The 72,089-nt window shown below is 44.2% G+C and overlaps 3 protein-coding genes across 3 annotated transcripts; 1 reads left to right on the forward strand and 2 right to left on the reverse strand.

Moving 5' to 3' along the window:
* The first annotated feature begins 14,105 nt into the window (after positions 1-14,105).
* On the forward strand, positions 14,106-17,943 carry LOC124708270 (histidine--tRNA ligase, cytoplasmic-like). Its single transcript, XM_047239952.1, has 6 exons — positions 14,106-15,479; positions 15,638-15,817; positions 16,074-16,466; positions 16,562-16,843; positions 17,325-17,465; positions 17,541-17,943. Exons 1-6 carry the CDS (start codon positions 14,106-14,108, stop codon positions 17,841-17,843), a joined length of 2,673 nt encoding a protein of 890 aa, XP_047095908.1. The 3' UTR covers positions 17,844-17,943.
* Positions 17,944-18,470: 527 nt separating this feature from the next.
* On the reverse strand, positions 18,471-21,377 carry LOC124647101 (bifunctional protein FolD 2-like). The gene is made up of 5 exons (XM_047187087.1): positions 21,236-21,377; positions 20,921-21,104; positions 19,147-19,304; positions 18,836-19,048; positions 18,471-18,737 (listed from the first exon to the last, which is right to left on the reverse strand). The coding sequence occupies exons 1-5, from the start codon at positions 21,326-21,328 to the stop codon at positions 18,507-18,509; spliced, it is 879 nt and encodes a 292-aa protein (XP_047043043.1). The 5' UTR covers positions 21,329-21,377; the 3' UTR covers positions 18,471-18,506.
* Positions 21,378-47,630: 26,253 nt separating this feature from the next.
* LOC124647425 (heavy metal-associated isoprenylated plant protein 35-like) lies at positions 47,631-49,590 on the reverse strand. The gene is made up of 3 exons (XM_047187375.1): positions 49,440-49,590; positions 49,222-49,297; positions 47,631-48,724 (listed from the first exon to the last, which is right to left on the reverse strand). Exons 1-3 carry the CDS (start codon positions 49,479-49,481, stop codon positions 47,874-47,876), a joined length of 969 nt encoding a protein of 322 aa, XP_047043331.1. The 5' UTR covers positions 49,482-49,590; the 3' UTR covers positions 47,631-47,873.
* Positions 49,591-72,089: the final 22,499 nt, after the last annotated feature.

Raw genomic sequence — 72,089 nt, forward strand, 5'->3', positions numbered from 1 at the left:
ACTTGCTTGCAATACTACCACCATCAACTACACGCCAGCAAGCTATTTTCCGGCACCGTTGCTACTTGCTCGTACTTATTCATACCACCTGTATTTCACTATCTCTTCGCCGAACTAGTGCACCTATTAGGTGTGTTGGGGACACAAGAGACTTCTTGCTTTGTGGTTGCGGGGTTGCATGAGAGGGATATCTTTGACCTCTTCCTCCCTGAGTTCGATAAACCTTGGGTATCCACTTAAGGGAAAACTTGCTGCTGTTCTACAAACCTCTGCTCTTGGAGGCCCAACACTGTCTACAGGAAAGGAGGGGGAACGTAGACATCAGGTACCTCTATGCCGCATGTACAAAGGTCTAAGGAGAAAGCTCGCATTGGATTTTTCTCGCTTTTGATTATTCTCAACTTAGACATCCATACCGGGACAACATAGACAACAGATAATGGACTCCTCTTTAATGCTTAAGCATTCAACAACAATTAATTTTCTCATATGAGATTGAGGATATTTGTCCAAAACTGAAACTTCCACCATGGATCATGGCTTTAGTTAGCGGCCCAATGTTCTTCTCTAACATTATGCATGCTCTAACCATTCTAGCGGTAAATCTCCCTTACTTCAGACAAGCGGACATGCATAGCAACTCACATGATATTCAACAAAAAGTAGTTGATGGCGTCCCCAGGAACATGGTTATCGCACAACAAGCAACTTAATAAGAGATAAAGTGCATAAGTACATATTCAATACCACAATAGTTTTTAGGCTATTTGTCCCATGAGCTATATATTGCAAAGGTAAAGGATAGAAATTTTAAAGGTAGCACTCAAGCAATTTACTTTGGAATGCCGGAGAAATACCATGTAGTAGGTAGGTATGGTGGACACAAATGGCATAGTGGTTGGCTCAAGGATTTGGATGCATGAGAAGTATTCCCTCTCGATGCAAGGCTTAGGCTAGCAAGGCTATTTGAAACAAACACAAGGATGAACCGGTGCAGCAAAACTCACATAAAAGACATATTGTAAACATTATAAGACTCTACACCGTCTTCCTTCTTGTTCAAACTCAATACTAGAAATTATCTAGACCTTAGAGAGACCAATTATGCAAACCAAATTTTAGCAAGCTCTATGTATTTCTTCATTAATAGGTGCAAAGTATACGATGCAAGAGCTTAAACATGAGCACAACAATTGCCAAATATCAAATTATTCAAGACATCATACCAATTACTACATGTGGCATTTCCCGTTTCCAACCATATAACAATTAACGAAGCAGTTTCAACCTTCGCCATGAAAATTAAAAGCTAAGAACACATGTGTTCATATGAACCAGCGGAGCGTGTCTCTCTCCCACACAAGCATTTATTCAAACAAAAACAAAAACAAAAACATACGAGACGCTCCAAGTAAAGTACATAAGATGTGACCGAATAAAAATATAGTTTCAAGGGAGGAACCTGATAATTTTGTCGATGAAGAAGGGGATGCCTTGGGCATCCCCAAGCTTAGATGCTTGAGTCTTCTTGAAATATGCAGGTATGAACCACCGGGGCATCCCCAAGCTTAGACTTTTCACTCTTCTTGATCACATTATATCATCCTCCTCTCTTGACCCTTGAAAACTTCCTCCACACCAAACTCGAAACAAACTCATTAGAGGGTTAGTGCATAATCAAAAACTCACCTGTTCAGAGGTGACACAGTCATTCTTAACACTTCTGGACATTTCTCAAAGCTACTGGAAGTCAATGGAACAAAGAAATCCATCCCACATAGCAAAAGAGGCAATGCGAAATAAAAGGCAGAATCTGTCAAAACAGAACAGTCCGTAAAGACGAATTTTAAAGAGGCACCAGACTTGCTCAAATGAAAATGCTCAAATTGAATGAAAGTTGCGTACATATCTGAGGATCACACACAAAAATTGGCATAATTTTCTGAGTTACCTACAGAGAACTCTGCCCAAATTCGTGACAGACAGAAATCTGTTTCTGCGCAGTAATCCAAATCTAGTATCAACCTTGCTATCAAAGACTTTACTTGGCACAACAATGCAACAAAACTAAGATAAGGAGAGGTTGCTACAGTAGTAACAACTTCCAAGACACAAATATAAAACAAGGTACTGTAGCAAAATAAACACATGGGTTATCTCCCAAGAAGTTCTTTCTTTATAGCCATTAAGATGGGCTCAATAATTTCAATGATGCACTCCCAAGAAATAAGAGTTGAGGCAAAAGAGAGCATCAAGAAGCAAATTCAAAACACATTTAAGTCTAACATGCTTCCTATGCATAGGAATCTTGTAAATAAACAAGTTCATGAAGAGTAAAGTGACAAGCATAGGAAGATAAAACAAGTGTAGCTTCAAAAATTTCAGCACATAGAGAGGTGTTTTAGTAACATGAAAATTTCTACAACCATATTTTCCTCTCTCATAAAGATTTTCAGTAGCATCATGAGCAAACTCAACAACATAACTATCAAATGAAACACTCTTATCATGAGTCTCATGCATAAAATTATAACTCTCCACATAAGCATAATCAATTTTATTAGTTGTAGTGGGAGCGAATTCAACAAAGTAGCTATCATTATTATTCTCAACATAAAATATAGGAGGCATATTGTAATCATAATCAAATTTATCCTCCATAACAGGCGACACCAAAAGACTACTATCATTATAATCATCATAAATAGGAGGCAAAGTATCATCAAAGTAAATTTTCTCCTCAATGCTTGGGGGACTAAAAAGATCATGCTCATCAAAACCAGCTTCCCCAAGCTTAGAATTTTCCATATCATTAGCAACAATGGTGTTCAAAGTGTTCATACTAATATGTTCCATGGTTTTTTTTTAAATTTTCGCATCAAACCATCCATGTCTTAACTCAGGAAATAGAATAAAAAGCTCACTGTTGCTTTCCATTATGCCAAACTAGTGTTTAACAAGAAACAAAAAGATGCAATTGCAGGATCTAAAGGAAATAGCTTCGAGCACTTACAACGGCGCCGGAAAATAGCTTAGTAGCCGAGATCCGGAGTGTGAGTACCTTTTACCTTTCCTCCCCGGCAACGGCGCCAGAAAAGTGCTTGATGTCTACTGGTGCTTCTATTCTTGTAGACATTGTTGGGCCTCCAAGAGCAGAGGTTTGTAGAACAGCAGCAAGTTTCCCTTAAGTGGATCACCCAAGGTTTATCGATCTCAGGGAGGAAGAGGTCAAAGATATCCCTCTCAAGCAACCCTGCAACCACAAAGCAAGAAGTCTCTTGTGTCCCCAACACACCTAATAGGTGCACTAGTTCGGCGAAGAGATAGTGAAATACAAGTGGTATGAATAAGTATGAGCAGTAGTAAAGGCGCCAGAAAAGTGCTTTTACGCCCGGGATCGGCGTGTGGTTGATGGTGGTAATATTGCGGACAATACGGATGCGGTAGAACGAGTAAACAAGCAGCGATAGCGATATTTAGGAACAAGGCCTAGGGATCATACTTTCACTAGTGGACTCTCTCAACATTGATCACATAACAGAATAAATAGATAGATGCTAGACTCTACACTCTCTTGTTGGATGATGAACACCACTAACTGTGTAGGATTACACGAACCCTCAATGCCGGAGTTAACAAGCTCCACATTATTCGATGTTCATATTTAAATAACCTTAGAGTGCAAGATAGCTCAACACAACCAAACCAAGTACTAACATAGCATGCACACTGTTACCATCACACTATGAAAGGAGGAATAGATCACATCAATACCATCATAGTAATAGTTAACTTCATAATCTACAAGAGATCACAATCATAGCATATACCAAGTACTTCATGATGCACACACTATCAACATTACGTCATGGAGGAGGAATAGACTACTTTAATAACATCACTAGAGTAGCACATAGATGAATAGTGATACAAAACTCATATGAATCTCAATCATGTAAGGCAACTCATGAGATCATTGTATTGAAGTACATAGGAGAGAGATTAACCACATAGCTACCGGTACAGCCCCTTAGCCTCGATGGAGAACTACTCCCTCCTCATGGGAGACATCAGCGGTGATGAAGATGGTGGTGGTGTCGATGGAGGAGCCTTCTGGGGGCACTTCCCCGTCCCGACGGCGTGCCGGAACAGAGACTCCTGTCCCCCAGATCTTGGCTTCGCGATGGCGGCGGCTCTGGAAGGTTTCTCGTACCGTGGCTTTTCCGTATCGAAGATTTAGGTCGGGGACCTTTATATAGGCGAAGAGGCGGCGTCGGAAGGTCAACGAGGCGACGACACAATAGGGGGCGCGGGCCCCCTTGGCCGCGCCGGGGTAGTGTCCGGTGGGCCTGTGGCCCCCCTCCGGCTCCTCTCGGGTGTTCGGAAGCTTCGTGTGATTCTAAGATGCTCGGGCGTTGATTTCGTCCGATTCCGAGAATATTTCCTTACTAGGATTTTTGAAACCAAAAACGAGCAGAAAACAGGAACTGGCCCTTCGGCATCTCGTCAATAGGTTAGTTCCGGAAAACGCATAATAATGACATAAAGTATGCATAAAACATGTAGATATCATCAATAATGTGGCATGGAACATAAGAAATTATCGATACGTCGGAGACGTATCAGGCATCTTGTCAATAGGTTAGTGCCGGAAAATGCATAAATATAACATAAAGTATGTATAAAACATGTGAGTATCATCAATAAAGTAGCATGGAACATAAGAAATTATAGATACGTTTGAGATGTATCAAACATCCCCAAGCTTAGTTCCTACTCGTCCCCGAGTAGGTAAACGATAACAAAGATAATTTCTGAAGTGACATGCTATCATAATCTTGATCAATACTATGTAAGCATATGTAATGAATGAAGTGATTCGAAGCAATGATAAAGACAATGAATAAACAACTGAATCATATAGCAAAGACTTTTCATGAATAGTACTTTCAAGATAAGCATCAATAAGTCTTGCATAAGAGTTAACTCATAAAGCAATAGATTCAAAGTAAAGGCATTGAAGCAACACAAAGGAAGATTTAGGTTTCAGCGGTTGCTTTCAACTTGTAACATGTATATCTCATGGATAGTTGTCAATACAAAGTAATATAACAAGTGCAATAGGTAAACATGTAAGAATCAATGCACAGTTAACACAGGTGTTTGCTTCTAAGATGGAAGGAAATGGGTAAACTGACTCAACATAAAAGTAGAAGAATGACCCTTCGAAGACTGAAACATGGATTGCTATATTTGTGCTAGAGCTTTTATTTTGAAATCATAAAGAGAGCATAAAAGTAAAGTTTTGAGAGGTGTTTGTTGTTGTCAACGAATGGTAGTGGGCACTCTAACCCCCTTGCCAGACAGACTTTCAAAGAGCGGCTCCCATGAATTTTTTTTATTTTTGGGTGACACTCCTTCCAACCTTTGCTTTCACAAACCATGGCTAACCGAATCCTCGGGTGCCTTCCAACAATCTCATACCATGAAAGAGTGTCTATTTGTAAAATTATGAAAGTTAATTAATTGGGGCTGGGAACCCCCTTGCCAGCTCTTTTTGCAAAATTATTGAATAAGCGGATGAAGCCACTAGTCCATTGGTGAAAGTTGCCCAACAAGATTGAAAGATAAACACCACATACTTCCTCATGAGCTATAAAACATTGACACAAATAAGAGGTAATAACTTTTGAATTGTTTAAAGGTAGCACTCAAGCAATTTACTTTGGAATGGCAGAAAATACCATGTAGTAGGTAGGTATGGTGGACACAAATGGCATAGTTTTTGGCTCAAGTATTTGGATGCACGAGAAGTATTCCTCTCAATACAAGGCTTAGGCTAGCAAGGTTGTTTGAAGCAAACACAAGTATGAACCGGTACAGCAAAACTTACATAAGAACATATTGCAAGCATTATAAGACTCTACACTGTCTTCCTTGTTGTTCAAACCCTTACTAGAAAATATCTAGACTTTAGAGAGACCAACCATGCAAACCAAATGTCAACAAGCTCTACAGTATTTCTTCACTAATAGGTGCAAAGTACATGATGCAAGAGCTTAAACATGAGCACAACAATTGCCAAGTATCAAATTATTCAAGACATTATACCAATTACCACATGTAGCATTTTTCTGTTTCCAACCATATAACAATTAACGAAGCAGTTTCAACCTTCGCCATGAACATTAAGAATAAAGCTAAGAACATATGTGTTCATATGCAACATCGGAGCGTGTCTCTCTCCCACACAATGAATGCTAGGATCCAATTTTATTCAAACAAACAAAAACAAGAACATACAGACGCTCCAAGTAAAGCACATAAGATGTGATGGAATAAAAATATAGTTTCACTAGAGGTAACCTGATAATTTGTCGATGAAGAAGGGGATGCCCAGCTTAGATGCTTGAGTCTTCTTGAAATATGCAGGGATGAACCACGGGGGCATCCCCAAGCTTAGAGCTTTCACTGTCCTTGATCATATTGTATCATCCTCCTCTCTTGATCCTTGAAAACTTTCCCCACACCAAACTCAAAAAAACTCATTAGAGGGTTAGTGCATAATCAAAAATTCACATGTTCAGAGGTGACATAATCATTCTTAACACTTCTGGACATTGCACAAAGCTACTGAAAGTTAATGGAATAAATAAATCCATCAAACATAGCAAAACAGGCAATGCGAAATAAAAGGCAGAATCTGTCAAAACAGAACAATCCGTAAAGACGATTTTTTCTGGGGCACTAAACTTGCTCAGATGAAAATGATCAAGTTGAATGAAAGTTGCTTACATATCTGAGGATTACTCACGTAAATTGGCAGATTTTTCTGAGTTACCTACAGAGAATACTACTCAAATTCGTGACAGCAAGAAATCTGTTTCTGCGCAGTAATCCAAATCTAGTATGAACCTTACTATCAAAGACTTTAATTAGCACAACAATGCAATAAAATAAAGATAAGGAGAGGTTGCTACAGTAGTAACAACTTCCAAGACTCAAATATAAAATAAAAGTGCAGAAGTAAAATCATGGGTTGTCTCCCATAAGCGCTTTTCTTTAACGCCTTTCAGCTAGGCGCAGAAAGTGTGAATCAAGTAACATCAAGAGATGAAACATCAACATCATAATTTGTTCTAATGATAGAATCAAAAGTTAACTTCATTCTCTTTCTAGGAAAGTGTTCCATACCTTTCTTGAGAGGAAATTGATACTTAATATTACCTTCCTTCATATCAATAATAGCACCAACAGTTCGAAGAAAAGGTCTTCCCAATATAATGGGACAAGATGCATTGCATTCAATATCCAACACAACAAAATCAACGGGGACAAGGTTATTGTTAACCGTAATGCGAACATTATCAATCCTCCCCAAAGCTTTCTTTGTAGAATTATCAGCAAGATTAACATCCAAATAACAGTTTTTCAATGGTGGCAAGTCAAGCATGTTATAGATTTTCCTAGGCATAACGGAAATACTTGCACCAAGATCACATAATGCATTACAATCAAAATAATTGACCTTCATCTTAATGATGGGCTCCCAACCATCTTCTAACTTCCTAGGAATAGAAGTTTCACGATTTAATTTCTCTTCTCTAAATTTTATGAGAGCATTTGTAATATGTTTTGTAAAGGCCAAATTTATAGCACTAGCATTAGGACTTTTAGAAAGTTTTTGTAAGAACTTTATAACTTCAGAGATGTGACAATCATCAAAATCAAAACCATTATGATCTAAAGCAATGGGATCATTGTCCCCAATATTTTGAAAAATTTCAGCAGTTTTATCACAAGCGATTTCAAGTGAGTTTTAGCAGTTTCAGGCAGTTTTGCAAGCTTTGCATTAGGAGTAGAAACATTGCCAACACCAATTATTTTACCATTGATAGTAGGAGATGTAGCAATATGTGAAGCATTAGCATTACTAGTGGTGGTAATCGTCCAAACTTTAGCTACATTATTCTCTTTAGCATTTTCTTCTTTTTCCCACCTAGCACGCAATTCGGCCATCAATCTAATATTCTCATTAATTCTAACTTGGATGGCGTTTGCTGTAGTAACAATTTTATTATCATTATCCTCAGGTTTTGCAGCCATTTTATTAATTAAAGAAGATTGTGACGTAGACATGTATGAGATTCGGTTTTCAGCATTTGCGAGCTTAGTTTGCAGACCAGAGATCTCCATATTCAGATTTTCAAGTTGATTTCCTATATTTTTCAACAAGGTAGATTGTTCATTCATAGTTTTAGTAAACAATTGCTTTGCTCATATTGTGATTGCATAAAGCTCTTAGTAGATCTTTCAATTTCTAACATCTTTTCCTCATTAGGTGAAACATATCTACCATAGGAATTACCATAATCACTACCACTAGCAGGATATGGCCTATAGTTGTTACTAGAATTATTCCTATAAGCATGGTTGTTGAAATTATTATTTTTAATGAAGTTCACATCAACATGCTCTTCTTGAGCAACCAATGAAGCTAAAGGAACATTATTAGGATTAACATTAGTCCTACCATTCACAAGCATAGACATAATAGCATCAATCTTATCACTCAAGGAAGAGGTTTCTTCAACAGAATTTACCTTCTTACCTTGTGGAGTCCTTTCCGTGTGCCATTCAGAGTAATTAATCATCATATTATCAAGAAGCTTTGTTGCGGTGCCTAGAGTGATGGACATAAAAGTACCTCCAGCAAATTTGAATCCAATAGGTTCCGCGAAGAAAAATTCAATCCTGCATAAAAGGTTTGGATGATCATCCAAGTAGCCAGTCCATGGGTTGGGCAATTTTTAACTAAAGATTTCATTCTTTCCCATGCTTGGGCAACATGCTCATTATCCAATTGCTTAAAATTCATTATGCTACTTCTCAAAGATATAATTTTAGCGGGAGGATAATATCTACCAATGAAAGCATCCTTACATTTAGTCCATGAATAAATACTATTCTTAGGCAAAGATAGCAACCAATCTTTAGCTCTTCCTCTTAATGAGAAAGGAAACAATTTTAATTTTATAATGTCACCGTCTACATCCTTATACTTTTGCATTTCACAAAGTTCAACAAAATTATTGAGATGGGCAGCAGCATCATCAGAACTAACACCAGAAAATTGCTCTCTCATAACAAGATTCAGTAAAACAGGTTTAATTTCAAAGAATTCTGCTGTAGTAGCAGATGGAGCCATAGGTGTGCATAAGAAATCATTATTATTTGTGCTAGTAAAGTCACACAACTTAGTATTTTCAGGAGTACCCATTTTAGCAATAGTAAATAAAGTAAACTAAATAAAGTAAATGCAAGTAACTAATTTTTGTGTTTTTGATAAAGAGAACGCAAACAAAATAATAAATAAAGTAGATGCAAGTAACTAATATTTTTTGTATTTTTGATATAATGAGCAAACAAAGCAGTAAATAAAATAAAGTAAAGCAAGACAAAAACAAAGTAAAGAGATTGGAAGTGAGAGACTCCCCTTGCAGCGTGTCTTGATCTCCCCGGCAACGGCGCCAGAAAAAATGTTGCTTGTGACGGTAAAGCACTCGTCTGTTGGGAACCCCAAGAGGAAGGTGTGATGCGTATAGTAGCGAGTTTCCCTCAGTAAGAAACCAAGGTTATCGAACCAGTAGGAGTCAAGAAGCACGTTGAAGGTTGATGGTGGCAGAGTGTAGTGCGGCGCAACACCAGGGATTCTGGCGCCAACGTGGAACCTGCACAACACAACCAAAGTACTTTGCCCCAACGTGACAGTGAGGTTGTCAATCTCACCGGCTTGCTGTAACAAAGGATTAGATGTATAGTGTGGATGATGATGTTTGCAAAGAACAGTAAGAACAAGTATTGCAGTAGATTGTATTCGATGTAAAAGAATGGACCGGGGTCCACAGTTCACTAGTGGTGTCTCTCCAATAAGAAATAGCATGTTGGGTGAACAAATTACAGTTGGGCAATTGACAAATAAAGATGACATGACAATGCACATACATATTATGATGAGTAGTGTGAAATTCAATTGGGCATTACGACAAAGTACATAGACCGCTATCCGAGCATGCATCTATGCCTAAAAAGTCCACCTTCGGGTTAGCATCCGCACCCCTTCCAGTATTAAGTTGCAAACAACAGACAATTGCATTAAGTATGGTGCGTAATGTAATCAACACAAATATCCTTAGACATAGCGTTGATGCTTTATCCCTAGTGGCAACAACACATCCACAACCTTAGGGGTTGCTATCACTCCCCCAGATTTAATGGAGACATGAACCCACTATCGAGCATAAATACTCCCTCTTGGAGTTACAAGTATCAATTTGGCCAGAGCCTCTACTAGCAACGGAGAGCATGCAAGATCATAAACAACACATAGATGATAGATTGATAATCAACATAACATAGTATTCCATATTCATCGGATCCCAACAAACGCAACATGTAGCATTACAAATAGATGATCTTGATCATGATAGGCAGCTCACAAGATCTAACAATGATAGCACATGAGGAGAAGACAACCATCTAGCTACTGCTATGGACCCATAGTCCAGGGGTGAACTACTCACACATCACTCCGGAGGCGATCATGGCGATGAAGAGTCCTCCGGGAGATGATTCCCCTCTCCGGTAGGGTGCCGGAGGCGATCTCCTGAATCCCCCGAGATGGGATTGGCGGCGGCGTCTCTGGAAGGTTTTCCGTATCATGGCTCTCGGTACTGGGGTATTCGCGACGAAGGCTTTAAGTAGGCGGAAGGGTAGGTCAGGAGGCGACGCGAGGGCCCCACACACTAGGGCGGCGCGGGCCCTAGCCTGGCCGCGCGGCCCTGGCATGGCAGCGCCTCGTCGCCCCACTTCGTTTCCCTTTCGGTCTTCTGGAAGCTTCGTGGAAAAATAAGACCCTGGGCGTTGATTTCGTCCAATTCCGAGAATATTTCCTTTGTAGGATTTCCGAAACCAAAAACAGCAGAAAACAACAACTGGCTCTTCGGCATCTTGTCAATAGGTTAGTGCCGGAAAATGCATAAATATGACATAAAGTATGTATAAAACATGTGAGTATCATCAATAAAGTAGCATGGAACATAAGAAATTATAGATACGTTTGAGACGTATCAAGGCATATGGATCAACAGTGGGATTTGTCCATCCCGATGACGGATAGATATACTCTGGGCCCTCTCGGTGGAATGTCGTCTAATAGCTTGCAAGCATATGAATGGTTCATAAGAGACCACATACCACGGTACGAGTAAAGAGTACTTGTCAGGAGACGAGGTTGAACGAGGTATAGAGATACCGATGATCAAACCTCGGACAAGTAAAATATCGCGTGACAAAGGGAATCGGTATCGTATGTAAATGGTTCATTCGATCACTAAAGTCATCGTTGAATATGTGGGAGCCATTATGGATCTCCGGATCCCGCTATTGGTTATTGGTCGGAGAGAGGTCTCAACCATGTCTGCATAGTTCGCGAACCGTAGGGTGACACACTTAAGGTTTGATGTTGTTTAAGTAGATATGGAATATGGAATGGAGTTCGGAGTTTTGTTCGGAGTCTCGGATGGGATCCAGGACATCACGAGGAGGTCCGGAATGGTCCGGAGAATAAGATTCACATATAGGAAGTCATATTCCAAGTTTGGAAATGATCCGGTGCATTTATGGCAGGTTCTAGAAGGTTCTAGAAAAGTCCGGAAGAAATCACCATGGAAAGTGGAGTCCCGGAGGGACTCCACCTTACATGACCAGCCAAACCCTAAGGGGTGGAGTCCCAGGTGGACTCCACCATAGGTGGCCGACCACCCCACCTAAGGGAAAGGTGGGAGTCCCACCTTGGGTAGGACTCCCCCCTTGAGTAGGTTTCCCACCTATGGGAGGTTTTGTTGTTGGGGTCTTATTCGAAGACTTGGACTACAACTCTTGGGGATTTCCACCTATATAATGAGGAGGAGAGGGAGGGCAGCCACTCTTGGTCGCACCACCTAGGGCTGCCCATGGCCGACGCCCTAGCCACCCCTCTCCCCAAACCCTAGCCTCTCCTCCTCCACATAATACTCCCGCAGCGCATAGGCGAAGCCCTGCCGGAGTTCTCCACCACCACCGCCACCACGCCGTCGTGCTGCCGGGATTCCGAGGAGGATCTACTACTTCCGCTGCCCGCTGGAACGGGGAGAAGGACGTCGTCATCAACACCGAACGTGTGACCGAGTACGGAGGTGCTGCCCGATTGTGGCACCGTCAAGATCTTCTACGCGCTTTTGAAAGCGGCAAGTGATCGTCTACCGCGAGCAACGAGAGCCTCCTCTTGTAGGCTTTGGAAATCTTCAAGGGTTAGTCTCGTTCATCCCCTCGTTGCTCCCGTCTTCTAGATTGCATCTTGGCTTGGATTGCGTTCTCGCGGTAGGAATTTTTTTGTTTTCTATGCTACGAATCCCATCACGTTGCATGAATGCGAGAGTCCATATAATAGCAAGACATAGACATTTGTAATATCCCAATATTTGAGACGATTGCGGGGTAGTTTTTAGAAAAGGATGTGCATTGCATCATAAATCTGGCAAAATTTCGCGCTTATTTACAAACTACATCTCAAATGGGGGACAAGTTTCTCTCTCGACACCAGACATGATTAGGGTTTCGAGAGTGCGATAACTTGGACCTATCCTATATTAACTTAGGGTTTCGAGAAGAGAGGGGAATATTTCATATTTCAATTTAAGTTGCATGATTGAATTCAAACATGTTAGGTTTGAATTTCAAATTCAAACTTCAACTTGATATATCATACTAATTCAAATATGTATTAATTCAATAAACAATTATAGAAATTGGAAAATTATGAATATAAGAGAATAGAAACATATATGAAAAGCTCAATAGAGAAACTTGAGCTTTATTGATATTCACACACAAATACATTGTCAATTACAATATTCATATGAATTATAAATATTACAACACATTTCAGAAATTGAATAAATGAAATAAAAAAAGGAAAAATTACAAGGAATTGAAATATTCTAAACTACACAAGATAATCTTCAAGAACTTCTTGATCAACATGATCTTGAGATCCTCTTGATCATCCATTTGATCCCTGTACACACACATAACAAACAAGCCATTAGGCCAAGTGGCAAGGCCACTTGGCAGGTTAAAGAAAGAAAGTGAAATTGATGGATAATACCAAGGCTCAGTCGAGCTGATCCATCAGCAGCCCAAGTTTCAACCATGGAACACACATGCAACTCACAAGGATACATGCATGCCCAACAATAAAGGTCAGGGGAGAGTCACCAAAATGGTGCCAAGCATTGCTGTCGACCAGGCATTGCTATCGATCAGGAGATCAACAAGAGGACCATATATAAACTTTTTCATGCCAAAACCCTACCAGCTCATCGACAACAGTTCCAAAAAGTAAGCACACTAGAACAGGAAGAACAACAAACCACCAGAAACCATCCAGAAACAGTTTCACCAAGAACTGTTGACTGTTGAGCAAGCACAAGATGAAGTAGATCATCACAAGCTAGCCAGGAGGAGCAGGGCAAACTTAAGCACACATCCAGAAGCAAAACCTCTACACCAACAACCTTTCTAGGAGCTGGAGTGAGGTATAACCAAGAAATCCATGAGCAAGCAACTGTTTTGCTCATAATTAAGCATATGCATCACACGCAAGCCAAAGGGTAGGAATACCCTATGTATATCATCATCTCGTGATGAGCCACTAGCTATTGGCAAAAGTGACTATAGATGCAAGTTTCAATTAAGGGCACGCTGATGTCCGGTGCACCAAATCCGTGTCCGCCAACAAGCACCTATAGTCATGGTCAATTTTGCATTTCTTGGCCGTCACTTTTTCACGGCAATCTTGGCGGTCACTCTTTTTGTTTGAACTCTACTTATTACCTGTTGAATTGTTTTGTTATTTCAACTATGTTAGATCTCGATGACACGCTTCATTTTCATTTTTGAGTTTTAGCTTCACACAAAGGGTACATCCAACAGATCTAGCCGTCTCTGCTTCTCCCTCCTGCTCTAGGGTTCTGCATCCAACGATCGTGCTCTCTCCCCCCACCATGGCAACTCCTCCTCCTCCTCCCGCCGCCGCCGCCGTGACGCTCGGCGGCAAGGGCGTCGTGCTCACCCCCGCCGCCGTCTACGCTTTCTCCCTCGGCCTCGCCGACCCCGTCATCGACCCCTCCGCGCTCCAGAGGCTCTCCAACCGCGCCGCCTCTCCGCAGGAGACCCCCAAATCACTCCAAGAATTGGCTTTGGCGCCGCACGAATCCCGCGCGGCCGCGGCGGTGCTTCTCAACAAGCTCCTCCTCACGGCGGCCGACTCCGCCTCCGCGCTCGTCACCGCCGCGACGGCCACCACCCTCGCCGGCTCGCTCGACCTCGCCTCCGCCCCGCCTCCCGCCAGCCGTGACGAGGCCTCCATCGCCGCAGCGTCCGCGCCGGTCGCCGTCGCCCTCGCGGCCCTGATCGACTGCTGCGCCGCCCCACTTGTCTCCATCGCAGACGCCGTCGCTGCGCTCTCATGCGAGGCCGCTCGCGGGGACCTTGTGGCGTTCGACGTGCCCGCCTCCGGCGACGGCCTCTCCGTCAAGGATGAGGCCGACGTGGCCGCTGATGTCAAGACGCTTTTGCTCGGGTCCAAACTGGTCAGCACCGGTGGAGGCGGCGCCTCCGGGGCCTTCTTCACCAAGGTGCCCGCTGTTAATGGGGCCTTCCGTGAAGCAGTGCGCGCCCTGCACAAGAGGGTTCGGGTCGAGCTCAACGCTCCGGTGAAGCTGGGAAAGAGGGATGCTGGGGAGACTGGTGAGGGGAAGGAGGAGGCCTTGATGGTTGTGGTGGCACAACTCTCGAGATCAGTGCACGCAATGTGCAAGCTCAGCATCGCTCGGGCAAGGTTCTGTGCAGGCAGCATTGCAGATCCCGAGCTCCGGGAGAAGCTTGCCGGTGGCACTGATGTTGATGACTTGACGGGGATGTTTGCTAAGGTTGCGATTGACTCGGACGCCGTGTCTTTCTTGCGGAGGGCGTACAGCTACTTGCTCAAGTTTAGGGACTTCCTTGCGTGGGAGGCAGCTGTGGCCATGGCAGTGATTGAAATGGACAGTTCAATTGAGAAGCCACAGGCTACTGGGGAGAATGAAGCCGGCAGTTCGACGGAGAAGCAACAAGCTGGTGGGAAAAAAGACAAGGGTGACAGGAAAAGCAAGAAGAAAACGTTGGGGAAGGGTACTTCTGCTGTACTGATGCTGCTTAGGGATCATGCTACAGATGGAAAGGCCGTTCCTTGTGTGAATTCTGCATTGATTGCAGATTGGGGAATCGAGATGTCTCTGTTCTTTGATCCTAAGTGCCCCAAATTGGAGCCCCTTGTTAAGAAAGTCAAGGAGATTGTAGAGAGCAATGAAGTGGGGAGATTGCCTAAAATTCCCAAGGTAATTGAAGTTTTGTTTGCATACTAGGATGTTTCATTTATTTTGTCTTTCCGGTTTCTGCCCCAATTGCTTCTTTTTATTTGATTTCAGAGCAACCTAAGAGCCAGTCAATTGTGCGCCTTCCTTCTGTCTAAATGTTTATCCTTCACTTCTGCTAGGGAACACGTGACTTTGGGAGAGAGCAAATGGCCATAAGGGAGCGCGCTTTTGCTATAATAACTGGTGTATTTAAGATGCATGGTGGTGTTGCACTTGATACACCTGTGTTTGAGTTGAGAGAAACCCTTATGGGCAAATATGGCGAAGACTCAAAATTGATATATGACCTTGCTGATCAGGTATAGTGTTAATCTCCTTTTGTACCTAATGTTAGCGGGAGTGTTTGGTTTTGTAGAAAATCCATAAATTTGTTTAATTTGTCATGTGCCTGTTCATTATATAAATTATTAATCAAGCAAGATTAAGTGTGTAGTTGTTAGAGTTTGTGGCATTCCACAGCGCTCGGTCATTCATTACTTTGCTGCAGTATAATCCTTAGGTTACACTTTCTTAGTAATGAATTGAATGAAGACTTACCTACAAATAACCTTGCAGGGTGGTGAGCTTTGCTCTTTGCGGTATGATCTGACTGTTCCATTTGCCCGTTATGTTGCCATGAATAACCTAAGTGCAATCAAGAGATACCAGATAGCAAAAGTATACAGGAGGGATAACCCATCAAAGGGAAGATATCGAGAATTCTACCAATGCGACTTCGACATTGCTGGAGTATATGAGCCAATGGAACCAGATTTCGAGGTTATCAAAGTATTGACTGAATTGCTGGATAAGCTGGATATTGGTGTGTATGAGGTAAAATTAAATCACAGAAAGTTGCTTGATGGAATGTTGGAGATCTGTGGCGTGCCTGCTGAGAAGTTCAGAACAGTTTGCTCAAGTATTGATAAGCTAGACAAACTTACCTTTGAAGAGGTGAAAAAGGAACTGGTATGAATCAGAACTCAGTTTTTGCTTTTGTATGTTTATGTTATTCTGATGTGGATTTATTTGTCATAGTACTAACTGTCATTATGCTGACTTAGGTGGAAGATAAAGGGGTATCGGATGAAACCGCTGAAAATATTGGCAGTTTAGTGAAGACAAAAGGGCCACCACTGGAAGTTTTGCTGGAATTGAGAAAGGAGGGTAGCAAGTTCATGCAGAACGAGGGGTCTGTTGCTGCATTAAATGAGCTGGAGATTTTATTCAAAGCTCTAGAAAAAGCAAATGCGATTGACAGGATAAGTTTTGACTTAAGCCTTGCTAGAGGCCTTGATTACTATACTGGTGTGATATATGAAGCTGTGTTCAAGGGCACTACACAGGTATGAAACTTTCATTTGTATCTGTGCTTCACTTTACCTGTGTCTTCAATTAGTCATTTTTTGCAATCAGATTCCTGTATAGTGGCCATTGCTTTGTGTTTCGAGTGTTTTCAGTTAATCGAGTTATTCATTGTATGATCCACTGGATTATCACAATGTACCATCGTATTTATCATCTCAAGGCACATTCTATGTTGCCGTTATCTCGTGTACATTTAGTTTAGTTTAGTGTACATTGATTTATATCTGAAAGTTTTCATTGTGTTTGAACTTCGTTTTATATTTCCAATACTTTCAATTAATCACAGTTTCAAGATTCATTGCTTGGTCCACTGGAGTAAGTTTTATTTGGCTTAGTGGACATTGATTTATATCTGAATTTTGTCTTTGTGTTTATCATTTGAAAGCATGTCAATAGCTCTTGTAACTAAGCAACAAAGAACGTTTTACTGGTTCCTGTACTAACACTATTTAGCAATAGGTTGGATCTATTGCGGCTGGTGGCAGGTACGACAAACTTGTCGGTATGTTCAGCAACAAGCAAGTCCCTGCTGTTGGAGTCAGCCTTGGAATAGAAAGGGTCTTTGCAATCATGGAACAACAGGAGAAAGATAAAAATGAGGTATTTCTCAAACCCCTTGTCATTACATCGCTATTGCAGCACCCAGCAGAACTGATATTGGCTCTTGGATTGCAGGTGATCAGGGCTACCGAGACGGAGGTTTTGGTGTCAATTCTAGGAAAGGACCTTGTATTGGCTGCCGAGCTTGTGAACGAATTGTGGAGTGCTGGGATAAAGGCAGAGTTCAAGCTCACCACCAGGGTGCAGAACCACATAAAGTATGCGACACAAACAGGCATTCCGTGGATGGTGCTGGTCGGTGAGTCTGAAATGAAGGCGGGAAAGGTGAAATTGAAGGACATTAGAGCTAACCAGGAAGAGGAAGTTCTAAGGAAGGATTTTGTTCAGGTGCTGAAGCAGAGATTGTCTAACCCTTAGAGATGAAATCTTAGAAGATGTAGAACGTGTTTGTACTGGGAGATACACTGATCTAAAATTTCTGCATCTCCATTTTGCCAATGCATATTGGGTGATACATTGATCTAATTTTTTGTGCATCTCTATTTTGCCAATGTGTACTGGGCGATTCATTTATAAGTTTTGTGCATCTCCATTTTGCCAATGTTGAGAACCGTAGTCTGGAGATGTACTACAAAAGGAAGTGCAACCCTTCAATTTATACTGATTGAATTGTTTGAATTGCCTTGTTTTTTCTCCAGAAGAACGTAAAGTGCTTGCTTTGTGGAATGAAATCTCTGAAGATGTACTACAAAAGGAAGTGCAACCCTTCAATTTATACTGATTGAATTGTTTGAATTGCCTTGTTTTTTCTCCAGAAGAACGTAAAGTGCTTGCTTTGTGGAATGAAATCTCTGAATTCCGTTGCAGTTTTGTCACACATTTTAGGGACTTGTGGTAAAATCACATTGGTACTGCATTTATTTATCAAACAAGACACTAGCTACCGACTAGTGAGTATTGTCTGTTGTTGAAATAACATGAGACAGAACGAAACAGAGAACATATTTGTCTAGGTCACTCGGTTACAACATCCTCAGTTCCTCACATCACAGAACACATGGGTTGCCCGGATATGAAAATCTATGAGACTATTCCCCTCTTGGCGCCGTCCACTGTGTTCTTCAGCAGCATCGCCACGGTCATTGGCCCAACGCCTCCTGGAACTGGAGTCAGGTGACCTGCGACCTTGCTTGCCTCCGTGAAATCCACATCACCGACAAGCCTGTATCCAGACTTCCTTGTTGGGTCGTCGATGGAATTTGTTCCGACATCGATGACCGCAGCACCAGGTTTGATCCAGTCTCCCTTGATCTAAAAAACAAAAACAAAAAACACCACGACTAGATTTAGGGCAATGAACTGCAGGACAAACCAGTACTGTAAAGTGAATTTGTTCCAGCAGAACGTACCATCATAGCCTGCCCAGCTGCTGCAATGATGATGTCTGCTTGCCGCACAATTACTTCAGGATTAGGGGTCCGTGAATGCACGATTGACACGGTTGCATCTGCTTTCAGAAGAAGAAGGGATACTGGTAAACCCACAATGTTGCTACGCCCTACCACAACTGCATTTTTTCCTTTAACAGTGACTCCACTTCGTGATAGGAGCTCCATGCATCCCTTCAAAAGTGAAAACAAGATACAAAGGCCAAGATGTTACAAACGAAACAGGCACCCAAACCAGTGTTTAGAAATGATGTGATTAAGTGTTGCAGTACCTTTGGCGTGCAAGGTAGGAACAGAGGATCTCTACCTTTCATTGCGAGCTTACCAATGTTCAGAGGATGAAAACCATCAACATCTTTCTCAATGGAGATCTCGTTTAATATATTTTCTTCATTGATATGCTTGGGCAATGGAAGCTGAACAAGAATGCCTGGTGTAAAAGCAAATACTCAATAGAGCCAAAATAGACAAGCTTTGCTACATAGTATTGGAGGAAGAATCTCAAAATACATGACTGTCATAGTACCTAGAGCTAGCAAAGCAACATTCCAGCAATAAATGCATCATATATAAAAGTAATACAGTTAAGAAACTGTCAACATTTCAGAAAGAGCTGGTCGATCAAAGCTCCAATTTTCTGCCCTATAGCTTCATATTTTCTCTCTTGAGGAAATTGATGATATATGCCAGAAGCTAGAGATGTGATTGAACTTGGGTAACAAAACTGGTATGTTCCGATAGCATGAGAACAAAACTAATTACTCCCTCCGCCCTGTAATATAAGATATTATTACAACCCATCACTACCTGTAATGGGTTGTAATAACATCATATATTATGGGACGGAGAGAGTAGAAACTAACATGAATGGATGATTTACCAGCATGTGTCCAACAGAAAATCCCTGGCAGCAGCGGATATATAATTCCACCGAATAATAGTCATTGTGATGATGAGAACTAGGACAAGCCATTCATTTTAGGTGTAACTTGAAATTACAAAGCTCATGCCTAATCTAACGAAGCAACCACTTAAAAAATGCGTTCCCAGTCTAACAAATCCCTCAAAAACTGCGGAACAAAACACACATGATGGACTACTGATGCCATTCTGCACTATTTTTTTTTGGATAAACGTGCCTGCAACAACTCAAGAACTTGCTAAGATGGTCATCGCACAAAACATCCTCCCAATGCCAACCATTGAACTCAAAACGAATAAATATGTCCAGGCTTCTCTGTTCTTTTAGGTAAGGTTGCGCAAAAACGGTGTCACAGTTTCACCGGTTTCAGCTTAGTTCAATTTTTTGTACAAAACTGGAAATGAGATTTAGGTTTGAGAAAGAAAATGAACTAGCTGTCACTAGCCGGTTTCAACGGTTTCCCACGGTGTGAGTTTTGCACAAGCCCTACTTTCAGGTTAACTCCATTAGGGAGATAAAATTAGAAGAGAAGAACTCCCCCTGAATAATAAGCATTGTAGTGATGTGAACTGCCACACACACTTCTGTTCACATGTATCTTGAAAAAGGCTAAACTCCATGCCTAAAGCGACCACTTAAAAATTCCATTCCCAACTAGCAAATCCCATAGAAATCGGGGAACACAAACACACATGATGGTGGTGAGTACCGATGCCATTCTTGACCAAATTTTGGGGTCCAATACGCCTGGAAGAACTCAAGAAACTCCCAAAGAGGCACCGTCCAAAAAATCACCCATTCCAAGTTTTGAACTGGAAACAATCCAGAATTCTCTCTTCTTTCGGGCTAACTCCACTGAGGAGCAAATGTAGGCCATAGGATCATTCCGAGAAATAAACTTGCAAGGGAGGGGATCCTACACAGTAACAGTAACTAAATGATGGCTCAAGCGTCAAACAGCCTAATTAAAGCATCTCTGCATTCATCTCGATAAACCAGCTAGGAACGAATGCTTCTAGGGCAGAAGCAGACTGACACGCGACTAATTTACAGTGCCAAGCAAATATATGCTCTCATGTACTAAGAAAAAAATGGCGCTATTCAGTTCGACGCGAAGGCGATACCGTGTACAGAGGGGTCGGCGTTGAGGCGGTGGACCTCGGCGACGAGCGCGGCCTCGGAGATGTCCTCGGGGAGGTCGACGTCGACGGAGCGGATGCCGGCCTCGGCGCAGGCCTTGCGCTTCATGAGCACGTACGTCTGCGAGTCCTTCCTGCTCCCCACGATGACCACCGCCAGCCCGGGCACCTGCGACAGAAGAAGAAGAAGAAGTAGGAACCGAATCAGCGTCGTGAGGGTCGCGACCCCAATCCGGAGCTCGGTGATTGGTTGGTTGGTCCGGTGGAAGGTGCTGGCCGGGGGGAAGGGGAGTGGCTCACGATGTTGTGCGCGGAGGAGAGCTCGGCGACCTCGGCCGCGATTTCGCGCCGGATTTCGGCGGCGATGGCCTTGCCGTCGATGATCTGCGCCATTGGGGTCGCACCAGATATTCTCTCCCTCGCTCCAGTTGCAGAGACGACGACGGCGCTTCGAGTGGGAGCAGATCGAGTGACGAGTTGTGTGCTGTGGGTTAGATCAGCCGGGCCTGTTGGGCTGGTTGCATACGTGGGCCTGCTGGGCCTTGGGCATAATGTATTTTTCAGTCCGTTCTCTCCCAGTGGCGGCAGTGAAAACCTATTTAACGCTCAATGCCCGCTCACGCATATAACTGAAAAAACGAACTTCGAATGTTCTTGCTCATGATCTAGCTCATAGCTCTCAAGATTTGATTAAGGACGCCGCCTGTCGCTCTTGAACACCCCAGACATTTCAATTGTACCTATTGTTATTGAGTAATAAAGAGAGCTTTATCCCTAAAAAAACATGTGTCCGTTCACGGAGCATAATTAAACGGGTTAATAGTGAAAACGGTTCGTAATTTTGACAAACAGTTCTCAAGATATTTTATTTAAGAAAATGAATCTAAAAAAGTAAAGCGATAACACACAATCATGTCCTTCTCTCTCATCCCTTATCTCCACTTTGCTTACTCGGAGAGCAAAGAAAGCATGATCCGACCTTCGCGAGGGTAGACCCTTTTTTTGAGATTTCGTGAGGAGATGGTTATTTTTTTTTGCCATTTTTCAGTTTCCTACTGCAGTTCATTTTTTCTTCAATTTGTTCAATTTTAAAAAATATTTTTTTACAAATCATCTAAAAAATAAATCATATTGAATATTTACTGTCAAATGAGCTTGAGAGCCACACTTTCTTGATCGGATGGCATAAAGCTTCCCCGGGCGTATGAGTTTTTTTATCTTGTTCAAATAAGTTTAATGTTCCTTTGAAAAATTATTCAAATAACCCGAATGTTCATTCTTTAGAATCGTTCAAGTAAAATAAATTTTCTTTAAGAAAACCTTTCACATAACATTAATGTTCATATTAAAAAATAAAATAGAAAAGAAAAATAAAAGAAATGAGTGATAAAAAATAAAGAATAAAGAATAAAAAAACAGAAAAAGGAGTAGAACCTGTTTATTTGGGCCGCTCCAAAGCAGCCCATGAAGGAAGGTTGCAAGCGGAGCCACCTCCGGCTCGTGTCGAGCGGAAAATTGGGGCACCCATGACGGTAGTGTGATCCATCGGTAACATAACGAAAAATCGGACAATAAACTTCCATAATAAGCATGTAAAAAAACACTTCTATATGAAACCATTTCTTTTTTAAAAAGGACTTCCATAGGAAGCCACACTATTTCAACAACAAAAATCTGCCGTTTGGCCTAACCTAACTCTGCAACTCTAGGCAAATCTACCAACAGTTTTGTACTGCGTATCACGTGCTGACCACATCAAATTAATTAAGGAACTTATATGAACGTCTTTGAGGAATGACAATGGATATAGGGCGGAGCAAGGATATGAAAATAGAGGCACGAAAGAGACTACTTCCATGTTTTTAGCCTAATTTGAAGCACAAGAGTTAGAGATTAGAATATCTCATAAAAACGGTGAGATCATAGTTTGAAGGTGACAAGGTAGTGGATCTGCACTTCACAATTTTGTTGCCGCCATCCGCGTCTTGAACTCAAGATTTATTGGCTATGATACCATGTAGACCTGTATGCTCTAGCCAATACAAGGAAAAGACTCATCTGATGAAAGAGACTAGGCTATACAATTATACTTTAACATCTTTGTTTGGACTTATGTACCTATTTGGAATGTCTGAAATGTTTTAAAAAGCCATCCTCTCACAGCCCATATGAAGAGGATATCAAACGAAGCCCAAAAACATTTATTGACTAGGTATGTTGTACTACTACCAATGAGGAAATTCACTTATCCGATAGAGATACAAACTTAGAACTTTGAACTAGTGTATCTTATTGACATCACAAAATAATCTATTGATGGAGCTATCACTCTCCATGAATAAAGAGACAAATGATGCAATGGATATGTTTGGTATGTACCAAACTACCAATCCAATTGCTCATGGGTGAACAGAGAAAAGGAGGTTCTTCCCTTTTCTGGCTCCTTTATGTAGTTGAAGGTGATGGGGAGAGACAAGATGCTACCAAAGTGCACCCAATGAAGCTAGGCTAACCGAGCTAAAGGGGGTCACCCAGCACCACTGCTAGCAAGTAGTAGTAGCTAGGGACGATAGAAATGAGTAACGGCATGAGAATCATTCTCCAATATATCTTCTCCGGATGCTTCTTTTTTCTATCCCTTTTCCACTTTTTAGATAGTGGGATCACATGAAGATCTAAACACAAGATCTGGGCCTGGCTCTTTGGTTCTCAAAAGATATAGAGGGAGAGATAAAGGTTCTCTCCCTTTGACATGAAGGTGTCAAACTGGCCAGGAACGTGAGCAAGATACATCCATGTATTTGGCCATGCATCGCAAGCACATATATATGTCAATGTCATGAAAAGAAACAAAAAAGTTGACTCGGACCTGCTGGAAACTTTTCTATATGTTTTTTCTTGAGCAATGAAACATCTTGTCAATCACACAGAGCTCAGGAATGGCCTTGAAACTTTAAGATTGAGAGGAAAAGTTGAAGAGGGCACTCTGCACAACCTCACTTTTTTTTACCTTTTTTTGTTCATATATCTTAAACTATATAATATTTTGATCTGATTTTTTGCAAGTCACTCCAAAAATAACAAATAGAATGGAGAAAAAATAGTTCGGATTTTTTTGTGCAACTTCAAATTTCAAATTATTTAAATTTTAAAAATAAATTCTTAAATATATATATATATAATGATATAAAAATCAGAATTATTTTCCCCAAATTTTAATTGTTATGTTTAAGTGATACGCAAAATTTAAGTTTAAAGATTGTCTGGTGAGAGATACAAAAACGAGAAGTTATTTGAGAGGGGAAAAAATAACACAGATCTTGATGCAATATAGATAGCCTAGATACGGGTGTGCACTGAACACCTGCTCAGAAAGTCCTCTCTTGAGATTGATTGGACAAGTAAGGCGATTTGCACAAAAATAACCCAAAAGTGAAAGAAAAGCACAGACTGACCCTCCGGCGAAACTATTTCACCAATCTAACCCTTTTGTGTGGCGCCCCTCCCAAGGGCGCCACACATGCCCATGTGGCGCCCCTCCTGCCGGCGCCACTGTCCCAGCCGACGTGCCCCCCTCGCCGCTGAGCTGGTGTTCCCATCCGACGTGGCACCATGTGTGGCGCCCCTCCCAACGGCGCCACACATGCCAACTTATATCATGTCTTCGGTCGAAAACATCCAGGGGCTCCGGAACGGCTGGGACTTAGCCGTTTTGCGAGACTCGATGTGTGGCGCCGATGCCACGGGCGCCACACTAGCCTCTGTGGCGCCGATGCCACGGGCGCCACACATCCACTTAAGTGTGGCGCCCGCGCCCGCGCCCAGCCCGACCCTCTCTTTCTCTTCTTTCTCCCCTTTCTTTCTCTGCTCCAACCGCCGCCGCCGCCCGCCTCCCCTTCGGCCCCCCCACCAAATCGACCAAGGAATCGTCAGATCTATCCGGCCAAGTCCTTCCTCCTCCATTCCTCAAGGTATTCCCCTTCGATTCCCTCCGATTCATCCACTATTGTTGATGGATTTGGTAGATTTGGGTATGAACCCTAGACATGGAAATTCATGTTGGTGGATTTAGATATGAACCATTGATATGTTAGTGCATTTGGCTCTGAACCTAGCAAGATTTGGATATGTTGGTGGATTTGGATATGAACCCTAGATTTGTTGGAACCCTAGATATGAAATTTTACATGTATGTGTTGAAATGGCTATGTATGTGTTGAAATGGGTATGTAAGTGTTGATTGTGTATGTGTAGGAACCCTAGATATGTTAGTGGATTTGGATATGAACCCTAGATTTGGATATGCTGGTGGATTTGGATATGAACCCTATATTTGTTGGAACCCTAGATATAAAATGGCTATGTATGTGTTCAAATTCTATGTATGTATGTCTTGAAATGTCTAATATTTGCCTAGCAAATGCATTCAAATGTGTTACATATGCCTAGTATTCTTGATGGAATAACTCATATTTGTTAGGAATGCCTAGATATGAATGTATGTGTGATGGCTTATTTGGATATATTCTCACGTATGTGTTGCTCGTATTTGGTATGAATGGCTCATAATATGTTGTATTTGTGTAAACATGTAGGATGGTGTGGCTCCTGGATGAAGAGTACGAAAGGGAACACCGGGCTGTTCATATGACGGAGAGGGGAACGGATCTTCACCCTTTGAAGATTCGTTACCATGGCACAGCGGATATACCGTATGACGAGAGGTACACTGAGTTCATCCAGCCTACCGGTCTTATGCCGTTCATATCCCTTGTAAGCCGTGGGGGGCCACACATGAACCCCTGGGCACTCATCGCCCTTGTCGACCGGTGGAGGCCGGAGACTCACACCTTCCACTTGAGGGCCGGCGAGATGGCCCCTACTCTCCAGGATGTTTCCATGATCCTTGGACTACCTATTCAGGGCGAGCCACTGTGTATGAACACAGCTTCTGATGGGTGGCGCCAGCAGATGGAGGTGCTTATTGGCAGGGCTCCTCCGCTGCCAGCAGAACCAAAGAAGAGAGCTCCCGCCGACGCGTCTTTCTATTGGATCAGGACTAACTTTGCATAATGCCCGTAAGAGGCCGACAAGGACACTCGGAGGACGTACGCCCGCGTGTACTTATGGTACATGATTTCGAGGACTCTCTTTCCTGACAGTGGGGGGAAGCTGGCCCATTGGTGTTGGCTGAAGGCGCTTACGGTGTTGGATAACCGGTGGAGTTGGGGAACAGCGGGACTTGCCTACCTCTACCGGCAGGTGATGATTTGCTCTATGTACTATTTTCCTATAATAGTGTGCTAGACAAAGTACTAACCAAATGTCTTACGTGCGCAGTTGGACGAAGCTTGTCGCAGGACTGGGAGCAGGACTGGGAGCGGCGGTATTGGTGGATGCATGCTCCTACTTTCCGTATGGAGCTGGGACCGCCTATCAGTTGGGCGGCCTAGGACACTCAACGAGAGGCCATGGCCTCATCACCCGAACAACCCTGATCGGGAGTCCACTTGGGCATACCTTTGGGATAATGTCTCGGAGATGACGAGCAATCCAATGGTCATGTACAGGCAGTACACTGCGGAGTTGGACACTCTTACCACTGAGCAGGTAACCGATCACTCTTTTGCAATCCTAGTTTTCATTGATTCTACGGTCATGTTCTAAATTCTGAGATATTTGTATGCTGCAGGTGGAATGGGAGCCATATGGTAGCTACTACCATGTTGGCTCGGGGATGGCTGACCTCAACCGCAAGTGCACGGAGGAGGCGCGGTTCTGGCGTATGCGCTGCCCACTCATATGCATGTGGCTTGTTGAACACCACCAGCCGCAAAGAGTGATGAGACAGGCTGTATCAGGAGTGCCCACCTCAGTGGCAAGACACGGACAAGGCGCTTCATAGGTAAACTTCTGGAATCATGCGATGGAAGATTCTTGATAGAAGAGGTACAATCTAACTTCTTGATTCTTGCAGGCTTGATAGGCAGCGCAGAGGAAGATCACAAATTGGCCGCTTCACCATAGCGGCCACGTCGCAGCCGTTCCTACACTCGTTTGGAAGCGACACGGAATGCCGGCACCGAGCAGATTGTGCCTCACGACTTCGCCGCTTTCAACAACTACCTCGAGTGGTTCCATGAGAACACGCGTATCGAGTTAGTTAAGCACGCGTATCCCGAGGAGATCTTGGACGACCCCATCCAGGTTCGATGAGGTTGGGCAAAGCCAACACGACACCTTTGCTCGCAGAGGAGATCGACTTCTATTGCTTCCGAGCTGAACTTCGTGGTAATGGATTCTCTCACTAACTAGTACATCATCTACATTGCCATGTGCTCGCTTCAATTGTGTATGCTATGTTTGTCACAGCGGGAGGAGATCCAAAAAACAGGTGAGGAGTGCGAGGTTATGTGGGACCAGAACGGGAGAGATGACAAGCCTGTTGGACCGTTGCGGTATTTCATTAAGGTATGATCACCAACTTTGAATGTACGCTACTATGATGTGGTGGCTTTGTAACCATGAACGGCATGACGCAGAACACTGCACGAAAGATGCGGCGGTTAGCCAGCTTGCTAGGTTGCCGGGAAGCCGAAATCGCTACATCTTCCTCTTCAGAAGAGCGGGAGGTATGGACTATTTTGTTGCTGTCAAACATGTTCTTACTAATTTCAACTTTTGTAATCTCATGTGTTCATGTTTGTGAAGATTCCTGAGGACGAGCTAATTCTGAGTCAAGGCATACTTCCAAAGCATACCTCCAAGCAAGCCCCACGGTCAGCTTACCAGTTGAAGCCAAGGGGCAAGGGTCCAAACCGGTACACTCCGGAAGATTATGTCAACCGAGGAAAGAATGTTGTCACTGAGGAGGATGAGGGGCCGCCGCGGAGATCAGCTTTGTCGAGGATGAGGAACGACGAGCCGTTCTCTTCAGAGGAGGAGGAGCAGCAGGAGCAGCAGCAGGAGCAGCCACGGCAGCGGATGAAGAGGATGGCCATCCGGAAGCAGCCCGCGAGGACGGCACGTCGAGGACGCTACTAGGATGTGCTACGTGTTGTTCTGAACTCTATCTTCATAAGTATCGATTTGTGAACCCTATGTCATTTCGAACCATGGTCTGTAATGCTACTTGTTGTTTGAATCTACGTGCTACAATGTGACCTATGAAGTGTTATATGTGTACGTCATGAAATTGCTACTTGTTGTGTCCAATGTTGTACTCATAAGTGTTATATGTGTAATGCTACTTGTTGGAGTTTGGTAGGATTTTTCATGTTTTTAACACAAGTCAATGTGTGGCGCCCTCCACACTGGCGCCACACTGCACTGTGTGGCGCCCGTGGCATCGGCGCCACACATGCCAACTTATATAAACTTCTGGGTCGAAAACATCCAGGGGCTCCGGACGATAAGTCCTTAGCCGTTTTCGCGAGCCTCTATGTGGGCGCCACACGTGCTACTGTGGCGCCCGTGGTCTCGGCGCCACACATTGAGCCTCGCAAAACAGCTAAGTCCCAGACGAATTGTCTCACAGTATGTTTTGGGCAATTACAAGTGCATGTGTGGCGCCGTTGGGAGGGGCGCCACACATGGTGCCACGTCGGATGGGCGCACCAGCTCAGCGGCGAGGGGGCCACGTCGGCTGGGACAGTGGCGCCGGCAGGAGGGGCGCCACATGGGCATGTGCCACACAAAAGGGTTAGATTGGTGAAATAGTTTCGCCGGAGGGTCAGTCTGTACTTTTCTTTCACTTTTGGGTTATTTTTGTGCAAATCGCCGACAAGTAAAGCAATTTTTCTGCTGAGATTTCAGCTATTATCAGGTGATCACACCTGTCCATCCATCTACCATTCTACCATCACATGTCAGTATTATAGGGAGCAGGAAGAACAGCAACGGAGCAGAGGTGCAGCTCACATGAAAATAGAAGACGAAATGAGTGACATCCAAGTCGTACCCTGCTGATCAGTGATTGATCCAAGGACGACACAAGTTGCGCTCTTGCAATGCCTTTCCTGCAGCTCGTGTGTTGTGACCGTCGTGTGTTGTGATGCGGACAGTCGTGTGTTGTGACCGTCAAATCGAAGTTCCCATGCCTCGTGAAGCACACCTCTTTCGCTGTTATGGGCGGGGAAGTTGGAATTCTGCCTCGGAGTCCTTCCCGCTCTGGCGTGGGTGGCCTTGGAAGCGTGTATCTTTTACACTTGACTTGGTTGCCATGGAGGTGGCGTTTTGGCACACGCCGTGTATATACACCATTATAGAAAAATAATAAAAAACTAATTTTAAAAATGTCAAAAAAATCTGACATAAAATTTTTGGTATACATCGTGACATCCTATGTTCGTTCACAAATTTTCGTGGAAAAACAACATTTTGTGTGGTGTGTACAAAAAAGACAAAAAAATGTTATGTACGTAGTCGTGTTACAGCATCAAAATTTGTCTTTTTTACATGAGCCACAGAAAAATGTTTTTTCTTTTGAAAACTTGTGTATCAACATAAAATGTCTAGATGTACATGTAAAAATTTAGTTTAAATTTTCTTAACACTTTAAAATGTGGATTCACATAATGGGAGCATATGCTCCTATGAGCCAAAGTGCATTTTCCTGGTTGCCACCCCTTTCGGTGCTTGTTATCTGCTGACAAGATCGGCAACTTAGACCATCTCCACCGGTAGCGTCTAAATAGGTGTCGGCAGGGGTGCCAGCACCTCCGTTTGGGGGACGCCGGCACTGCATCCTTTATTTGGGGACGCTGCTCCCACACCGGCACCTCCAAACAGGCGGTCCCGATAGATTTTGAAATTTAAAATAATGTTTAAAAACTGAAATTCATAGGAAATTCATACGAAGTTCATATGAAGTTCATACAAAGGTAGCTCGAATTTAAACTTAAACTCAATCCTATCTACTGGCCGTCGGTTGGTACGCTCGACTGCCCTGCCTCGTTGTCGTTCTTCGCCATTGCCGCCTGCGTTCGTTCCCGCTTCTCCTCCCTTGCTTCGCACATCTGGCGGTGGAGCATGGCGGCCGGCGTCGCATGGGCTTGCCGACGGCGCTGTCCCCGCGCTTCCATCCTTTCTCGAGAAGCTTGGATCTCGGCGCGCCTCGCCACCTGGCGGGCGAACGCCTCGTAGTGGCGATGAGCGTTGAGCTCTGTGAGCTTCTGTCGCTCCGCCTCCATGAGGCGACGTCCCGCCTCCTCCGTGGATGCTCGCTGGCGCAAGATCTCGAGGTCGTGTTGGAGGTTCGCGTCGTTGATGAACTCGTCCCTCTCCTCCTTCAACCGCCGGTATCGTTGCGCCTTCAGCGACGCGAGGATCCCCGCCTGATCCGGGTGGGCGGGGGCCTGCGGCGGCTGCCTCGACTGCGCTGCCTTCTCCGTCGCCTCTTCTTCCGCGGCTGCGACGTGGACCTCGTCCCACGCCGTGAACCGTGGCTCTACGTCCTCGTCGGTGCTGTAGTCGGCGTCGGCTTGCGGCTCCGGCTCGGGCTGCGGCTGCGGTGGTGGCGGAGGCAGCGCGCGGCCGTTGAGGCCAAGCATCGAGTAGGTGGTCTTCAGACGGCGCAGCATTTTGCTGTGGAGAGGAAGAATGGAGCAGCGGTGGTGGAGAGGAGAGAATGGAGCGGCGGTGGTGGACGGCGTACGTACTATATAGCGGCGGAAACTACCCACATTTACGCCGACTGGTTGCCGTGTGGCCAGTCGCTGCTCTCGTGGCCGCCTCGGTTTCCGTGCGGGAGGCCATTAAACGCCGACGACCAACCTTCCCGCGTTGTCGCCGATGTGAACGGTCGCGTCCTCTCACTGATAAGGCGCCCCCACCCGCGATAACCGTCGTTCCGCGAGGCGCCGGCGCGCCCGATTCACGCCCTTGGCGAAGGGGCCGACACGGGATGCCGGCGATTCTATTGAACTCGAAAAATGGCCGGCGCCGTTGGGACGCGCCGATACGAGCCCAAAAACAATGCCGGTCCCCAGAAAGCTATCGGGGCCGCTATCGGAACCGCCGATGGAGATGCTCTTAGGCTCCACGATCCGGAGCCAGAAGGCAAGCACAGCCCCTTCCGGCTATACCTTTATGGTTCTTGTGCTATCCTAAGAGAGACGGTGTCACATTTATTCGATTGTCTAGAATGTCTCTTAATAGGTGTGGCTACTTATGTGTTTTTTTTTAATCTGCTTTGTAAGAGGATTCTCTTATCACTCTGTATCGGCTTAATGGTGTGACTTAAAGCGAGACGAATGACTTTTTCCAAGAGAACCACGGTACTTTTTTGGAACTAGCACCGTCATGATTGTACTCCCTTCCAAAATTAAAATTGTGCTGCTCAGCCTAGTCATAGTACGTAGCAGATAGTAATTTAGACTAATAACATATGACATGTTACTAGAGCAATTCCAATAGTATAGTCAACTGTTGACTATAACAAGATTTCATATCATTTGTAGTCATTATATAGCTAACATATACAATAGTTGGCTATAAGAATGTAGTACTTTACTAATATATGGTCCACCTTTCACTCTCAGAAGGTGCCTAGGAGCACGTGCAAGAGCTGTCTATTGCATAGTAGCACACCTCCCTTCTCTCTCCTCTTCTCTCTCCTCCAACTCATCTAAAATATATTATTTAATGTCTTATAGTCAGCTGACTGAACTCTATTGTACTTGCTCTAATCTAGGTTACTACCTTCATAGTGGGTAGTAACTTATATGTGGTGTCATGCATTGTATCATTTATTATGTTGTAGACTCATTTTGCCTTGGGTTGTGTGATGTTATGGTAACATAACTAGTTACCACATCACACTCTTTCTTCATTTATTGGTATGCCATGTCACCAAAATGTCTTGAGATGTGTGATGTTACTAGCTATGTTACTCCCACTATGAGCAGTCTCATGCTTCTATAGTCATGTTGTTTTCAGTGATTTTTTGTGTGAGTTTCATAGATTTATCCGGATCTCGATTTAAACATTTGGAGATCAAGACCTATAAGCATTTTTTCCGAGTAACCTCTCGAGGGCCCTCCTATAATTCGTATAGAAGAAGATAGTTGGCCATGTTCAAAAGGAAAAAAAGGGCCCAAAAACCATACATTGTCTTCTTTATGAGAAAAATCAGGCCAAAAAAACACATAAGTGAGGGAACCCCTCGTCCACACGACGCTAACTCAGAAACACAACAAGCACACACCTTCAGCTCTGCCCCCTACTTACACCAGTCGGCATCAACGCCACCCAACTCAGCCGTCTCATAGCCCCCGTTACCCACGCGACCGCTCGCAGACCTTGAACGTTGTGCCAAATCTGGGGCTGGCGCCCTCACGAAGTAACCAGATAAAACTCTGCATTGGTGGAATTAAAACTAGTCGGGTCGACGACTTCGTTTGCCTGCAATGTTCTAGGTCGCCACCCAAACTGCCCTAGACACTCGATGGCAAGGTGGGATATTACGTCGGCGCCGAAGAAGATTTTTTTGAAGAACAAGACGAAGAGACGGAGAATACAAGGAAAGTCTAGAACTAGAACCCTTTGTAACCTAGTCGTACCCGGACAGATCTCTCGAGACCTGGCTCCCTATATAAGGGCCAGGAGATAGGCTGCCGAGGACACACACAATTTTAGCAATCTTAGCCACCATAAGTCTAGAGCTAGGTCCCCGTAGAACTTAGCCTCTCGACGAGATCACAGCCGAAACCTTCGGCACCCCATTGTAACCCGATATTTTCATAATCAAGATCAGACAGGCATGACGTAAGGGTTTTACCTCATCGAGGGTCCCGAACCCGGGTAAATCGCTTTTCCCGCTTGTTTGATAACCGATGTCTCGTGTCAGCCTACAGGATTACATCTACCCTAAGCCCCAAACGGAGGGCATTGCCGAGGAGTACCCTAGACAATTGGCGCCGTCTGTGGGAAGCCTGTTGGCACAAGATCCGTCATCGGCAGATCCAGCCATGTCGTCGGCAGCTTCGTCGATGCCGTCAGCATCACCAAGTTTGGGGAGTCCGATCCGATTCGGCTCCTACGAGTTCACCCCACACAGCGACTCTTCCCGTTCGACTTTCTCGGGTCTGCAAGGAAACATGGACATGACGTTCGGGAGCGTCCACTGCAACGTCAATGCGGAGGGAGTCCTTCGTTTGCTGGAGCCGTTCGTCCCCAGATCAGCAAGGAAATCGCCCCCACCGGCCGCATGATCGATCATGTCATCATCAATTGATCTTTCGGCTGGCCTGACAGACTCGACGAGTTCGTCTCCACCGTCGACCCCTCGGTCGATGTCTTTGATGTCGGTTGGATCCGATAACCCTGTATCATCGGATATGACCTCGTACTACTGTCTGAACTGCGACACCAGGCACGGGTTGGGATCGAGTGACACACCGTTCATCTGCAATGCTAGATATTCGTCGGGAGAGGACAATGTCGACAGCATTGTCAAGGAGGCCACCTGGAAAACAGCGCGTCATCAAGTCTACGCTGCCGATAATGTAGGAAAGGCGGGAAACGGGGGAGGAGGAGATCACACCCCTCGCTCCAGCAGACAATATAACTTTGAAAACAACGCCAGTAACAACAATAGCGATTACACCATCGCGGAGGAAGAATGGGCAGCAGCCCGGGCAGCCGTACTTAATAACACACCGCTTCCCCAGGAATTTCGGTTGGAACCCTCAATGCCTATCGCTCTATCTTGGAGAAAAATTGGGAGCGACTATCGAACGAGCAGGCCACCCTCGAAAGACGTCTGTTAGCAACAGATCAATCTAGTGAACGACGGAGGGGCTCACGAGGAAGCGCGTCCCGAAGCAGCCAAGGCGTAGGGAGGCATCGATCAAGGCTATCCCGACTTTCGGAGGACGATGCTAGAGAAATAACGTCAAACCTATCCAAGTCCTTCAAGACTACGAACACTGCGGGTATGTTAAGGCCAAAAACCGTTGAAGGAGCAACTGTCAACCTCGCGGCGTACCTCATCAACCAACGACCCGAAGGTTCTATGGCTCAAGCTCATCGGGGCGCCCTGGAAAGCCTTGCAATCCTGGGAGATAATCTGGTTCCACGAAAGGAAAAGTCCACGCTCCAATCCAGCGGCTCGAAGCACCGTTCAAGGGACGCCTGAGACGAAATCACCCAGAGTAGAATCGACAAAGCTAGGCGACGGCGAGCCACAAGGGAGGAGTACGACAGTGACACCTCAGAAGAAAGCCAAGAGTACGACATCGAGATGAGGGGAGCTGATTGTTTAAGTTACAAGATCCGCGAGACAATGCCACCCAAAAGGTTCAAACCTACTCCTACCGATGCCGCTAAGTATGACGGACAATAGGAGCCGAGGTCGTGGATAGATGATTATCTGCAGACTGTGATCCCACACAAAGGAAATCAGATAGCAACAATGCAGTGCTTGCAACTTTACCTGAAGGATGCGGCACAGGCTTGGTTGAGAGGCCTGCCGAAGGGTTACATCAAGTCATGGGATGATCTGGTAGACGCTTTCGTCACAAACTTCCAAGCAACATACAAGAGGCCTGTTGGGATCGATGAATTACGGCATTGCCAGCAGAAGCCGAAGGAGTCGATGCGTGCATACATTGGGAGGTTCACTAAACTCCTGAACGCTGCCGAAGATGTTTCCGTCGACAGAGCAATCGATGCCTTTAGCGATGGCATTCGACGTGAAACCTACATAGAGGAGCTTGGGCGCAAGAAACCGAAGACCATAACCAAGTTAATGGAAATTGCCAACAGCTGGGTTGATGGCGAAGACAACGTGCAAAGGCCTCGACAACGCAGTGACGACGAAGACGACGATCAGCCGAGGCATGATTCGGGTGGTCGAAGAGATCGTCGTAAGAAAGGAAAGACCGCAGTTACGATGACATCAACTTGGTAGCCGCGGGATATTCCGACCGATGAGATGATCAATATGATGACAGGCGAGACGATCGACATGACGGCAATCGGAGTAACTCTGGGAACCGTGACAACTACAAACCACAGCCTCCGAGGGCCCCCGAGTTACCCTTCGTTGAGCAGATAAACGCCCCTTGCTACCTACATGCGTACATCGACCCTAAATACGGCAAGAAAAAGTCAAGTCACTTACTCCGGGAATGTCGACAGTTCATTGAGATGCAGAAGCTCATCCAGCAGCATCAGCAACCAATTCCACCACCACCGCCACCTCAGCACCAGGTTCAGCAGGTTCAGCCCCACAACTCTAACGAGTCTTTTCCGCCACCACATGGACAAATGAGTATTATCCACAGAATTGGTGTTTCGAGAAGGGAGATGAAGAAGCTCACCCGATGACAATTCCAAAGCCAGGGCACGCTGCCTTAGTAGTCGAAGCGCAAATTGGAGGGTTTAAAATGAGCAAAGTCTTCATGGACGGTGGAAGCGGAATAAACCTGATATCCCTCGACACAATCAAAAGCATGGGAATTACGATGAGGATGCTAGAAGAAACAGATACTTATTTCCACGGGATTCTCCCCACCTTACCGGTGTACTCTCTTGGCAAAGTTTACTTGAACGTTGTCTTTGAAAAACCCGAAAACTTCAGGAAAGAAAAGATCGAGTTTGAAGTAGTAAACTGGGAATCACAGTATCATGCTATACTGGGGAGATCAGCTTATGCCAAGTTCATGGATGTGCCACATTACGCGTACCTCAAGCTCAAGATGCCTGAGAACAATGGAACAAACTTCACAGTCTATGGAAGTTTTTCACGCTCAGATAATTGTGATCGCGAGTTTCAGAAGATTGCTGCCAAGTTCGGGCTAAAATAGGAAACTGACGATTTCCCTTGAAAATCGTCAGCACTCGATAGTAAGGAAGAAGAACGCGTCAAGAAACTGAAGAAGAAACCGGACGATCTCGCTCTGGAAGCTTCGACAGTAAAAACCTCGGCAGCTAACGACAAGACCATTATAGAAGAAAACAAAACTCCGGCACTCACCGCAAGAACTCCTGACGAAACCAGTGACGCTTCCAAAGCCACTGGCACGTAAGATAAGCTCGAAGATAAGAAGAACCCTCCTCTTGTTTAAAAGGATGGGTAGAATTATATTTAGTTTTCTCTCTTGTCAATAGGGCCCATTTTTAGCCCTTTAGTTCTTGCTTACTTTATTAATGAAGACTCAAGTTTTGTTTCTCTGAAGTATTGCAGTTATTCGGGACACCCGAACAAAATCATCAAGAACTTTGTTCGTATACTACAGCGAACATCGGTTTAAATGAAAATACGGCCAGAAATTGCACCCCAAAAAAGTCTCTGAAATTACGAGTGCTATGATGCAAAATCAACGGGAATCTTGCTCTTTATCCTTCGCTATAGATGCCTCAAAGAGTGACGCAAATAGCAAGGATCATGAAACACGTACGAAAACGACCCATGCCCAGTACTTTAAACTACAGAAGTAGTAAGGAGCGACGGAGTCATCGGCAGATTCAGTTCCACCGATTTATTCGGGAGCTGATGTTAAGACATGCATCGGATGAAAGCAAAGTTGCACATACAACGGGTTTAGCAAGACCAGCAACACGAGCTGATCACTCAAATAATTTTCTACCGACAAACATACGTATACATCATAATACAGATGTAAAACGAGTAATTAAGATTTACTCCTTCAAATTTTGCCAACAACATTACCGCAAAGGAGGCACAAATATATACACCTGCCGATAAATTAGCTTAACCCTAATCATCCGAACATTCGGATGCAGCAAGTATCGGGGCATTCTCCTTACAACAGGAGCATATTTTTGAACTACTCCTGTGGAGCCTCTATTTCTTCAGTTGCTGGTGAGGCTTCTTCAAGCCTTTCGATAACGATGGCGGCAGGAAGCTCCACCTTCGGGTAAAGCGGCCCTAATTCACCTACAGCATTGGCAATTGTCATCAAGTCTGCTGAGGGATGACGTACAAGAACAAGGGCAAACGCAGCTTTATCTCCGGCGATAAGTTGTGCTCGAATCAAGCTTCGGATCTTCCTGGTATTACTGAATTCTGACATTAAAGTCAACAACGTGGGAGGGACCCCGTTCAAAGGGAACATTGTCTTCCAGATTATTCTTAGTCCTTTATAGCACTTGTCGAAGAAACGGTGGACCTGCTGGACCCGATCTTGGAACTTCGCGACAGTGGAAGCCTTTGATTGATCTTTCCAGAAAACCTCATCTAAAGATGATAGTTGAGCCAATGCATTTACGCGCTCATGGATACGCTTGTTCTCCTCAGCTGGGTTCAGAGCTATGACTAGAAGGAGAAACGAAGGAAGATGAGAAGATACCTTTTATGGAAAATAAGGAGCAAGGGGATAATGTAGGGATTCGTTGCATAGAAAACAAAAATTTTCCTACCGCGAGAACGCAATCCAAGCCAAGATGAAATCTAGAAGACGGTAGCAACAAGGGGATGATCGAGACTCACCCTTGAAGATTTCCAAAGCCTACAAGATGAGGCTCTTGTTGCTGCGGTAGACGATCACTTGCCGCTTGCAAAAGCGCGTAGAAGATCTTGATCACGGTGCCACGATCGGGCAGCACCTCCGTACTCGGTCACACGTTCGGTGTTGATGAAGTCGACGTCCACCTCCCCGTTCCAGCGGGCAGCGGAAGTAGTAGCTCCTCCTTGAATCCGGCAGCACGACGGCGTGGTGGCGGTGGCGATGGAGATCTCCGGCGGAGCTTCGCTAAGCGTTGCGGGAGAAGGGGAGGAGTGGGGCGGCTAGGGTTTGGGGAGAGGGGTGGCCGGCTACCTTGGGGTGCGGCCAAGGTGGTGGTGTTGTGGTGGCCGGCCCCCTGCCCTTGGCCCCTCATTATATAGGTGGAACCCCCAAGTGTTGGACTACAAGTCTTCGAATAAGACCCCAACCCAAAACCTTCCATGTAGTAGGGAAACCTACCCAAGGTGGGAATCCCACTTGGGGTGGGATTCCCCCCTTCCATGTGGGGGGGTGGCCGGCCCCCTTGGTGGAGTCCACCTTGGACTCCCCCCCTTTAGGGTTGGCCGGCCATGGGGAGGTGGAGTCCCTCCGGGACTCCTCCTTCCTTAGTGATTCCTTCCGGACTTTTCTAGAACCTTCTAGAACCTTCCGTAAAATCTTCCGGATCATTTTAAATCTTATAAAATGACTTCCTATATATGAATCTTATTCTCCGGACCATTCCGGAACTCCTCGTGATGTCCGGGATCCCATCCGAGACTTCGAACAATACTTCAAACTCCATTCCATATTCAAGTTCTACCATTTCAACATCAAACCTTAAGTGTGTCACCCTACGGTTCGCGAACTATGTGGACATGGTTGAGTACTCTCTCCGACCAATAACCAATAGCGGGATCTGGAGATCCATAATGGCTCCCACATATTCAACGATGACTTTAGTGATCGAATGAACCATTCACATACGATACCAATTCCCTTTGTCACGCGATATTTTACTTGTCCGAGGTTTGATCATCGGTATCACTCTACCTTGTTCAACATCGTCTCCTGACAAGTACTCTTTACTCGTACCGTGGTATGTGGTCTCTTATGAACTTATTCATATGATTGCAAGACATTAGACGACATTCCACCGAGAGGGCCCAGAGTATATCTATCCGTCATCGGGATGGACAAATCCCACTGTTGATCCATATGCCTCAACTCATACTTTCCGGATACTTAATCCCACCTTTATAACCACCCATTTACGCAGTGGCGTTTGATGTAATCAAAGTACCTTTCCGGTATAAGTGATTTACATGATCTCATGGTCATAAGGACTAGGTAACTATGTATCGAAAGCTTATAGCAAATAACTTAATGACGTGATCTTATGCTACGCTTAATTGGGTGTGTCCATTACATCATTCATATAATGATATAACCTTGTTATTAATAACATCCAATGTTTATGATTATGAAACTAATCATCCATTAATCAACAAGCTAGTTAAGAGGCATACTAGGGACTCTTTGTTGTTTACATATCACACATGTATCAATGTTTCGGTTAATACAATTATAGCATGGTATATAAACATTTATCATAAACATAAAGATATATAATAACCACTTTTATTATTGCCTCTTGGGCATATCTCCAACAGATAAGGGCGCTTACAGTTCAAACTTTCTGTGGCTCCATGCAACTCAGCAAGAGCATAGCGTTCTGCGTCAGCCGCAAGTTCGTTCTTCTTCCTGATAATAGCAGCCAAGGCATAAGTACTGCGCATATCCTTTTCCATCTGAGCAATTCAATCCTTCATGCGTTGGAGTCGATCATTCTCAGAACAAGCACCCGAAGAATCATCGGTAAACGAAGGCACAGGAAAAACCTGCAAAAAGTTATTAAAAGGCGTGATGGATTATATGGGTTCAACACTGGAATTTACTCCCATCGGGAGCATACAAATAAAAGTGTTGTAACAAGAGGATACTGGAAACATTGCCAGTACGGAATTTGTTACAATCACAGAAATCTTATGACAGGAAATTGTTTCAATCAAGTAGGATTACAAAAATCTTATCAAGGGGCTTGGGTTTGGTTTGATAAGCTTGATCCAATGGACGATTTCTTTGCCGAGACCAAATCAAGAAGCTGGCGAGCACACTTAAGCGCTGAGGTCTTAAAGGCACTCAAGTCAACAAATCGCCCATCTTGGTCTTTCGGCAGTTCCTTGGACATTTCTTCAATATTGGCTTTGAAACCATGACCCATCATAAGCTGAAAAGCTAGGAGGGCACCGTAGGTGCGCGAAGTACGTTTGAATACCTCGATAACCTCCTTGATGTTGATGGAAAAAGCATCGACCAGCTGCCCCAAGGTCTTATTCTGGTCAATCTTCGGGAAGATCATCGAATGCATCCTCGCCATGTCTCCTTTACCCTTCTAAAGAAGGTCCTGAACAAGCTTGTGGGACTCGAGGGTTAGCGACAAAGCATTTGCCGGAGAATTGTTTGGGAGTTTGTCCGGAACTTCAGCAGGGATGTCGGCAGCCTCTGCAAGGAACGAAAAGGAGGAGTTCACTAACTAAAAACTCAATCAATAAAGCAAAAAATCAAAAAGAAAGCCAAATGGGAATTACTGAGCAAGGAAAAAGTAGACTGGCGAAGAAGATCATCCTTTTCGGTCATCCGAGCTTCAGCAGCAAGCCTGGATGTTTCTTCGTCCTTCAGCTTCCTCTTCAGCCCCTCGAGTTCATCCTTTAAGGAATCAACCTCCTGGCGTGCCTCGGCAGCTATTTTTATTGCACCCTCCAACTTTGAAGAAGAAGACTCGACCTCCTTTTGCAGCCGGGCTTTGTCAACTTCAAGAGAAGTATATTGAGAGGTGAAGGCTTCCAGTGAAGAGATAACGGCTCACAAATCCTGGGGAAATAAGAAAATATCATTATTATTAAACAGAGAATTAACCGTCAGAAAGTTTTAAAGACCCATTCGAGAGCTACCAGAGATATATATATATATTATTGAAGCAGAAAAGGCTTACAGGTTTATCAGGAGGAGAAGTCGTAGTTGCGGCAGTCGAAGGAATCTCCATCCCTTTGGAGAGGGAAGAAGCTTTCGAAATTTGAGCCACGGGGACTGAAGCAGGAGTTGAAGCCTCGGAGGCTGCTAGATTCGGCTTGCTGGTGCAAGTCTTAGCCTTCTTGGATGGAGGCTCGATGAAACCCTCTTCACTACAAGAGTAAGAAATTGAATAAGTGAAAATCGAATGCGGATGGGCATCATCAGAATCTAATCCTAGAGAAAGGACTTACAAATCGTAAAGATCGTCTTCGTCGGCAAAGCCGCCAGATGATCTCTTTGAGGGTAGCGCGTTGGCCTTCTCCGTAGCTGCATCAACAAAGGCATCACGATCAGCATCGTCATCATGATTCGAGCCCGCTGTGTCATTTATATCATTGGCAGAGGATTGGGGGTCGATGAAAGAAGCTTCAGGATTCATCGGATCATCATGTCCATCTTTTGGATTTGCATTTCCTTCAGTATGGGATTTTACAGGAACTGAAGAACCCCTTTTCTTAGAAGCATCGTTCGACAGGTCTTGCAGATATTCGGGAGCTATAGGCATCTGTCGAAAGAAGCAAGTAAGAATAATGGTAATTGAAAAGATCGAAAGAAACAAGTCAACGAAAGCACGAAGGAAAAGATTTACCTCAGTTGGAAGGTGGTCAGCATCAAATGGCGGTTGGGGAGATATCAGTGGGATTGAGTCTTCTTGACTAAAAAGAGTGAGGCGCCGGACTTCATCAAGCAGCTCCTTCTCAGATAACTCAGTAATGTTTACCCTGGTTTCATCCTTGGGGCCCGAATACAACCACATCGGATGGGCCCTGGACATGATTGGCTGAACTCGGCGCTTTAAGAACACAACGGCTACCATAGTACCTATCATGGTTTGACCATCGAATTCCTTGATCCGAAGGAATTTCTCGAATAATTTATCGACTGTTGGTTTTTCATCGGGTGAAAGGATATTTTTCCAAGACTTCTTGGGCTTGGCTTCTAGAACATCGGAGAATTGGGGGAGCTGAGTGTCGGCTGGTGATGAATCTTTGATATAAAACCACTTTAGCCTCCATCCTTGAACGGATTCTTTCATTGGAAAGTTAAAGTAGTTGACCTCTTTACGGACGACAAACCCAACTCCGCCGATGACGAAAGACCCACCACTGCAGTTGTACCTTTTAACGAAGAAAATTTTCTTCCACAAACCGAAGTGGGGCTCAATGCCCAGGAACGCTTCACAGAGGGTGATAAAGATGGCAAGATGAAGGATTGAATTGGGAGTCAACTGCCACAGTTGGATCTCATACACGCGAAGGAGGTAATGGAGAAATTTGTGAGCAGGAAGCGAGAGACCTCGATACAAGAAGGATAAGAACATCACAGTAAAACCGGCAGGGGGATTGGGCCACGAAGTCACACCTTGAAGGATAATGTTCCCCTCGTCGGAAGAAATTATTCCGAGGCTGCGGGCTCTCTTCTCATCGCGCTTTGTAGTGGTAGAAACCGGGCAATCGCCGGGCATAGGCCCAGCCGTGGAGCTTTCTGGTGCAGGCGGCGCCGGAGCTGGGGGAGGAGCATCTGATGCGCTTCTCCTCGACGAGGTTGGAGGAGTCTTGGTGGCGGCGCCACTGCTCACAACACTAGTGGCGAGAGTAAGATTCTTCTTTTTCACCATTATGAGATCTGAGGAAGATCTGGAAAATGGCGGCGGCGGCGCAGCGTTTGTGAACAAGAAGGATGGATGAGGAAGAAAGGGTGCGAGGATGAAGTGTGGAAAAGGGAGAGTTTACCCTGAGAGATTATAAAGTAAAAAGAAGTCTGAGGATTGAGCGGGCACGTGTCGTTGCTTCCAATTTATTAAAGAGATCTCTTCTCATCATCAAGCGCAGAAATCGAGGAGTCACCTTGGTAATTGCACGGAAGTAGTGGTCATTTCTTAAACAGAACCGCGCAGAAGTAGGATGGGCCTGTCAGTCAAAACTACAACAGTGATTACGTCATCAGTGATGTCATGAAGTACGCTTGAAGTATCCGAAGAAAAGTTAAAACCATCGGGTGGGCCGACTTGAGTCTACGCACGGTTGCAAGCATCCGCACCTAGACCTGGGGGCTAATCCCATCGGGAGCACTGGACGCGCACCCGATAAATTTGGACTCGAAGACTTTCTTGCAAGGAAGGGCATGAGAGGAATATTTGAAGAAAGATTGGAATATTCGAAATGTTTGGCCCAAATCTGCACCCGGTTGCAAGCACCCGTGACCAGACTCGGGGGATACTCCCATCGGGAGTGCCGATTGCGCACCCGACAAACTTTTTTGCACTCCAGGATCATGCCCGGGGACTTGATTCTGTGTAGAGTAGCATTGTTTTGCCATCGGCAGTTAACCAGCAAAGCTGGGCGCGTTACTCGATATCCTTTACGCATTAAACCTTATTTGAAAGATTGAAGCCCTGATATAAATGTATCGGTTGACTTATGAAGACCTGCAGAAAGCTTCGGCAGAAAAAAACATTCGAGTGGCACAACTTGAGTCTACGCACGGTTGCAAGCATCCGTACCTAGACTCGGGGGCTACTCCCATCGGAAGCGCTGGACGCGCACCCGATAGGAGGAGATGATGCTGTTACAAGAAGGACAAGATTTATCAAGAGAGGAGAACATTCGGTGGAGGCATGCTTTAGTATCTACCCGAAATATCATCGGCTAGACACTCGGGGGCTACTGACGTGGGCATTACCCTTCGGGTAACAGTTATTGCCCTATCCTGTACGGCCCAACTGGAGGCCCATGAAGACACTCGATGGCAAGGGGAGCTATTACGTCGGTGCCGAAGAAGATTCCTTGAAGAACAAGACGAAGAGACGGAGAATACAAGAAAAATCTAGAACTAGGACCCTTTGTAACCTAGTCGTACCCGGACAGATCTCTCGAGACCTTGCCCCCTATATAAGGGCTAGGAGAGAGGCTGCCGAGGACACACGCAATCTTAGCCACCATAAGTCTAGAGCTAGGTCACCGTAGAACTTAGCCTCTCGACGAGATCACAACCGAAACCTTCGGCACCTCATTATAACCCGATATTTTCATAATCAAGATCAGACAGACAGGACGTAAGGGTTTTACCTCATCGAGGGCCCCGAACCTGGGTAATTCGCTTTCCCCGCTTGTTTGATAACCGATGTCTCGTGTCAGCCTACAGGATTCCATCTACCCTAAGCCCCAAACGGAGGGCATTGCCGAGGAGTACCCTCGACACCATAGGACCATCCATTCAGAGGATACCGAGGCCACAACCTTGACGTATCACCACCATCCAGGGCCGCCACCCCTGATGTCCAAATCCACCGACCACAGAGCCATCACACCCAGTCGCTTTGAACCAGTCGCACTGCGTGGGTCAAGAGCTTCAAGGCAACACCTCCAACAAAGTAGTGATGCTTCTATCACCGCTGCACTTTGCCCATGGAGCTTAGGTTGTCACCCGTAGATCTTGAAACCACTCGTGTTCCGGTTGGGATTGAACCTTCACAACAACAAAATCAAGCAGAACAACACCCCAAGGCGCCATTGTGTCGATGGCACCAACAAGAGTCGATGCAAGCCTTTCGCGTGACGATCGACGCTCGTGCGAAGCTAGAGGAGCAACAAACTAGGTAGTGAGGCTATACAACCAACAACCGAGCTCCACCAACCCATGAACCATGACATCCATGTTGTGCCTAGTCGCTGCAGTCAGACTTCCCACCGTTGTAGCACCGATGTCCCTAGCTTGCGCATCACACAGGGCGTCGAACAACTCCCGGTAAAGCTCCGGCAGCTTCCTCGCCCTAGCTCACCATGTCCTTCCTGGCTGAAGAAGGTCCTGGATCAGGCCCGCCCCTTTGCCGCTAGTTACTGCGCGCCTCTACGCCAACGTTGCCCGCAACCATGTCCATAGGGCCCATACCCGCCCCACACTCCTGCCACCGCATGCCCCTACCCGCCGTGATCCTTCCACGGTCGTCCGGTCCTAGGTCATCTTCGCCTACGTCGAGGACGAACCCACCCAAATCGAGCGTGCCCACACCCTCCGGCTGTCATCCGGTGTCATAGCTCCATATAGAGTCAGGAGAGGATAAAAACCGCCCCGTCGCCACTCCCATGGGACGAGCATAGCTTTGCCTGCGGCCCCTCAAGCGGTGGACATGCGGCGCAGGGTGGGGCGGGGAAGGTCCGAGGTCCCTACCAGGGCGCGGGGACTAGTATGATCGAGATATATAACCATAGGAGTGCACACACCTCACAAAGGCACGCACGAGTTGACATAATATAGACAATATATATCCCAATTACTATTTTTCTCCCTCCGTATGAAAATAAAAATAGGTGTCTCAACTTTATCTACATATATATGTATCTATCTAGATACATTTTAGTTAGAAATAGATAAATTTGAGACACCTATTTTTAGATGGAGGTAGTATCTGAAATTATTATCTGGACATTTGTAATATGTTATCTAAACAAAAATGTAAACGCAAAATAAATGAAAACAAAATTTAATAGCCACCACTAAAAGTGTTAGAATTCAAAACCTGTTACCCATCTCAGTCGATCGATCAAATCTAGCTGAGTACTAGGCTTGACTACTTGAAAACAGCCACACGCAGTAACACTTTTAATTTGCTTTTGCATTTCTTTCGAGCAATGGGATTGTCGTTCTTGCCTCGGTTTGGTCAAGGGACTACCTGTTAATTATCCTAAGCCTGGAACATTAGCAGGTGGTTAGAGAATAAATAAAGCTAGAATCCTTCCAAAAGAAAGGAGGAAGCGAAGGACAAAATAATTGTACTACTGTCTCGTGGAGAAGTGTTCAAGGTGCAATTTTTTTATGGGAAAACCCGACATCTTCACAGTAGAATTGTTTTCTACGTGTACTAGTCTTGCCTCTATGCATGCGAGAACGTCGGTAACGGACGTGGGCAAACCTTCTCCTTGTTTCTTTGCACAAACTAACCCTTCTCAATGTTGCTTTCTCTTCCAAAAGAATCTTGCCAACTTCTGAAACAAAATTAAATTTGAAGCAAAGCAAGTTTTTGTCAACGTTATCAAGGGGATAAGTCGGTATCTTTGTAAATAATAATCAGAGCGGCCGTAGTACTCGTTTTAAGTTCTCAAGATTGTTTTCACTAGAAGCAAGGAAATGGATTTTCACAAAATTGTATGGTACATAAACCAATTTCTTCATAATTTATATTCAGAGCGGCTGTGGCACTTTTTTTTAAAGGAAGCATTCAAGTGATACGCACAACCTTCATTTGTTGCAAAGTATCAGTTATAGAGTTTTTACAAATCACGAATTACTCAAGATTGCGACATGAATCAACCAACGAAACAATGCATACGAAAAACCTATATGAATCAACCAATTAAGTTATCTTTAGTGGGCAAAAAGTTTATATAATTAAGAAACAACCTAAAAATATTTATCTTTAATGACACTTTTATCTTCCATAAATATCATCGTAGATATTTATTATGTCCTTTCCTAAAATATGCGTACATGGATCAAACAGAGAACACCCTCTCATGTAGTCAACTTCCATGAAAACATAAGTTGTTCGTCTCTCAAATCAAACCGAACCGCATTAATCTCTCAACAAAAGATGGATATTGAGCTGAAAGCAGTTCGTACCGAACCAAGAATCTTCCAAAAATGTCTGCTCTCTCCATCGCCGATGAAAAACGACCCCCCGGTTAAAAATTCTTGTTTCACACCCATTAATCCTTTAATTTCCAGAAAGCCAAGTCTGTCAGTTTATCATGTACTTACAAAAGGGTTTTCGTTCTTAAATGTTTATTCCCATCGCTAACCTGATTGAACAATTTCAATATTGTTGGCCACACTTGATTTGATCCAAAGCTATTTCGACTTGAAAATAAATAAATGACATAATTAAGATATGCATGGACATATTTGTGTTCCAGATTGCTTCATTTTTTTGTTGAGTATACATTAAGATGAAACAAATAAGTTTACATCAAACTACATATGTTCATTTCATTCTCCATTTAGGTATAACATGATTTTATTCTACAAAAATATGATTTTTCCTGTATTTTGAGAATGTCCTCAATATACCAGGGACAATATCTTTACATTCTCCCTTGACCCGCAGTGGATCCATCATTATCAATTTCAGCAAATAGAACCTGCTTTTCTATCAATTATAGAGTATATATTCCATGCAAGTGGCAGATGAACGAAACCACATACATCACCATGGGTACACGGCAGATTCTGCATCCATCTATTCCGAGGTAAGTAATACTCAAGTAAATATAAAGAGGTAAACATACTAGCATCTCCAAAAAATCTTACACTGCATTCACACTTCCATGGAATTTTTTTGTTGTTGACAAACAATGAAGAAAAATTAGGCTCGGAAACTACAAATGGATCTGTAGAAACCAGTACGCACAAACAATTAAATACAGATGCCTCCTTTTTTGAAACTAACGGTACAGGTTCTTGGGGAGCTATTTTGAGAAATGACAAGGGAGAGGTGTTGCTTACCGCATGGGGACCAATTTATCACTGCCAAAACGTAGTGACAGCAGAAGCTTTGGGTATGCTCAATGGTATTAAAGCCATCCTGCCGGTGTATGCTGGGCCTCTACAAATTGAAAGTGACAATGCGTTTCTTGTAAAGGAACTGAACTTGAACACGACTAGTAAGTGTAGCATTGCAGGCATAGTACAAGACATCAAAATTTCCTCTACCTTGTTTCATGAGTTTCTCTATTCGAAGGTTAATAGACTGGCAAACAAAGCTGCAGATGATCTAGCTAAACTAGGGCATACTGTGTTGAGTGAGTGTGTACTGCTGGGGCGTGCTCCACCCTGTGTGGTAGAGTCGCTTAAGCGAGATTGTATTCAAAAGGATTTTGATTCTATATAAATGAAATGCCCAGGTTCAAAAAAAAAAAAAACTCTGAGCTGATGGACAAACAAGGATTATGCACTTATGCTTCAACAGGTTCAACATGATCAAGGGCTTTGTGGAGACCTTTTTCTATAATAATAATAATTATTAAAAAGGCACATTTTAAAGTGAAAAGTTATGCTCACTATGGGTCTGTAAATTTTAAACGAAACTGTTACAGTATTTCATTTGTGGGCTCCAAAATGATCAATTTACAAACAATAATGTAATAGCGAGTATTATGCTACCCCATGTCTGATGGATGCATCTACATTCTACGCCATCAGTACATATAAATTATACTGTAGTAGCTTCTGTTGCAGACACAACAAAATGTTCGAGCTTGCATCAAGATGACCATACTAATACTAGTACCAGCTAAAATAACACAAATGACCAGTCAAATAATCAACACATTTCAATCGACCAAATAACAAATGTCTCACATGACGCTGCATGCGTTGGCGTTCTCCTCGCTGAACATGTAATACGACCTCGGTGCCGCTGATACTGGCGCCGTCGAGTGGAAGTACTCGGCGCCGCCCGTATAGGCCGCGCCGACCATCGGGTGGTAGTACGCGCTGCTCCGGAGCGGGTGCGCGGTGCTGTAGCTCATGGCGTACGGCGGCGGCATTTGCCCTCCGCCGGCGTAGTACCCCGGGTAGCTCATCGTCGTGGCGGGCGGGTAGGCCCCGGCATCGACGGCAGCCGCGGCGTGCTGACCGGCGTTTCCCGCGGCTGCGTCGTGTGGAATCATCTCCGCCGTTCCACCGGCGCCGTCTGCGTTGGCATTGGCACTGCCGTTGCCACCACCCTTGCCCTTCTTCTTTTTCTTTCCACCGCCACCGGCGGGATTGGCATTGGTGGTGGGTGCCATGGGCTGTATGCCGTGCGGCGTCATGGCGAATGGGTCAACCACGTGCGGGCCTCCGCCGCCACCACCTTCAGGCTTTTGAGGTTGCTCGTCGCCGGATGCTTCATCACAGGTGCCGCCGTTGTCCTGATTCTCCGGGGGAATGGATCCGCCGCCACCGCTGCCTTCCACTGTGGCGTTACCCTGCGCCGGCACCGGCGCTGCGGGCTTGTTCTTGTTTTTCCTTTTCTTCTTCTTCTTGACGCTGCTGCCACCCGCGCCGCCGGGAGAGTTGTCCGCGGAGGGGGTAGGAGCCGGCTCCGGCCATGGCTCGGCGTGCTTTCCGGTCTTGACAAGCTTCTTGACTAGCGCGTCGACGGAGACATTGCCGACGACAACAACCTTGTGCTGCTTAATGTCTACGTCCGTCTTGTACACCCCTGCCAATTGATGCAGAGAGCATAACGAAATTAGCACAAATACACATTTCTAAATTTCTTACAGCTCATAAGCATTTTCATCTGCAGAATAAACTTAGAAGAATTTGTAACAGAATGCAGAACTTTGGGGTGAGAGTTTTGCAAGGGTTTAGGGAAACAGGGGATCTCTTGCTTTTCCCCTTCATATATATGCAGGGGTAGACCCACATAAAAATCATTTGTAGTTAGTTAAACAGCTACTTGCTCTTTTGGTTACAAAACTGAAGTTGAAATCAAAGTCCTTTTGCAAAAACAAGGGAATACAGAAAAAAATGGTAAGCTTCTGACACCTTTTCAGTTCATTCAATTTTTGTAGTTCCTGATTAGAAAAGGAGAGATAATAAAATTGAAACACCCTTCCACTTTCTTTCAAGGTGATTTTTGTAAGGATTTAGTGATAAGATTTGAAAGTATTCTTTTGCTTTGCTTTTATTTTGTTCTCAATCTATATTACCCACCTTCTATGCTCTGGAGCACCTTCTTGACCTTCTTCTTGCAGCCCTCACAGTGGATGCTGACCTTCAGGGCCACAGTCTGAGAAGAAATAGCAAACCCAGACCATGGAAAGCTCATAAGAATCTTTTAATAAGAAACCCAAATCAAACAAAAGGAGAAATAAAGATGAGATATCTTGCATATATCTGCTAATCAAGAAGATGTATGAACTGCGAATTACCTGATACATCAGTGGTGGTGCGCCTTCTTCAGCAGCTGACATGTCTGTCGAGTGAGGAGAATGGAGAAAGATAGGAGGAAAGTGAGAGTACTCAGTGTTGGTGCAAGTGAGGAGGGGGACTGAAGAAGGGTGGTATAAAGAAGCAAGGGGGCAGCACAAAACAAAGTGGCAGAGTTTGGTCCTGGGGAAGGAAGTGACTAAATAGCATCGGGGAGAAAGAAAGGGGACAATTTCATTGGTTATCTTTTCTTTCTTCCCCTTTTCTCTTCTTTTGTTTTTGGGTGTGGTATGGAATTGGTGAGGTAATTGTTCCTCCGCATATGGTGGCTAGGTAGCTAGATGCCCATGTATATGCGTAGACCAAGGAAATTATTTTTGTTCTGATTCTCCTGGTTGGATATGATGTTAAACTAACTTGGGTTTTTCAAATATTTTTAAAACAAGTAGAGATGGAAATGAGTTGTTAGAATAGAACCACCATGTTCACAGGTAAATCTTCATTTTGATACCACTCTGTGTTTCGGGCGCAAAAAACCATCAGATTTTGATGAGGTTTTCTCAAATAGCACTAATCCTGAATTGATAGCAAATTGACACCGTTTTTAACCTGTGGGGTCCAGTTGGCAGGCCCAATTTGCTGAGCTGGACTAGAGCCCACCTGTCAGTCCAGTTAAAAAAGTCAAACAACACAATAAATAATAAAAACAACAATAAAAATAGTTAAAAAAAGAAAAGAAACCCTAAACTGTCCCATCTGAGGCTTCCCCGCAACAACTCCGGCGCGACTCGGTTCCTCGCTGCCGGCCAGGCCGCCGCCGTACTCTCCACCAGCGTGGGTCGTCGCTGTTGGCCACCCACCTCGATGCCGTCGCCGCCCACGGGAGGCACGGGGCAGGTGCCGACGAGGTAGGGCGTGGGAGGCGAGCGCACAGGTTCGGCGCGGGAGGGCCAGAGCCAATCGGCAGGCGCTGGGCAAGCTATGCCAGGCTCGGTGTGGGCAGGTGGCGGCGAGCTCTGCCAGGACCCAGATGGGCGCGAACGGCGCACACACGGGTCCGGTGCAGGAGGGCGGGCGCGAGCAGGCGGGCGCGGGGCAAGCCCCGTGATATGGGGTGGCCCGATCTTCTCAGTAAGAGAGGTGGATGGTGATGAACACGCGATGAACACATCGGAGATACACGATGATGAAGTGGATGGTAACTTGTATGACGCTGACAAGTCTCTCGATTGATTCCTGTCGTCAATGCAACAGCTCTCAACCCAGCAAGATCTTCGCAACTCCACACACTTGCGCATGTATGACGTTGACAAGTCTCTCGATTGATTTCTGTCGTTTTTCTTTCTACAGCCTCTGATGCAACACTTCATCAGTCTCGGCACTCAATTTAATGGGTACCGTGACACTGTCAATGGTTTGAAAGGTACACCGTCGTGTGAATAAGATATCTTATTTTTTATCAAGTAAACTATATTGCCATCTTTATCTTGACTGCTTTTTTGTTTCCGTCCGCCAGAGGCACTCGCCAAGGCTAACAAGCGTGCCGATGATCTCGCCCTCAAGCTAGAGCAGAGTGAAGAAGCTCGCAAGAAGGCCGAGCAGGACGCTGCCTCTGTTGGAGGTCTTCGAGAGAGACTCCATCAAGCTGAAACTGCTTTGAGTGAGAAAACAACTCAACAGATTGCCCGTGAAGAAGATGTCATTGCCCGCCTGGAATCGCAGAATCGGCGTTTTGTCAGTAAGTTCATTGATCACTTTGATCAAGTTTCTTCCAATATTGGCTTCTCCTTATACTTGTTGACAACCCGAACTTTGTTTCAGCAGGGAAAATGGGTCAGGATTTTGAACTTCAGGAGCCCGAAGAAGATCGTCTTCTCGACGCTCTTTCCCTCCTTGAAATTCATGGGGATTTAGCACGCCGCAGTATTGCTGATGCTCGGGCCGCATTTACACGCCTTTCCCCCTACTTCTTCCCGAAGAAAAGCTAGCCAGACACCTTCTCTGATCTTGCCAAGCGCTTCATTCCCGAAGAGGATCTTGGATTGGCTTTCCGGCATGAAAACTTAAAGATTGGCGTTGAAGGCACCATAGCTTTGGTTGCCGAAAGCCAGCAGAGCGTCGACTGGGCGAAAGCTGGTGAAATGAAGATGATGAACAAGGAGAAGTGGCAGTCCTTAATTAAGGATGCCAAGCCGCACTTGAAGAAGATTCTCTCCTTCCTCGGATACAAGCCAGCTGCTTCCTCCAGTTCTGCCAAGCCGGAGGTCAAGTAGACCATCCTATCCCTATTTTTTCCTTTTCTTCTTCTTTTGATGTTGTCGCCTTAGTAAAGACTTGCGACAGCCTGCCAGTTCACTAGGAGCCAACTTTTGTAATGAACATGTAAATATCCGAATGATTAATGGGATGCTATTTTGCAAAATGATTGATGTCGGGATTTTCTTTCCAGTTGATTTTTGACAACTATACTGCGGCACCTGGTTCTTCGGATGCTTTGCCCGCTACCTCCTACTCGAGGAAAACTTCTGTTGATGATTTCGTTGAAGATTCTTCGAATGCTGATCCTTTACGGGGTTTGGATGAACTTCGACAACAACTTCAGTCGATGAAGAAGAAGACACTTGTGGTAATGGAACAATCTCTAAAATCATCTGAGCGAGAGAAAATTGCTCTTCGATAAGCTCAGGAAGCTTTAACTTTGAAAGAGGTTGCGGTCGCTGAAGCTGCACAGGCTTCTTCTCGAGAGGATTATATGCTTGACTTGATGACCGACGCTAGTCTGGATATGGCGGGTATGCTTCGCAAATTTGATGTTATTCCCCTTTATTTGCTTGTTTTCATCTCATTGTGATACTTCTGTCGAATAGGCTCTTTTTTTGATGCTGCTGCCGAGGATCAGCGGGTTGACGCGAGATCAAACTTGCTTGTCAAATTTTCTCTTGACCATGGCTCCAGCTTCTGGGTTACACCGGATCGTACCCGAGGGATTGTCCGATTTCAAGACTGCGCAGGCCAAGTTTGTGAATATCTTGATTTCTGCACAAGGACGCTTGCCCTGGTTTATAATACTATGTTTCCTCGGAACTCGCAGCTAAAAACCCTTCCTGATTTTATGGACAAATGCAAGAGTGCTTCTCGAATCCATGATTTTGTAAGGGCCCAATTGACTGCTGGTGCTAGATTTTCTATGATCATGCTACAGATCTGCTACCCGAAGTTGGATATGACCAACATCGTTGAAATTTGCCACGACAAACTGAGGAGGTGGAGGAGGAACGTCAACAAAATCGACGATGTGGTGACACCCGTGGCCGAGAAAATAATGGATGATTTATTTCGGATGGATGTTGAATTCTTCGTGAAAGGTAATTATGCTGACTTCATGGGTGCCACTGCTGTCGATGAAAGGGTAAACATAGATGACCTGATAGGGGTTGACTGAAGATTTGCTTCTTCTGTCGAAGTTTTTCTGTAAAAGGAACCATGTATACTGGAAGTAATATGTATATTGTAAAACAACTTGTATATTTTTCTTTCATCTAGCCCCCGAGCGTTTCAGTGGCTATTATGTTTATGTTTATCGCTTTGCGAGGTGTTTAAACCAAGGCAAGTATCTTGTAAGTTGTATACTGTAGAGATTTTGTGTATATATTGAATTTGCGGGTTGCAAGCCCCCGAGCCTGTCGAAGAAAAAGATGTATATCACCAATATCTTTACTATATTGCAGCACCGCGAGCCCGCCTCATTAAAAACCTTCCAGCCCCACTCGGTGCCGTGAAAGGAAAAGAGTGCGTCTGAAAACTCGCGGGCTTTTTAGTACATTGTATGTTTACATATATGACTATATTGTTACTTAAGCGTAAAAACGCCTAAGCTGCGCCACGTTCTAGGGATTTGGCTCTGCAATCCCTGTCTTCTTGTCCTTTATTCTATATGCTCCTCCTTCGATTACTTCGGTGACGATGTACGGGTCTATCCATGGCGACTTGAATTTTTCATGGCTATCTTGCTTAAGCCTAAGGACTAGGTCGCCTACTTGGAAGGACCTTGGTCGCAGACGTCGACTGTGGTAGTTTTTCATATCTTGCTAGTACTTGGTGACCCTTGACAACACCTCGTCTCGAGCTTCGTCTAGTGCATCGACATCGTCCTCTAGTGCCTTTCTCGAGGTTTCTTCATCAAATTCCGCCACTCTCGGGGAATTGTGTTCTATCTCTATCGGGAGGACTGCCTCAGCTCCATGGACCAGAAAGAACGGAGTTTCTTGTGTTGATGTATTGGGTGTCGTCTGTATACTCCATAACACGCTAGGCAGTTCTTCTGGCCAGGTGTGTCGAGCTTTTTCCAATGGTGTTAGCAGACGTTTCTTGATGCTGTTGCAGATGATGCCGTTCGCTTTCTCGACTTGGCCATTGGTCTGCGGGTGCGCAACTGATGCAAAGTGTAGTTTGATGCCTACCTCTGCGCAATATGCCTTGAATTCCTTGCAGGTGAAGTTGCCGCCATTGTCTGTGACGATACTATGGGGAACTCCAAATCGAAAAACGATACTTTTGATGAAGCTGACTGCCGATGCTGCATCTGGCGAGTTTATCGGCTTTGCCTCAATCCACTTAGTAAACTTGTCGACAGCTACGAGCATATACTCGTATACTCCTGGCCATGCCTTATGCAATTTTCCCACCATATCAAGACCCCATTGATCGAAAGGCCATGACAATGGTATTGGCATCAATTCTGCTGCCGGAGAATGAGGTTTTGCCGCAAATCTCTGGCACGCATCACAGGTGCGCACTATATCCTTTGCATCTTCGATTGTTGTTAGCCAGTAGAATCCTGCTCTGAAAACCTTGGCTGCTATAGCTCGACTGCTTGCGTGGTGTCCACACACTCCCTGGTGCACATCCTTTAGGATTAATCTTCCTTCTTCGGGTGTAACACATTGCTGCAGTACTCCCGATATACTCTGCTTATACAGCTCTCCCTTGACCACAGTAAAGGCTTTTGATCGTCGAATAACTCGCCTTGCTTCTACTGGATCTTCGGGTATTTCTTTCCTTAAGGTATATGCGATGTAAACCTGCATCCAAGGAACTTGCACCACCATCACCTCATGTGATTCCTCTTAATGCGCTTGCTTCTGATATTGCTGGATCCCCCGAGTCTTTTTCAAGCTTCTCCTTCTTTTTTGGCTGTTTCTTCGCCTTGGTTGATCTTTCAGTTATTTCCTCCCAAAATACACCGGGTCGTATTGGCAAACACTGTGACCCGATGTTTGCCAAAACACCGGCTTCGTCGTTGCACCGCAGGCTTTTGCTATCTTCATCCCATGGATGAGTGCTTCATACTCCGCCTCGTTGTTAGTCGCATTGGGAAACGTCATCCGCAACACATATTTCAACTTATCTCCTTGAGGTGAAACTAATATCACGCATGCTCCGGCTCCTTCTAGCCTTTTGGACCCGTCGAAGTTCATAGTCCAGGTTCTCGACAAATCTGGGGGTCCTGTATTTTGTAGCTCCATCCACTCTGCGACGAAGTCTGGTAAGATCTGCGACTTTATTGCTTTTCTTTTCTCATACGTGATGTCCCGAGGGGAAAGCTCTATTCCCCAGAGGGAGACACGACCCGTAGCTTCCGGGTTGTTTAATATATTGGACAAAGGTGCCTTGTTGACCACTATTATCGGATGTGCCGAGAAATAGTGTCGTAGTTTTCTTGCGGTTGTGAACACTCCATATTCTAACTTTTGGTACTGCGGGTACCGCTGTTTTGAAGGCGATAAAACTTCGCCGATGAAGTATACCGGCCGCTGGACTCCATGGAGTTTTCCTTGTTCTTCTCTTTTGACCATCAGTACTGTACTGACCACCTGAGGAGTGGCTGCGATATATAACAGGAGAGGTTCCTTTTCCTTGGGCGCCACTAATATTGGTGGTGTCGAGATTGTGCGCTTGAGGTCCTCAAAAGCTCTGTCTGCTTCTTCATTCCACTCGAACTTTTCTCCTTGTTTGATCAAGGCGTAGAATGGCAACGCCTTTTCTCCCAGCCTGGCGACGAATCTGCTTAAAGCTGCGACTCGTCCAGTTAGCTGTTGTATTTCCTTTAACTTTGTTGGCTTCCGCATCGTCACGATGGCTTGAATTTTCTCCGGGTTAGCCTCGATTCCTCTTGCTGACACCAGAAACTCGAGAAGTTCTTCCGCAGGGACGCCAAAAGAGCATTTCGTTAGGTTCAGCTTGAGGCAGAATTTATCGAGATTGTCGAAAGTTTCCTTGAGGTCCTCGATCAAGGTTGACCCCTTCTTTGTTGTTATGACGACATCGTCAATGTATGCTTGAACGTTCTTGCCGATCTGTGTGGCAAGACACTTCTGCATCATCCGCTGTATGTTGCTTATGCGTTTTCTTTAACCCGAAAGGCATTGTTCTATAGCAGAACACGCCATATGGTGTTATAAAAGCTGTTTTGACCTCATCTTCTTCTTTTAATCAGATCTGGTTGTAACCAGAATATGCGTCCAGCAAGGAAACACGTTCACAGTCTGCCGTGGAGTCGATAATTTGATCGATCCTTGGGAGGGGGAAGTGATCCTTTGGACAATGTTTGTTGAGACACGTGAAGTCGACGCACATGCGAAGGACCTCTATGTTTTTTTTCGGGACCAGCACAGGGTTAGCTACCCATGTGGCCTCTGTGTGTAACTCTTTGATAAATCCAGCTTCTCTGAGTCGATTAATCTCTGACAGCATAGCCTTGTGGTTTGATTCCGAAATCCGCCACAAAGGTTGTTTGATTGGTCTAGCCATTGGATCCAAGTTGAGAGGGTGCTCGGCGAGTTCCCTCTGTACTCCTGGCATGTCTGCTGGACACCATGCGAAGATTTCCCAGCGCTCACGGAGGAACTCGACGAGCGCGCTTTCCTATGCGAGATCCATATTTGTTGCGATAGTTGTCGTCTTCTTTGGATCTGTTGGGTGAATCTGCACTTCCTTTGAGTTTTTGGTGGTGTCAAAGGTTGGCTTCTTTGGATCCATATTTGGGCATACGCGGGTCGTCCCAGTAAAGCATGATATTGTGATGGGAAATCCACGACTTCGAACTCCAGCCTCTCTATTCTGTAATTCTCTCGGGTTCCAAACTGAACGTTCAGATTGATCTTCCGCAATGGATAACTTGGCTTGTCCGGTGTGATACCATGGAAACGTGTGTCGGTTGGTTTTAAGTTTTCCAAGGATATATTCATCTTTCTCAATGTATGTGCATACATGAGGTTCAAATTGCTGCCTCCATCTATGAACACTCATGAAACGTCGAATCCTGCGATCACTGCTGGTAGGATCAAAGCTGATTGCCCGGGTCGAGGGACTTGCTGCGGGTGGTCCGCTATGGTGAAGCCGATGTCATGTCCCGACCAATTCAGGTACTCGATTGTTGGTGGAGGCATCTTTCCTGCCATGAAGACTTGTCGCGAAATTACGTTTTGAGCTCTATTGGATGGCCTGGCCTTCTGAATCATTGATACCGCACCATTGGTGTCGATATAAGGAGGCGGGTGTGGAGCTGCCGCCAATTGCAACTGGTGTCGATTTTCGTCCGTGATTGCAGGAGGAGGTGGAAGATGGATCTCACTCCTTGGCCCCTGGGGCTTTCTGTTTACTGCATGCGTGCTGGTATGCCCTGCATATCTGTGTAGTGCTAGGAAAGTTCGACAGTCCTTCTGCAGATGCCCCGACTGCCTCTTTCCGTTATTGTCGAGAAAGAAGTGCATTTGGCAGGGCCCGTTCAAGAGATCTTCGGGTGATACATACGGCCTTTGGAACCTCGGTCCATTATTTTGCCTGTTGGGACGGGAGCCGTCCTTGTAATCGTTACGCTGCTCACCACTTTTTTGATAATCATCCCGACTATTACCTCCGCTATTTCCTCGGAAACCAGCCGATATTTGGCCGGGCGCGTCATAATCTGAGAACTGGCGAGAAAATCGTCGTCTATTTTGAAATTTTTGATTGCGCTCATCCTCAGGCGACCTATGTCGTTTGTTGTGAACAACATCCTCTCCATCTGCCCAACGGTCCGCTATTTCCATGGGTGCTCCTATTGTTTTCGGGTTAGTTCTTCCCAAATCCTCGACTAAGACCTTTCTTCGGATCCCAACAACAAACGCGTCTATTGCTCGCTCATCAGATATGTTCTCTGCCGATTTTTTGATAATGTTCCACCTCTGGATGTAGGTCCTCATCGACTCATCGTACATCTGTCTACAAGCCTGTAGCTGCTCTATGGACGCAGGTTTCTTGCATGTAGATAAGAATTTTTTCACGAACATGTCCTCAAAAGTTTCCCAACTGTCGATAAATCCAGGTGGTAACTTCTTTATCCATGACCGCGCTGCTCCACTCAAGTGCACCTGGATGCTTTGCATGGTTGTTGACCTGGTTCCACCCATCAGTTTTACTGTCTCCAGATAGTCAACTAGCCAATCCTCGGGATCTTGCAGGCCATCGAACTTTTTATAGTTGTCAGGTAACTTGAAACCAGATGGAACCCGCGTTTTGCGAACTCTTCGGGTGAAACAAGGGAGCCCGCACATATCTTCCTCATCGACCTCTGGTGAGTTTCGACGTTCCCTTCTTTCTTGACGCGCTCTGTCGACCCTTGCTTGTGTCGATGTATCTCTTGCACCACTCGTTCTCGGAGGGTCTTGCACTACTACTGTAGGTCGTGGACTATTTTGCCTTGCAGTGCCTTCTGGAGGCGTGCTTGTACCCGCGAACGCTGTTCCCATGGCTCCAACTCCTGCCATGGCCATATTGTACAATGCTTCTCTTGGATCTCCGGGAGGTGGCCTGGACGCCAGGATGAAAGCCTGGGTCGCCATATATCCAGCTTCTGGTGTCTTTGGAATAATATTTCCCCTTGTATCTATCGACATAAAGGACATGTCGAGGTTTTGGACTAGGTTCTCCCTCTCGGCTTCAGGTATATGCTGCAACCGAGACCTTGCCCTATTGCGAGCTGCTGTGTGACTATCTCCTCCCGAAGTACCTGATTGTCGACTCAGCTCAGCTCTTCGCTTGCTTGATTCGGAAGCTTCGGCTCTCCTCCTATCAAGCTCGGCCTTTTGTTTTTCAAGTTCTCATACAGCACGGGCGAGTCTATATTGGTATGCTTGCAACTCTTCAGCTGTGGCGGCCGTAGTCATCGGCTCTGTGCCATCGATAGCTTTTGCAACTCTGTCCCAAACTGCCTGCGGAAGTTGCACCATCTGTCGCGTTGCAGGTCCGACATACTTGGTGCCTAAACCTCGCATAAGATCAGCGTGTTCGATGTACGGATTTCCCGCATCATCGAAAGCCTCTGATGTCTCTTCCTGTGGGCGACTCGCTTCTCCAATTACATAGATTTGATGGTATTTTGGAGTTTGACTGTCGTCGGGGTTAGTGACACCGTCGTATAGATCGGCGAAGACCTCCCTAACAGACGTAGATCTGTCGATGAAATCGAAACTGTCGACGGTGTCTGAGTCGCTACTTATATTGGAGTCCGGAGACGACTCGAAGGACATGCTGCTGAAGATCTTGACGAGTTCTCCGCTTGTCGCAGTCTTGACAAAGTGTGGCGGCGAGATCTCCTCAGCTCCCGTCTCGAACGATGACGATGATTCCGAAAGATCGGAGTCGGCCGCCGACGATCCTGACGAAATCGGAACCTCGAGACGATGTGATCCCTCTTTTCCGATGCGGAAGTGGAACCTCCCGAACGTCATATCCATAGGCTCCTCTAGATACGCATATGCATCCAAACGGGAGGGTGGGTGAGGAACAAAATCGACTAGACCAGTTTCGATCTGGTTACCTTTGTCCATCGCGTTACTTGCCACCGAAGATGTCGACGATGTTGTGTGTGCCATCGAGATCAGCTCCTTGTCGCCTCTAGTTCCTACAGACGGCACCAATTGACAAGGTATTGACTTTTCAATTCCTACAGATTGTAGACTAGGTTTTTCAGGGAAGTAGAGGGCAAGTAGATCTCGAGGGTTCAGCCGGAAAAGTACTCGACTGCTAAGAAACTAGGGTTGTGTTGACAATGAAATCGATCCCTTCTTTCTCCTTCAACTCCCCCTTATATAGGAGGCGGAGCCAAAGGTTTTGTGAAGTTCAAGTTACAAAGATCGGGAGACTCTTTGAGTCCATCCCGTAATAGTTACAAGTCATTATTCCTAATACAACTCTATCTTTCCAAACTACCTCTTAACTGGGCTTCCGGGCTTCATAAACCTCGGGTCGTGTGCCTCCAGTAAACCCCGGGTACCATCTTCGGCAGGCCCATTGGGGATGCCTATGTTAGTATCCTAATTCCGATTTTTGGAGTGGTTACTAGGACACATAAAATGACGCCATGCGGTTCCGCGGGATTTTCTGACTTCGTTTAAATTTCCATCTGGCTAAAACGGCCCCCCCCCACGATGATGCGGTATGGCCGGACCAGGCGCGCTGGTGCACCCGTTCACCTTCGCGCTAAACGGAAAAATTTTAGCACATAAATTGATGTGTCATAGACCTAAAATCATTTTCCCGGAATTTATTGAGCGACGGAAAGTGTAGCACTACTTCAAATCCGGTCACTTTCCAGCGGATTCGGCGGGACACCGCAGGAAGCCGCATGGATTCCTAGATAGCTAGCGCGCACATATGTGATATGTGGTGCGAAGGCGGTGTCCTACCACTACGTGGAGGTCTCACGCAATACAAAAATGCGTCCCATGTAGTTACTTCACAAAAAAAAAACCGTTTTGACACCCCGAAAATGAAAAAACCATCGCCCATGGGTCGGAATGGAAATCCGCTCCAGGGGCCTTGCTTCCCATCCCAGGGACCACGCACGTGCCAAATATGGCCTCATTCCGACAAACTATGTGGTGTCACAGGCCGTTTCCTACTCATTTGCCCTAAAAGCCATAGAACTCCGGACTTGATAGCCCTGTTCGTGAAGGGTTTTCCAAAATAATTGACGTATCCCAATTCCATCTTTTGGAGTGGCTACTAGGACACATAAAATTATGACATGCGGCTCCGCGAGATTTTCCGACTTCGTTTAAATTGCCATCTGGCCAAAACGGGAACCCGAGGACATATAAGAAAGTGTTTGAATTGTTTCTATGTTAACATGGTACTGTACATGATTCAAATATGCATGATTTTGACATAAACGGATAGAGGATGTTTTTCTAAACATTTTGATACCTTATACGCATTTAATCATGATTCAAATATGCATGATTCAAATATCATATGAATTATTTATGATTTTTACAAAATTAGACAAATTTGAAAATTGGCCTACGCCGAAGGTGTCCGTCGGCGTAGCCCTGTCTACGCCTAGGGCCAAAGATATGCCGATAGCTACCCTCGGCGTAGACCTCGCTACACCGACAGCAACGCTACGCCGAGGGTTGGAAGGGCAGGCTATCCTGGCCGGGCCATACGCCGACGGCCCCGACTTTTGTCCGTCGGCGTATAAAAAGCCCTCGGCGTATCGCGCCATTCCTGTAGTGAATTATGAGTCTTCACAAAACAACAATGATCAAATTAAGCATTCCGTATTCAATAAAGCATGAAACATCATCATTAGGGTCAAGCGTGATGTGCAAGGCAACGATATGGCCTTGCTAGGTTTTTTCCTTTAACCGGTTTTAAGGTGGTTGTTGGAAGACCGGGTTATAGCATAGATAGCCGCACTATCAAGAGAGACTTGTTGTTCAGTATCTTGATCACATTGTCTTAGGCAGCTCAATTATTTGCATACTTTTCATCCCTCTATTATTTTTTATCATGGTGTTTCTTTGTGTGAGGTTCTTGAGCTTGTTTTTATCTTATAATCAAGCTCAAGTTCATCAAAAAAGGATTTTGTATGCATCTTATATTGCGTTTTCGAGTTTAAACCTTTTTACCAGTTCTTCATGTGGAGAGGTTTCACCTCTAAATTCATGTAAAAACTTCCCTGGATGATTCCCAATACTTTCAAAAAATGTTTCATCTTAATCAGAGTTCGGGAACTTTATGAGAGTTTAGTTCTCTTGAGAAAATTGCATTTTAAGGGGTTTCTACGAAACCGATGAGGAAACCGGTGCTGCCGAAATGGAGATCCGCCACCGGAACTTCCGGTATACTAGATTATGATGTGCACCTTGGCGCATGATCCCGTGGAGCTTTGGCCAATGTTCATTTTGTATACATTTGTAAACATCAATAATAATCAAGCATTAAATTAAAAATGAAGAATTATCCGTTTCATTTTACAGTGAAGAATTGTTAGCTGACAAAGACAAGCAAAAGGACTCAACATATCACGTGCCTTGCATCAGTCCATCGGGTGGCCCTCCACCCACTACGTCAGATATCATATTCAGTGACAAATTTCCTCATGACAAATGTCTGGTCTGTCATGTATTAAGGTAAGTAGGTGACGGATTGGCTTTTTTGTCACGCATGATCATACATGCATGACGGCATGAAATTGTGTCATTGTTAACCGTCACGGATAATCCTGATGTTGAAATTGAGTTCGTGGTACATTAGTCCGTCACTGATTAGTGGTGGGACCAGGTTGTTAATGTGAATGTAGAAAAGAAATAAACTAGTTCAACAAATAGGAAAAAAAGCATGCGAATATGAGAATCGAACTAGGGACGTTTGAATTCGAATTGATCGGGAAGTACTACCGTTATACTACAATCCGTTTGTGTTAATAATTTCCTACGTGATAATTTGTATATAATTATTTACGGCAGTACATGGCAATGATATAATAAAGTCTATGGCTTAGTAGCAACTGGATTAATGGACATGTTTTTTATAACAGGAAAAGATATTTTGCAGTACCAAATATTTTGTGATGTTGTTACCTGTAGTTGCTTGTATTTTTCTGATTACCAACACGTATAGATTGTATTCATGAAAACAAAACTTGAAACTAACAACAACAACTACAAGTCCAAAAAAGGAGACATAAAAGTAGTAAACTTGTGGGACAAAGGGATATGTAATCTATACAACTCTGGTGTAGCCAAATATTGGTAGTCAAAATTAACTCGAAACTTGCTTAGCTACAGCATCTACACAAATGCAGCGTGCATCAACATGAAAAAAGAGATAACATGTGCAGCAATAATGCTTCTGCAACAGCAAACAACATATAAACATGACATAGTCTTAAACAACTGGGTATGATTGCCCAGGTTCCAAATAACAAAAGTAGAACATAGTCTTTGAAACATGACATAGTTTAACCATGAACCTCCAGGGGAACAACTAAACAGAAACTAAATTTAGTGGAGAACGTGAGGGCCAACAGCTGGACCGACGAGCGGGATGAGGCCAGTCTTGACGTAGTCCCTGAGGAACTTGCCAAAGGCAGCGTGCTTTGCCTTGCTAGCAGCCTTGTGCTTGTGGGCGCTACCTTTTCCAACTCCCGTCGCGTGCTGCATCAGACTCTCAATGTCCTTCGGGAAAACCCTGCCGCAGAATGGGCAATTAGGCTGACCGTTCCGACGGAAAGGGATCTGTCCAGTCTTCAGCTTCTTCAGAACGAAGCGGCTCTTCCGGTCCCGATCCTCCTTGTCGTTGTCCATGTCCTCAGAGTCTTCCTGCGAATTTGAAAGTAAAGAAGAAGTGAGAGAAGGAAATTAACTGAAATACAATTCAACAATTAATTTTTTTTTATGAACATTATTAAGAATTAATCATCATGTAGAATCAACATTTATGATCCAGATCCAACCATAGATAATTAGTTCACTAATATAAATAAGCACCAATTTAAAGTGCTGTCACAAATTGTTCATGGGTAGTCCAATCATTAGTTCACTAATATAACTAAGCACCAATTTAAGAGAAAATGGTGATTATAAATTTCATGGATCATGAATCAATCATTTGTTCCCTGAAGATGTACTGATTCATAAAACAATATGGATTCATGATGTCAATAAGCAGGAATTCAAGAATAATGGTGGTCATAAATTACATGCGCGCATCTGATCATTCATTTGTTCCCTAAATAAAAATGTTGTACACACTATGGTTTCATCATATAAATAAGCACCAGTTTAAGACAAATGGTGATTATAAAATCCATGGATCAGATCAATCGATAGTACCTATAATATAATTCTTGTAATCATAATCCCTCTGGTATGATTCATATTCGGATGAATTTAAGTTTGAAATGCAGTGAGCATTACACTAAGCAGGTATGATTCATCACACACAAGGAATCATGACCTAATTAAGATAAGTGCCATCTACTAATTTGAAACATGCATGAATAGTCATGGTACCATAAATCATTTGGTTGGTACTTTGGTACAGTTGAATCAAGATGTGCATCAAATATTACAAATCTAGTAACTACAAACCCATAAATCAGATGAGTAAGAACCCCAGAATCATCAATTTGTACAAGAAGTAGCAGACTGGGCAAATCAATCTACCCTATGAGCAAACCCTACGGTGAATAGTACAATCAAGAAAAACATGGGATCGATCGGAATAGTAGAGTACCTATGGGGCCTCCTCCTCGAACTCGTCGCACTCTCTGGGGCCATAGAGATCGCGGTACTGCTTGGAGTCGCGGTAGTTGCTTGTGACGGTAAAGCACTCGTCCGTTGGGAACCCCAAGAGGAAGGTGTGATGCGTACAGCAGCGAGTTTTCCCTCAGAAAGAAACCAAGGTTATCGAACCAGTAGGAGTCAAGAAGCACGTTGAAGGTTGATGGTGACGGAGTGTAGTGCGGCGCAACACCAGGGATTCCGGCGCCAACGTGGAACCTGCACAACAGAACTAAAATACTTTGCCCCAACTTAACAGTGAGGTTGTCAATCTCACCGGCTTTCTGTAACAAAGGATTAGATGTATAATGTGGATGATGATATTTGCGAAGAACAATAGAACAAGTATTGCAGTAGATTGTATTCGATGTAAAAGAATGGACTGGGATCCACAGTTCACTAGTGGTGTCTCTCCAATAAGAAATAGCATGTTGGGTGAACAAATTACAGTTGGGCAATTGACAAATAAAGATGGCATGAGAATGCACATACATATTATGATGAGTAGTGTGAAATTCAATTGGGCATTACGACAAAGTACATAGACCGCTATCCGGCATGCATCTATGCCTAAAAGTCCACCTTCGGGTTAGCATCCGCACCCCTTCCGGTATTAAGTTGCAAACAACGGACAATTGCATTAAGTATGGTGCGTAATGTAATCAACACAAATATCCTTAGACATAGCATTGATGTTTTATCCCTAGTGGCAACGGCACATCCACAACCTTAGAACTTTCCATCCATTGTCCCAGATTTAATGGAGGCATGAACCCACTATCGAGCATAAATACTCCCTCTTGGAGTTACAAGTATCAACTTGGCCGAGCCTCTACTAGCAACGGAGAGCATGCAAGATCATAAACAACACATAGATGATAGATTGATAATCAACATAACATAGTATTCCATATTCATCGGATCCCAACAAACGCAACATGTAGCATTACAAATAGATGATCTTGATCATGTTAGGCAGCTCACAAGATCCGACAATGATAGCACATGAGGAGAAGACAACCATCTAGCTACTGCTATGGACCCATAGTTCAGGGGTGAACTACTCACACATCACTCCGGAGGCGATCATGGCGATGAAGAGTCCTCCGGGAGATGATTCCCCTCTCCGGCAGGGTGCCGGAGGCGATCTCCTGAATCCCACGAGATGGGATTGGCGGCGGCGGTGTCTCTGGAAGGTTTTCCGTATCGTGGCTCTCGGTACTGGGGTATTCGCGACGAAGGCTTTAAGTAGGCGGAAGGGTAGGTCAGGAGGCGACGCGAGGGCCCCACACGCCAGGGCCGCGCGGCCAGGAGCTGGGCCGCGCCGCCCTGTCGTGTCGGCGCCTCGTCGCCCCACTTCGTTTCCCTTTCAGTCTTCTGGAAGCTTCGTGGAAAAATAAGACCCTGGGCGTTGATTTCGTCCAATTCCGAGAATATTTCCTTTGTAGGATTTCTGAAACCAAAAACAGTAGAAAACAGCAACTGGCTCTTCGGCATCTTGTCAATAGGTTAGTGCCGGAAAATGCATAAATATGACATAAAGTGTGTATAAAACATGTGAGTATCATCAATAAAGTAGCATGGAACATAAGAAATTATAGATACGTTTGAGACGTATCAAGCATCCCCAAGCTTAGTTCCTACTCGTCCTCGAGTAGGTAAACGATAACAAAGATAATTTCTGAAGTGACATGCTATCATAATCTTGATCAATACAATTGTAAGCATATGTAATGAATGCAGCGATTCGAAGCAATGGTAAAGACAATGGTTAAACAACTGAACCATATAGCAAAGACTTTTCATGAATAGTACTTTCAAGACAAGCATCAATAAGTCTTGCATAAGAGTTAACTCATAAAGCAATAGATTCAAAGTAAAGGCATTGAAGCAACACAAAGGAAGATTTAAGTTTCAGCGGTTGCTTTCAACTTGTAACATGTATATCTCATGGATAATTGTCAATACAAAGTAATATGATGAATGCAAATATGCAAGTATATAATAATTAATGCACAGTTAACACAAATGTTTGCTTCTAAGACAGAAAGAAGTAGGTAAACTGACTCAACATAAAAGTAGAAGAAAGGCCCTTCGAAGAGGGAAGCATGAATTGCTATATTTGTGCTAGAGCTTTTATTTTGAAAACAAGAAACAATTTTGTCAACGGTAGTAATAAAGCATATGTGTTATGTATAAGATATCCTATAAGTTGCAAGCCTCATGCATAGATTACCAATAGTGCCCGCACCTTGTCCTAATTAGCTTGGATTTACATGGATTATCATTGCATAACATATGTTTTAACCAAGTATCACAAAGGGGTACCTCTATGCCGCTCTGTACAAAGGTCTAAGGAGAAAGCTCGCATTGGATTTCTCGCTTTTGATTATTCTCAACTTAGACATCCATACCGGGACAACATAGACAACAGATAATGGACTCCTCTTTAATGCATAAGCATTCAACAACAGATAATATTCTCATAAGAGATTGAGGATTGTTGTCTAAACTGAAACTTCCACCATGGATCATAGCTTTAGTTAGCGGCCCAATGTTCTTCTCTAACAATATGCATACTCAAACCATTCAACTCATGATAAATCACCCTTACTTCAGACAAGACGAACATGCATAGCAACTCACATGATATTCAACAAAGATAGTTGATGGCGTCCCTAGGAACATGGTTATTGATACGTCTCCAACGTATCTATAATTTCTGATGTTCCATGCTTGTTTTATGACAATACCTACATGTTTTGCTCACACTTTATAATGTTTTTATGCGTTTTCTGGAACTAACCTATTAACAAGATGCCGAAGTGCCGGTTCTGTTTTCTCGCTGTTTTTGGTTCCGGAAAGGCTGTTCGGGCAATATTCTCGGAATTCGACGAAACGAAGACCAAACATCATAATTCACCGAGACGGACCGGGACACCGAAGGGGAGTCGAGGGGGAGGCCTGGGGCCCCCACACCATAGGGCCGCGCGGGCAGGCCCCTGGCCGCGCCGCCCTATGGGGAGGGCGCCCTGGTGCCCCTCCTGCGCCGCCTCTTCGCCTATATAAGCCCTTTCGACCTAAAAACGCAATACCAATTGACGAAACTCCAGAAAGACTCCAGGGGCGCCACCACCATCGCGAAACTTCAATTCGGGGGACAGATTCTCTGTTCTGGCACGCTGCCGGGACGGGGAAGTGCCCCCGGAAGCCATCTCCATCGACGCCACCGCCTCCATCATGCTCCGTGAGTAGTTCCCCCATGGACTACGGGTTCTAGCAGTAGCTAGTTGGTACTCTCTATCCCATGTACTTCAATACAATGATCTCATGAGCTGCCTTACATGATTGAGATCCATCTGATGTAATCGGTGTTGTGTTTGTTGGGATCCGATGGATGATACATTATGATTAGTCTATCTATAAAGTTTGTGAAGTTATTGTTGCTGCAATCTTGTTATGCTTAATGCCTATCACTAGGGCCCGAGTGGCATGATCTTAGATTTAAGCTCTATAATTATTGCTTAGATTGTATCTACAAGTTGTTTGCACATATTGCTGTCCGGAACCCGAGGCCCCAAAGTGACAGAAATTGGGACAACCGGAGGGGAAGGCTGTGATATGAGGATCACATATTTTCACCAAGTGTTAATGCTTTGCTCCGGTGCTCTATTAAAAGGAGTACCTTAATAGCCAGTAGATTCCCTTGAGGCCCGGCTGTCACCGGCTGGTAGGACAAAAGATGGTGTACAAGTTTCTCATTGCGAGCACGTATGACTATATATGGAAAACATGCCTACATGATTAATAATCTTGATGTTCTATCTTAATGCTTTCAATCCTATCAATTGCCCAACTGTAATTTGTTCACCCACCACTTGTCACTTGTTATTGGAGAGTTACCACTAGTGTAGATCGCTGGGAACCCCAGTCCATCTCTCATCATCATATACTCGTTCTATATGTCATTGGAAGTAGTATCAACTATTTTCTGGTGCCATCGCCTCGTGTTATTCTATTACTCGCTGTTGTGTTACTCGTTACTATTGCTCTCATATTACTCGCTGCTTTCACATCACCCCTGTTACTAGTGCTTTTTCGGGTGCAGCTGAATTGACAACTCGATTGTTAAGGCTTACAAGTATTCTTTACCTCCCCTTGTGTCGAATCAATAAATTTGGGTTTTACTTCCCTCGAAGACTGTTGCGATCCCCTATACTTGTGGGTTATCAAGACTATTTTCTGGCGCCGTTGCCGGGGAGGCATAGCTCTACTCATAAGTTCACCTGGGGTGTACACTCTACCTCTCTCTGTTTTTATTTTATTTTATTTTGTTTTGCTTAGTTTACTTTTGTCTAGTTTCTTTTTGTCTTGTTTTACTTTTCTCATATACCCAAAAATCCATAAAATTTTGAAAAACCGAAAAATTAAAAACTGTTGTTATGGGGGAACCCACAACCTATTTGGAGCTCATAGAAATATATAATAATTATAGAGAATAAAGAACGGGTAAAGTCATGAGTGCTGTGATACAAAAATTGAATTCAATTGCTAAAATCTTGCTTAAACGCCATGATATAAATTGTTGCTCTAAACAGGATACTAAACATCTGAAATTTCAATGTGGATTTAGTGAAGAAGCTTTAATTAAGAACTACAATTAGAATAACTATATTCATCTTGGGTTCGAAGAGGTAGAACAATTTGTTTTATTTATGGGAGCTTCTGAGATCGAATCCTTCATGGCTAAAAATTATGAAACTTGTGTTGTTTGTAAGGACCTTAAAGATTATGTCTCTTCTATCCTTAATTTTTGCATAAAAAGTTACAGTGATAATCCTTATATCATTGATTATAAAGAGAGACTCATTAATGCACAAGAATGCACTCACAATTTGCAGGAACCTGTGGAAGAAGAAATTGATGAACCTGAAAGCTCATTGGATGAAAAAGAGGAGGAAATTGATGAACCCGAAAGCTCATTGGATGAAAAAGAAGAGGAGAGTGATGAACAAAAGGAGGAAGAATGGATTAGCTACCCATGCCAACCTTCTAATGAGAGTAACTCTTTATCTCTTACACTATTTGATTGTCCTCCATGCTTACCGAAAGAGGTTGGATGTTATGTTCCTGTGGATTCTCTTGAAATATTCCCTATGAGTAAAACTTGTGAGAATAATTATGCTACTATTATTTATGATAATCCATGCTATTTTGATAAATCTTATGATAATGCTTTGTTTGTGCATGATATCGAAATGCATGGTACTAAAGAGTTTTGCGTAGCAAATGTTTATGATAAAGCTCTAGATGATGGTCCTATGTTACTTGATAATATTAATTGTACTACTAATGAAAATGGGATTGGAGAAGTCTTCACTTTACCTAAGAGTCCCATATCTCTTGAGATTGATCAATCATCTTGTTATATTATTGATAAAAGTGGGTTTGAAAGTTTTAATCCCACTATTTTTGAGCTTGATAAAAATTAAGTGTTTATGGATCATGAAAAACATGCTTTATGTGATAGTTATATTGTTGAGTTTGTTCATGAAGCTACTGAAAATTATTATGAGAGAGGAAAATATGGTTGTAGAAATTTGCATGGTATTAAAACTCCTCTCTATACGCTGAAAATTTTGAGGTTACTCTTGTTTTATCTTCCTATGCTTGTCACTTTGTTCTTCATGAATTTATATGTGTACAAGATTCCTATGCATAGGAAGTGGGTTAGACTTAAATGTGTTTTGAATTTGCTTCTTGATGCTCCTTTTGCTTCATTTTCTATTTTCCATGTGAGCATCATTAAAATTGCTGAGCCCATCTTAATGGCTATAAAGAAAGCACTTCTTGGAAGATAACCCATGTCTTTATTTTGCTACTGTTTTGTTGTGTTTTGGAAGTTGTTACTACTGTAGTAACCTCTCCTTATCTTTATTTTATTGCATTGTTGTGCCAAGTAAAGTCTCTAATAGAAAGTTGATACTAGATTTGGATTTCTGCGTAGAAACAGATTTCTATCTGTCACGAATTTGGGCAGGGTTCTCTATAGGTAACTCAGAAAAATCTGCCAATTTACGTGCGTGTTCCTCAGATATGTACGCAACTTTCGTTAGTTTTGAGTTTTCTGATTTGAGCAACGGAAGTACCTCTTAAAAATTCGTCTTTACTGGCTGTTCTGTTTTGGCGTATTCTGTCTCGTTTTTTGCATTGTCTCTTGTGGACTTTAAGTGAGGCTTTCTAGACGTGGGGAGCTGTAGCTAATGTTTTATTGAGTTATTGCAATGTGTCACTACAGGGCTAAGGTGGATTAAAGTTTTTTGAGTACTAACCCCTCTAATGAAGTTTATGAGAAGTTTGGTGTGAAGGAAGTTTTCAAGGGTCAAGAGAGGAGGATGATATATGATCAAGAAGAGTGAAAAGTCTAAGCTTGGGGATGCCCCCGTGGTTCATCCCTGCATATTTCAAGAAGACTCAAGCGTCTAAGCTTGGGGATGCCCAAGGCATCCCCTTCTTCATCAATAATTTATCAGGTTTCTTCTATTGAAACTATATTTTTATTCGGTCACATCTTATGTGCTTTACTTGGAGCGTCTGTGTGTTTATTTTCGTTTTGTTTGTGTTTGAATAAATTCGGATCCTAGCAATCCTTGTGTGGGAGAGACACGCTCCGCTTTTTCATATGAACACTGGTGTTCTTCGTTTTACTTTTAATGTTCAATGGTAAAAGTTGGAAGCTATTGCACTTATTGTTATTTGGTTGGAAACAGAAAATGCATCATATTGTCTTGGATAATTTGATACTCTGCAATTGTTTTGAGCTCTCAAGTAGATCATGATTAAGCTCTTGCATCATGTAGTTTGAACCTATTAGTGGAGAACTACCGTAGAGCTTGTTGAAATTGGTTTGCATGATTGGTCTCTCTAAGGTCTAGATATTTTCTGGTAAAAGTGTTTGAGCAACAAGGAAGACAGGTGTAGAGTATTATAATGCTTGCAATATGTTCTTATGTAAGTTTTGTGCATACGGTTCATACTTGTGTTTGCTTCAAACAACCTTGCTAGCCTAAGCCTTGTACTGAGAGGGAATGCTTCTCGTGCATCCAAATCCTTGAGCCAAAACCTATGCCATGTGTGTCCACCATACCTACCTATTATGTGGTATTTCCTGCCATTGCAAGTAAATACTTCATGTGCTACCTTTAAACAATTCAAAATTTATCATCTCTTATTTGTGTCAATGTTTTATAGCTCATGAGGAAGTATGTGGTGTTTTATCTTTCAATCTTGTTGGGCAGCTTTCACCAATGGACTAGTGGCTTCATCCGCTTATCCAATAATTTTGCAAAAAGAGCTGGCAACGGGGTTCCCAGCCCCAATTAATCACAAATAGACACTCCTCCATGGTATGTGAAATGTTGGAAGGCACCCGAGGATTCGGTTAGCCATGGCTTGAGAAAGCAAAGGTGGGGAGGAGTGTCATCTAAATAAAACTAAAATAAATAGACACTCCTTCATGGTATGTGATTGTTGGAAGGCACCCGAGGATTCGGTTAGCCATGGCTTGTGAAAGCAAAGGTTGGAAGGAGTGTCACCCAAAAATAAAAATAAACTACATCATGGGAGCCGCTCTTTGAAAGTCTGTCTGGCAAGGGGGTTAGAGTGCCCACTACCATTCGTTGACAACAACAAACACCTCTCAAAACTTTACTTTTATGCTTTCTATATGATTTCAAAACTTAAAAAGCTCTAGCACATGATTTAATCCTCGCTTCTCTCGCGAAGGGCCTTTCTTTTACTTTATGTTGAGTCAGTTTACCTATTTCCTTCCATCTTAGAAGCAAACACTTGTGTCAACTGTGCATTGATTCTTACATACTTGCTTATTTGCACTTATTATATTACTTTGTGTTGCCAATTATCCATGAGATATACATGTTGTAAGTTCAAAGCAATTGCTGAAACTTAAATCTTCCTTTGTGTTGCTTCGATGCCTTTACTTTGAATTTATTGCTTTATGAGTTAACTCTTATGCAAGAC

The sequence above is a fragment of the Lolium rigidum genome, chromosome 4 (genome assembly GCF_022539505.1).
Source record: "Lolium rigidum isolate FL_2022 chromosome 4, APGP_CSIRO_Lrig_0.1, whole genome shotgun sequence".
NCBI lineage: Eukaryota > Viridiplantae > Streptophyta > Magnoliopsida > Poales > Poaceae > Lolium > Lolium rigidum.

Bases quoted from the DNA above. Each gene is read 5' to 3' on its own strand.
- LOC124708270 (XM_047239952.1), top strand. From the start codon at position 14,106: ATGGCAACTCCTCCTCCTCCTCCCGCCGCCGCCGCCGTGACGCTCGGC. The intron at 15,480-15,637 runs GTAATTGAAGTT...CACTTCTGCTAG, and splicing joins GATTGCCTAAAATTCCCAAG to GGAACACGTGACTTTGGGAG. The intron at 15,818-16,073 runs GTATAGTGTTAA...ATAACCTTGCAG, and splicing joins TATATGACCTTGCTGATCAG to GGTGGTGAGCTTTGCTCTTT.
- LOC124647101 (XM_047187087.1), bottom strand. From the start codon at position 21,328: ATGGCGCAGATCATCGACGGCAAGGCCATCGCCGCCGAAATCCGGCGC. The intron at 21,105-21,235 runs GTGAGCCACTCC...CTTCTGTCGCAG, and splicing joins TCTCCTCCGCGCACAACATC to GTGCCCGGGCTGGCGGTGGT. The intron at 18,738-18,835 runs GTACGTTCTGCT...TTTGTTTTTTAG, and splicing joins CAGCTGGGCAGGCTATGATG to ATCAAGGGAGACTGGATCAA.
- LOC124647425 (XM_047187375.1), bottom strand. From the start codon at position 49,481: ATGTCAGCTGCTGAAGAAGGCGCACCACCACTGATGTATCAG. The intron at 49,298-49,439 runs GTAATTCGCAGT...ATTTCTTCTCAG, and splicing joins CACCACCACTGATGTATCAG to ACTGTGGCCCTGAAGGTCAG. The intron at 48,725-49,221 runs GTGGGTAATATA...ATCAATTGGCAG, and splicing joins GGTGCTCCAGAGCATAGAAG to GGGTGTACAAGACGGACGTA.